This window comes from Phoenix dactylifera, chromosome 15, assembly GCF_009389715.1.
Source record: "Phoenix dactylifera cultivar Barhee BC4 chromosome 15, palm_55x_up_171113_PBpolish2nd_filt_p, whole genome shotgun sequence".
NCBI classification, from domain to species: domain Eukaryota; kingdom Viridiplantae; phylum Streptophyta; class Magnoliopsida; order Arecales; family Arecaceae; genus Phoenix; species Phoenix dactylifera.
This window is the reverse complement of record NC_052406.1, coordinates 723,219-774,037: the sequence shown is the minus strand read 5'-3', so window position 1 is coordinate 774,037 and position 50,819 is coordinate 723,219. Positions and strand designations below refer to the sequence as shown.

General features: G+C 40.5%; 3 protein-coding genes across 3 annotated transcripts; 1 reads left to right on the top strand and 2 right to left on the bottom strand.

The window, feature by feature from the left end:
• Window positions 1–5,324: 5,324 nt before the first annotated feature.
• Window positions 5,325–12,370, bottom strand: LOC120113229 (histone deacetylase 6-like). The gene is made up of 5 exons (XM_039134028.1): window positions 12,243–12,370; window positions 11,166–11,275; window positions 10,945–11,072; window positions 5,922–6,047; window positions 5,325–5,841 (listed from the first exon to the last, which is right to left on the bottom strand). The coding sequence occupies exons 2-5, from the start codon at window positions 11,196–11,198 to the stop codon at window positions 5,664–5,666; spliced, it is 465 nt and encodes a 154-aa protein (XP_038989956.1). The 5' UTR covers window positions 11,199–11,275; window positions 12,243–12,370; the 3' UTR covers window positions 5,325–5,663.
• Window positions 12,371–31,972: 19,602 nt separating this feature from the next.
• LOC120103828 (40S ribosomal protein S29) lies at window positions 31,973–36,069 on the top strand. Its single transcript, XM_039134027.1, has 3 exons — window positions 31,973–32,121; window positions 32,934–33,033; window positions 35,721–36,069. The coding sequence occupies exons 1-3, from the start codon at window positions 32,060–32,062 to the stop codon at window positions 35,727–35,729; spliced, it is 171 nt and encodes a 56-aa protein (XP_038989955.1). The 5' UTR covers window positions 31,973–32,059; the 3' UTR covers window positions 35,730–36,069.
• Window positions 36,070–41,764: 5,695 nt separating this feature from the next.
• Window positions 41,765–45,537, bottom strand: LOC120113228 (scarecrow-like protein 32). Its single transcript, XM_039134026.1, has 2 exons — window positions 43,874–45,537; window positions 41,765–42,018 (listed from the first exon to the last, which is right to left on the bottom strand). Exon 1 carries the CDS (start codon window positions 45,272–45,274, stop codon window positions 43,904–43,906), a length of 1,371 nt encoding a protein of 456 aa, XP_038989954.1. The 5' UTR covers window positions 45,275–45,537; the 3' UTR covers window positions 41,765–42,018; window positions 43,874–43,903.
• Between the last annotated feature and the right edge of the window lie 5,282 nt (window positions 45,538–50,819).

The following is a 50,819-nucleotide window of genomic DNA, read 5'->3' as shown; positions in this document are numbered from 1 at the left end:
TGACTCGCAATCTTCCGGAGTTGACTCGAGATTCAGACTTTGGTTTAATTGAGTTCAACACTTAGCCAAAATTTTTTGAACCAAAGCTCGATGCTCTTAAAGATAAATTCACATATATTTGCCTGAAACACTAGATTAAATTCATTAGTACAACATGAAATATACTCAAATGTTTTGAGCTCATCAAAATCAAATAGGGGTATAATCAATCACTCCACACTCTGGCATTATCATCTTGGCCATCCTCATGCTTTAAGTTTGAATTTCTTATTTTCATCTGGTGTTTTAACCTGATACACTTACTCACAAATCTGAAATTAATAAAACTTATGATGATTGTGCCCTTGCAAAAGCTCATAACATTGCCTTTTACTAGAAAAGTGAACCAAATTGCTTCTGCATTTGATCTTATTCATTCCGATGTTTGGAGACCTACTCGTGTTGGCTCATTATCTGAAAATACTATTATGTATTATTTGTTGACGATTGGTCGATTTTCATAGGTATATTTTTTGTGGCAAAATCTAAAGTTATGCAGGTGTTCAAGTATTTTCACGCCATGGTACATACATAATTTAATAAGAGAATCAAAATTCTATGCTTCGACTCAGGGGGTGAGTACATGTCAAAAGATTTTATTGAATATCTAGCTACTAAAGGAATTACTCATCAGGAGAGTTGTCCTCATAAACCCCAACAAAATGGAGTTGTAGAGCGAAAGCACCGGCACATCGTGAAAACTGCATGTGCATTGCATCTCCATGCTTCTCTACTAATGATATATTGGATGGAAAGTATTTCGATTATTGTTTACTTGATCAATTGATTAGCTACTACTGTGTTGGATAATATTTCTCCATTAGAAAAATTATTTGGGCATTCTCCAAATTACAAATTGCTCAAAATTTTTGGGTGCACCTGTTATGTGCTGCTTCCTATCCTCTGAATATTCGAAATTGGATGCCAAATCAATTAAGTGCATATTTCTTGGATATTAGGAAACATAAAAGGGATATCGTTGCTTTGATTGGGTGAACAAAAAATGGAGAATTTTCATAAATGTAGTCTTCTTCAAAAGTACCTCATACCTTTCTCAGTTTTCTACTTCTACTTCATCTGATTCTTTAATTGCTCCCTGTCATCATTTTCTAACACCATGCAAAATTTTGAAACATCTGAAAGAAGCAATGCAGTTTTCCTTGATATGCCTCCCCCAACATCAACTCACGATGTAGGTACTACTTTTTCAATTGATCCTCCACCATAAATACATTTTCCGTCACTGCTTTACCACTTCAGCATTCATGTCGGAATGTTAAACCACCAGATTATCTTTCACTATTTTCTATTCTAGATCCAATTTTCATTCCTAGATCCTACAATCATGCATCAGAAAGTATGGAGTGGAATCAAGCTATGAAGCAAGAGATAGAAGCATTAGAAGCCAATCACACATGGGACATGGTTCCTGCTCCTCTAAATCACCCTATCATAGGCAGCAAGTGGGTCTATTCAATCAAGCTTATATCTGATGGCTCTCTCAATCGTTACAAAGCACGGCTTGTCGTCCAAGGTTTCAATCAAGAACATGGAATTGACTATGATGAGGTCTTTGCTCCGATTGCTAAAATGACCACCATTCATACTTTAATTGCTATTGTAGCAACCTCTAATTGGGACATCTATCAAATAGATATCAGGAATGCATTTCTTAATGGTGAGCTCTCCGAAACTATTTATATGCAAGTTGAAGAAGGCATTGTATGGCTTAAAACAAGCACCATAGGCATGGTTTTCTAAATTAAAAGCAGTTCTTCATAGTGCTGGATATAAGCAAAGCTGCAATGATTATTCTTTATTCTATTCCAAAACCACTCACGGAAAAGTTTTCATTTTGGTCTATGCAGATGATATATCGATAACATGAGATAATCATCAAGCTATTAAGAATATAAAAGACATTCTTCACTAATCTTTTCAAATGAAAGATTTTGGGTTAGCTACCTATTTTCTTGGGCTAGAAATTTCTTAATGTCCCCATGGATATTTTCTTAGCCAAGGCAAATACACAAGAGATATTATCAATCTAGTTCGGCTCACAGATGATAAAATTGCAGACACTTCTCTGGAGCTAAATGTCAGATATGAGAGGACTGATGGAGATGCCATTGCTGATCCTACACTCTATAGGAAGGTAGTTGGTAGTCTTGTGTATTTTACAGTGACACGTCCTAATATTGCTCATGTCGTGCATATTGTAAGTTAATTTGTTTCAGATCCTCGCCAGTTGCACTTAACAACAATCCATCAAATTATTCAGTATCTTCGTTCTACACCAACCTTAGGTTTATCCTATTTAAAATCATCCTTTTTTGAATTGCGAGTATTCTCGGATGCAGATTATGCCGGTTGCCCAGATATGAGACGATCAACTATTGACTATTGTACTTTTCTTGGTTGCTCATTACTTTCTTGGAAATCAAAAAGGCAGGCCACAGTTTTGAAGTCCTCCATAGAATCAGAGTATCGAGCAATGTCTTCTACGTGTAGTGAAATCTTCTGGCTTCGACGACTCCTTGGTGATTTTGGAGATGCTTCTACTTCTCCCACTCCACTATTTTGCAACAATGAAAGTGCCATAAAAATTGCCAACAATCCCGTTTTTCATGAAAGGACAAAACATATAGAGGTGGATTGTCATTTGTTCGTAAAAATTTGAACAAGGCATTGTTTCACTACCACATGTTTTTTCAAATGAACAAATTGCCGATATCCTTATGAAGATGCAACCAGAGAATCATCATAACTACTTGCTTAGCAACTAATGATGAGCCACCATTGGTTTGAGGGGGAGTGTAAATAGAATATCCTTAATATACCTTCTGTAATTGTTTTTCCATTATGCTAATATTGTATAGCTCACACTTTCTTATTTGTTGTCCTAAACATGGCAAGTGTATATGTATAGTAATAGCTAATTGCAACATTTTCCAAATTGGCTTTTGGTAGAGCTGCTTGTATTCTTTATAATGGGACGATCCCCAATGAATAAGATTGAAGAAGATTGATCCCTTTTCCTCATATATCCACTTCATATCTATTCTCAAAAAGTTGTAGTATGGGGCTATGGTAAGGATGTAGTGTGGAGCTGCGGTAGAAAGACTAAGTTACGGTTACTCTTATGATAAAAGATAAAGTAAACATAAAATGAATGAAATGGATTAATTGATTGTCGAAGGGTCGAAGAGTCTCAATATAGAGCACAATTCTAGTACTTATACTACTATAAGTTAACTACCCACAAATATGATAATTCTTTACTTTAACGGTTGCTTCCCACGTTTGATCTCCATCTCTGGTAGTTCTGGTAATTGTTGTCAACTGTCTTCTAACTACACTTAAGCACGATCATTCTGCAACTAACTATCAGACTGGTAGTCATACCTTATTAGCCTTAACGTAGTTTGTGTTAGTCGTCTTCATTTATTCGGCCTACAATATAGTCTTTTGTTCTTGAGAATCTAAGATTGGTATTTTTTTTCTCAATTTTCTATTAGACTGACTCGAAACTTAATTATTAAACCTAGTTTTCTTTTTTGTGGCTGAATTCTATCTGTTCGACCTAGTTCATACCTTTAGTTGAACTTTATTTAGTTTTAGCAAGAGTCACGCGACTCATATGTTCTGATTCTATCAACTAGATTTACATGACACTTGCTTCTGGCTTTATCAGTCATTGTATAGACGTTTGTCCTCGTATAATTTGGCTTTTAGAATATGCATCAATGAATCTTTTTTAGCATTCCTAGCTGGCTTCCTAATAATGGATTCAATGTGAAAAGCATCCATGAATGTCCACATTTCATCAAATCATCTCCAGACCATACTCAACATTATACCGAAACACGCATCTAACCAATGCTAAAAAGCGTTAAAATGCATCTAATTCCATGGAAAAGCTTCCAATAGCCGGCCATTATTCCCTTACCTCATGCTACAATTATTCAAGCCAGCTTTGTTCTCTGGGTTTTGAATCTAATTCCATGCTTGGCATGGGGCTTTGCTATAAATACCACTCCCCTGGCAGTGACAAACCCAAGCCAAGCACCACTTCTAAGAGCTTTTCTTACCTTCTGTTGTGTGAGAGAAGAACTGCGAGCGGAATGGCATCCTTGAAGGCCGAGAAGCCTGCTGGGCTCACGTCGCAGCCCAAGGCAGGAGAGAGTGCACCCAAGGCTCCGGCCTCAAAGCAGGCCCCCAAAAAGGCCGAGCGTAAGCCCCGGGAGCCCAAGAAGAAGGTAACCCGGATTTCATTATCTCCTTCCAAAACCAAGGTTTTTAGCAGTCTCATAGGACTCAGAAGGCAACCTCATGATATGTTTGACGGCAAAGTTTTAAAGGGAATATTGTTTCGCTTAATATTTAGGTAGATGGTTAGAAATAGGAGTTTGTTTCTATGATGTAGTTCTAATCATTTTGATTTTAATCTCAAGCAGGCCAAGAGTGGCAAACCAGGAGCCAAGAATTAGTGGCAGCAACTAGGAGTTGGACATCCCACATGCACTCGAGTTATATCGAGATGATACTTTGTATTTCTTTTCCTTATACATGTGTGTGTCTTCCCTTGTTTGGCTTTCTTATTATTGTACCGATGTTTGTGTCCTGAACTCTTATGGTTGGATGATTACCAGAACAAGACGAATAGTAGTTGTATGACCATGCTATGATCGAATAAACTGGTAATTTATTACAGAGTTTGGCTCTGCTCTGGATTGATTTGATTGGGTAACAGAATATTTTGACTCAGTGATTATGAGATTTAATCGAATCGATTCATTTGAAGTTATGAAACCAAGTACACTACCGGATCTTAAAATGTTAAACCATTAATTTAATTATGAACCGGAATGCACCCAAACAAACCCCACAGGCTGAATGATGTTTTTTATCATATTCTAATCACATTCAATGGTGTCAAATATATCACAATTTCTGGGTTGATCGGGGAGGGGAGGCAGAATAAAGCACAGAATCGGAACGATATGGTGGCCAGGCAAACATGCAACCTCTCAAGAATCTTGTATTACAATTAGCCAGGAGTTAGATGAAGCAGTATAAACCAAGCTAAGGGGAAAAAGGGCAACCAGCAAGAAAAAGTATCAGGGTACGATGGAACCACCGTTTTAGCCATCAAATATAGGCACCTCAAAAGATTGATTGCAAACTGAGAGGACAAAAGACAAACAATTGGCCAACTTGTAACCAATTAGCTGAAAGGCTGATAAGCATATACTAGAGAAATATGAGCTCCAGTAGTCCTTTCGCAGGGCAATCGTCTCAGGAAGAAATTTCAATTCAAACATGGGGAATGAAACTAGTGGCTTCACTCGTTTAAGGGTTGCACTATCAATTTACCGTCACCGACAAAGCAAAAACACAAGAAAAGAAGAAACAAATCTAGAGTTCAGTTGCTGGCATCTCCGTTCCAACAGAACTCAAATTGTCTGCTATTTCTAACATCTTTCTGTCACCCCACAGTCTGGTATAGTTCTGGAATAAAAACACCATAAATCCCTGTTTTAACGGAAGACGGATGAAGACATGGATGGAACCCACTTTTCTCTTCACCTCAACAGGAGCCGTGGCAGCTACATACCGGAAAATTAAGATCTTGAGGAGGAACTTTCACTTTGAGTGCTAAACTGCAGGCTTTCAAGGGCACGAAAAGGTGGGCTCTGTCCAAATTTTAACAGATGGGCAACTTCATAAACAGGTCGCAACTGCCAAATCATCTGAACATCAAGATATGCTTCACAAGCAAAACACCATACTGACAGATCACTGTCACAAGTTCAGAGAAAACAATATGAATGTTTACTGAAATCAATTTAGCATAGAAAAGAAATGCTGATATAATATACCTGAAGCTGAGAGCTAGGCAGTGCCCTGTTTCTTGATGATGACTGAGCATGTGTTTGTTGATAAAGCGGCTGCATAGAACATCTTTACAGCTTAAACACAGCCAGTTTTCAGCAGGGTGGTGGCATCTGAAATGCATAAGATGCTTCAGTTAGAAATTTAACCTAAGCTTGATGCAGTTCGAGTTTTTTAGTTCAGGTGTATGGGTTTATAGACTCACACGCATGCATGCACTCTCCCACCCGTCAAACCACTGACACATGCACATGTGCAAGCAAATTGAGATTACCAAACATCTGAGAAATAAATGGTGCATACATCTACAGTTTGCTTTGTCAGTTAGTTTCTGCATAGACCTTAAAATGGCTACTGATTTGAACAGTCAGAAATTCACCGCCAGAAGGCTAATCGACAATCATTAACCAGGCATATGAACGGGTTCACTGTCGAAGGACAACAAACCGGACAAATATGATGGTTGATAAAAGAACAGTGAGAATTGGAACTTAGCTACTGCAATCAAATCTTTACGCTGCATGATGAACAATGTCCCCTGCCAAACTTACACCTAAAACAGCGAGTGATCAATGATCCATAAGGGACTTGGAGGCATTTGAAATTCTAGCCAGCATGCAACCCATGAACTACATTATTGTTTGACAAAATGACATAGCAGTAACCAAACTCTGGATTGATGAGCTAATGGCATCAGTGCATTTGAAGGAGATGGACACATTATTTTTTCACAAGTAATATGGGTAAAGCTTACCTGTATTCAAGTCATTATGGAGGATAAGCATATTTCTGGAATGAGACATTTTATGATTTAAAACTTGAACTGGTTATTTAACCCAAATAGGAAAAAACATTCTCATAATATAGCATTTAAGTAAGATTTTCAATGGCTAAAACAAATACGTAGATCAAACAGAAAATCGATTTTATTTTCAACCTAATTCTTAAGATTTATAGAGACACGCACAAGACTAACATCGATGACTAAAACAAATACAGAGATCAAACAGAAAATCAATTTTATTTCTAACCAAATTTCTTATATACACATGCACATATACACACACAAGATTAATTTTTTCAACGACTCAAACAATTTGTAGATCAAAAAGAAAATCAATTTTATGTTTAACCTGATTCTTATAGACATATAAGGCTTGAATTTTACATATATAAGGCTAGAATTGCAGACCATGTAAATATTTCACATATAGTTTTGGATTTATTTTGAAAGTTTTGGAAAGCATTAGAATAGTCAAAATAACTATATTCTTCAAACTAAAATTTTCCCTCTATTTTTATTTATTTTTGTAAATTAGTATTATTAAAGTTCATGCCTCGGTTTTACTTGACTATAATTTTCTGGAACTTTTTCATGGGATTAATTTGTAAAATTTAAAATTTGTTTAATCATCTAGATAAATTCTATCAAACAAAGATAATTATAGCTTTCCTTTTAGAGCTAATCTCAGTTTTGTGTAATTAATTTGGTCAAATACAACTAATTTTCTTAGAGATGACATAAATTTATGCCTATGCGATCTACTTTCTTCTGCATTGCCTATGCCCATACTCTCTCACATGTTTCTGCATAGCACTATGGAAACCATATTTACGAAATTTAATGTTGGACATTTCCCAATGAAACTTGTTTAACCATAGATGAGGGTTAAGTTTGATGAAACAAATTTACTAGTTCCAACTTACCCGTTGGACGAAGAAAGATGAGGAAATGAATGCAATACAACAATAATAAGGAGCTTGGAGACCGAGAGGGAAAGTATGTAACGATCTACAATTAACTTGATAATTGAGCAATTACAAAGGTTAACAATGAAGGCTGTTTTCTTACTTAGGAAATTGATAAACAATATAAATAAAAAGAAAAATGTTTACCCATGGTTCTCATTGACTTACACAAAGCTTATGATAGGCTACCAAGAAAGGTAATTAAGTAGAAGACTATGGAGGATATGTATGTCGGTTTGCATTGACAAGGGCTGGAGTTGTTTGTATTGTCACTCACAAGAGGCTTGCACCAACAATTACACTAGCATCACAGATTTTTAAACTAATCATAATGAATTTATGGTTAATTAAACACTCCAATCTCAAGAAATGGTATTGTATAGATGGCCAGCCAATATGGTATGATCTTTGATACAAGAGCAATATGCCTTGATACACCTTGCTCCAAATGAGCAGACATTTTTTCAAAAGGAAAAGAAAGCACACCGAACAGTATTAGGTCAGCGAGATGCCAATATGCCTTGAGTCAGTGCAAGACAAACCCAGTTTTCCCATTGTCAGTGTGTATGTCCCCAACCTTATTGGTTCATGGCTAGTACGATATGTAACAACAGATGTCAGGCTAATATATACAAGGTTTCAACAGCTGCTGTTATTACTGAGAAACTGTGCCGTGGTATCTGTTATATGCAGGGTATTAATTGATGATTAAAGCACATGACTAAATGTTAAATTCTATTTATGGAAGAAAGATTTAAACATGAGAGCTCAAAATCAGCAGAATGAAAATAGAGCATATTGGACACAAGTTTATTTAAAATAGAAATGAAGACGAGGCAGCAATTAAGATTGATGGACAAGAGATATCGCGAAGTGAATTTTCTTATTATATAGGATCTACGATACAAAATAATGGAGAGGTTACTTATACAAAATAATGCTGGTTATAGCTATGGTATGCAAAATAGAGAAAAGATAAATAAAACATATCGAGGGGTCAGTGCAGTTGGTGAAGTCATTGGGGGTTAGAACCAATGACCAGGACTCAAGTCCTGCCCTCATTCAATTTTGGTTGGATTTACCCTTGTCCTGCAACTCAACTCAACTCAACCAAGCCTTAATTCCAAATTAGTTGAGATTGACGAGCAGCATAAAACTATAGTCACATCATATGAGAGAGAGAAAATATAAGAGAATTATAACTGGTTGGGTGAGGTGAGGAAGTGCCTCTCAGGAGCTATATGATCAACTCATAGTCGCATATCATGGTGACTTAAAGGAAAATTGATCAAATAGAAATAAGAGTTGCAATGTTATATGGCTTTAAATACTGAACAATAAAGAAAGTTTATAAACATAAGTTGAATGTAGTAAAAATGAGAATATTGGGAAAATTGTGTGGTAAACTAGAAAGGAAACAGCGAGATAAGAGTAGATAGAGAGCCATATCAGTTCCAAAATCAAAGATAAAATGACAGAGAAACAATCAAGATACTATGGGCATGTATAATGAAGATCTTAGAGGAATCCAATAAAAGGGGTTAATTTTTGTTAAAGGATTGAAAAAAAGAAGGAGAGTGCCTAAGGTAACACGGATGGAGATTGTAAAAAGGGATATTAAAAAAAAAAAGCTTGAAATAGTAAGCTAACAATGCTGGGCAAATGAGGATCCATAAAGCTGATCCAAAATAGATGGAACAAGATTGGATGATTATGGTTATGAGATTATTGCATGAACTAGTGTATCATGTTGGGCTAGTCTAGTTGACAAGATTCAAGCATGAAACAAAGGTATCTTCCTATTATGAAAAAGTTATTTTTCAGCATGCCTTCTGATGGCACTATGTTTTTTTGTCAGCATGAATGCCCAAAGTACAGAATTCTAGTCACCGAACTCCAAATTATCTTTAATATGGATCTGGCTAGAGATATTAAAATGCATGGAGCCAAGGGAAGAGGGCTTATACTGTCATACACCATGTTGAATGAAAGCATAGCATCACATGTTCGTGAGGCAAAGGTGCAACATCAAAGTAGAGATGATTAAAACAAATAATAGAAAGGAAAATGGATTTGGTTGCACGTGACGATAAAAGGCACAAGAATTGCAATCAATGAAGCATGGTTCCAGTGTTATCCATTGGGGATATATGAATTATGTGGCATTTGGTACGCTAGGATGAACTTCAGACAGAAGTTATTGAAATGAAGCAGACTTCCATCATTAACAAATGGACTTGGAGTTTTAACCTTTTGTCTTGCAGCAAAATATTCTTAGAAGAGACACGTAGCAGGGAACAACATGTTTCTATGATGTCCAACTAAAAAGCAAAGAAATGGAAGTCCACCTCTTTTGTGTCATTTAGGAGCATTAAGAGTTTGGGTGTTGGATGAGTAACAATAAATGCATGAATATCCATAAAATAAAGTTGTCACCATAGTCGGCAGACTTACCCATTTAAAGATATTTTGCTAGCATTCATTAAAGATCCTTAAGCTGGTGGTCAGTACATGATTTTGGCCCATAACCTCTCCCTTTACTTTATTATCACTGATATATTTTTTTAGAAAAAGAGAAAGAAAAATGGAAAAAATCACCCTTTATTTTCATAATATAGGATAACTAACACTAGCATTTGGAATTAACAGGCATGCTTGTAACTCTGCATTGTGTTTTAGATGATATGATGAAAACTTATCGGTCCATCTTTCTGACCATTCCATGTCTGATATTTTTAAAAACGAAAAGAAAAAGAAAAGAAAACTTTGCATTATATTAGTGGTTGAGTAATCCTCTTTTTAATCCATAGTATACAAAACTCTTTTTGTATCTTCACAATTCAATTACCAGCCTTTTCTACTAAAAGGCCACAAGCAACCATAACTTACAAGGATTTGTTACCAGTCCATCCAGCACTCAAATCATTTCTAAACATACATAATCCAGTGCTCATGAGTAAGATCTATGCAAACAACAAAAAGTATAAAGTAGAAGACACCTTTACCCATAAGAATCAAGTCTCCAAATTACTGGACAGAGGACAAACCAAATACTAACCGTTAAGGCAGATCTCTGTCATCATTATTAGTAACAAAAATTCATTTTTTCCCACAAAGTTTCCACATACAGTGACCTCCCATGCCTAATTCATGATCTATCACAGGTTCTTAGTAATTCTCTTCGATCTACTTCGAGTTAGGTTAGCCAAAAAGAGGAACCAAATAAAAAACACCGACCAAGGTTTGGAGACGAACGCTAACCTGGTGCAAGGAGAATCGGGGACGGGGATGTGAGAGAGGTCAGAAGACAGCGAAGGCAAATGATCACACGATGTTCGAGCTTCCACCCATCCGGACTCGGCCCCATAGAGCTCCTCTGCCTCTGCATCCTGAGAAGCAACAGGAAGGTGGAGGTTTTAGAATCTTTAGAGAGAGAAGAACACGAAGAAGGTGAAGGAAGTAGAGATGGACCCGTTTCTTACCCACCCCGATGTCGAGCAGCCCTTCTCTGCCATCAATGGTGGAAGCTGTAGATAACGCTTTGAAAAACGGATAGCTGATCGAACTGGAAAAGTGACCGAGCCACGAATTACTGGTTAAATCAAAAGAAAATAAGAGATATCATCATAATCGCATACTAAATATATTATATAAAAATATTTATTAATATTCTTCTAGACTCCCTTGCAATCCTTCTTAATATTAAATAATTACTGAAATAATAGTCATGATAACGGTGTTATAATGAAAAAAATTGACAATAATAAAACAAAATAACAGCATTATTTTAACCTTCACTTCTCAAAAACAAAATAATAATATTTTCAAAGCTATAATCATTTTTGGTGAGAATTTTATGATAAAAATTTGAATTTTTTGAAAATTTATTTTATTTGAAAGAATAAGTAAAGTCAATGATCATTGTTTATATTATAACGATTCATTGCAAGAAAAAATAATGACCTTCATATTTTTTTTTTCGCGCTATTTATCTCAATATAATAACAGGGATGGCCGAAATCATTATAACAACCATTAATAATAGTCATAACACACCGTTATCTGAAATCATCCTCTTTGCTGCTGCTAAAAAGTTAAAAACAAGAAAAATATATACATCGGATTTTCTATTGACATGTCCATCACGTAATAAAGGCTTGCAAGGGAAAAAAAATCCCTAACATCAAAGAAGATAGAGCCCATCTACTCAGCAAAAAAAAAAAGCAAAAAAATACAAAAGAGACAATAAGTAATGGACGAGGGTATCAAGAAGCCGTGAAGGGGAAAGGGAGCACAGCCTTGCAAGGGGGAGGGGGTTGGGGAATCCCGACATCAAAGTAAACAATATCTGCTCATCCAACAAGAAAAGGGGAAGAAACAGGAGCAAACCTCAGAAGTTAGGGATCAGGAGACTGTGAGGGAGGCACGGAGGAAGGGAGAGGGTCTGATTGCCAAGCTCCGGCAGCCAAAGCTCGAGCTCGAGGTCGGCCTAGAGAGAGAATATCCCAGTGGCCGAGGGCAAGAGGCCAGAGAGAAGGGAGGGAGAGGAGGGGGCACACCTGGAAGCCGCCGTAAGCCGTCTGGATCAAAGCTGCCGGATATCGTGGAGCGTTGGAGGAAAAGAAAATGGAAACGAAGAACCAGAACGCTAACTCTTCCGAATCGATCAGATTGGGAAAACTTTGCATTTTAATAGCAGCCGGTTTATATGAACCACAATAAGGGTTCGAATGTATTAGCGGTTTAATCGACGGTTCGAGCGGCATTGAGCCTTTGACAAATAAAGCCGGTTTTAGCGAAAATGGTTTAAGGCCCTGTTTTAGCGAAAATGGTTTAAGGCCCTGTTTGGGGGAGCTTTTGGAGGGCCAAAAAGCACTTTCTGGCCCTCCAAAAGTACTTTTAGGTAAAAAACGGTGTTTGGTAAAATTTTGGAAAAGCTGTTTCAGCTTTTGCGGGAAGCTGAAAACAGCTTTTTGGCAGAAGCTCCATTTTAGAGCTTTCCGAAAACGCTGTTTTCAGCTTTGTCGGAAAGCTGTATTTTTTACAAAAATACCCCCATTCAAAAAAAAAAATTCCTCCCAAAAACCTCTCTCTCGCTGCCTGTTCCTCTTCCACCGAACCCCACTCCCTCTCCCCCGCCGCCGCACCCTCTCCTTCTCCCCCGCCGCCGCACCCCCTCCCTCTCCCACGGTGCGGAGGTGCCGAAGAAGAGGAAGACGGGTGGTCTTCCCCTTCCCACGGCGGCTGCCGGCCACGATTTCTCCATCATGGAAAGGGGAGGCGCCGAACAAGGAGGTCCTACGGTGGGGAGGTGTCGAAGAAGAGGAAGAAGAGGAAGAAGAAGGGGGCGCCCTCCCCCTTCCTACGGCCGCCGCTGGTTACGACCCACCCCCTCCCGCATCCGCCACGGCCCGGCCTCTTTCCGGCGCCGTCGGCCTCGCGGGAGGAGAGCTCTTCCCAGGGGGCCAGCCGTGGCCACCGAGACTGCCGCAGCCGCCGCCGGCCATGGCCCGGCCGCCTCCCGCGGCCGCCGTGGCGTGGCCCCCTTCCGGCACTGCCGGCCGTGCGGGAGGAGAAGAAAGGAGAACGGGGTAGAGGAAGGAAGGAGAAGAAGAGAAGAAAAAAAGAAAAGGAAAAGAAAAGGAAAAAAAAAAGAAGAAAAGGAAAGAAAAAAAAAGAGAAAAAAAGAAAAGAAAAGAAAAGAAAAAAAGAATAAATAAATGCATAAATAAATATTTATATAAATGAATGAATGAATGAATAAATAAATAAGATAAAAAATTTACATTATTAATTATTTACACTAATAATTATAATATTTTATATCTTTATTATTGTATTATACTATAAATATAATATTATAATATATTATATCATAATACATTAATATGTTATGTTAAATAATTTAATATTATGTTATATTATGAGAAATTAATTTATACTAATAATTATATTATTTTATATCTTTATTATTGTATTATACTATAAATATAATATATATTACATTATATCATAATACATTAATATGTTATATTAAATAATTTAATATTATGTTATATTATGGAAAATTAATTTACTCTAATAATTATATTACTATTATGCTAGCTATGCAATGTCATATTACTCTATTATAATAATATTATTTTACATTACAGTAATATTATACTATATCGTGTATTATATATTAATATATGTTATATTTTATTAGGCTCTGTTGTATAATACCATGCAATGTCCTTTATGGTAATTTTGTCATACAAAAGTACTTTCTCAGTTTATTTACCAAACACATGTTAAAGTACCACAGCACTTTAGAATTATAGTTACCAAACAGCAAACAGCTTTTCATAAAAGCTCTACTTCAGACAGCTCTACTTCCAACAGCTCTACTGCCAACAGCTCCCCCATGCAACGCTACATCAAATAATCTCCCCGGGTTTTCTGATAAACCGGGAGTTTAGCAGCTGACGGGGAGATTATTTCTGTAGCGGTGCATCAAAAATATATATTTGATGAATAAAACCTACCCAAATAAGCGGCCGTGGTTGGTGGTATGCACAACCACATAATGATAAATTTGCTTGGAATAACCATAATTAAGTTGTAATCTTAGGCTGAAAAGAGAGGAGCTGGTCTCTTCCATCCCATTAGGATTTCCTCCCACTCCGTTCCCCTTGGGCTGGGTTGGTTTGGGTTGAACACAAGTTGGATCGGATGTAGGCTGGGTCAAAATTTTATTAAGTCGAAGTGTCGAACCCTACTTCTCTATTAAATAAGTAGCTTGGTCTGACACGCATAATCTATTTACTAAATGAGTCGAAGTAGATTAAATATACTAATATGCAAATAATTTTAATGGGTTAAATGGATTTATATTGCTTAAACAAACCGCGTTGGTCAGTTTAAGGGATATAAATGGTTTAAAAGTTCTTGAAAAAGGTTAAATAGGTCAAGTCATAACCTAATTAATTATTAAATTGGTAAAAATATGTTAAATAGGTCAAAGATCTAGATCTTAATCTGAATCGTTTAATAAACAGATCTAAATAGTTAATAGGTTGGACTATTTATGATCTAAACTCATTTATGTTAAATCTGATCATGCTTAAAATGGATTAGATACAAATAGGTCCGATTATAAATTGCCATTCCTGGATTATGGAGACTGTGCTGCAAAATTCCAGAACTAAAAGATTATAAAATCATAAACAAATTTTAAATAATTTTATAAAGAAAATATATCAATATTTAAACTGTATTTAACATTTATCATATGCTTAAAATTTTATTAGCCACATGTATTTGCACATGAATTATTAGCGGTCATTCTTAATAGTACTACAATATTAAAAATCTGGGTTGGCATAAAGCCCTCCTAAAGAAAACACAAATAGTAGATGTTAGAAATAGATAGATCTTGGTTAACAGAGGCACAAGTCTAGTGGACACCAAGAAGGGAAACCTAGTGTGACCAACTAGGGTTCTACTTTAATTTTCATGTGGTGTTTGGGGCTTTCTTTTGAACGGGTGCTGAGCGAAGAAAGATGGGCAATTGAAGATGTGATATTGGTGGAATTCTCCAGCAGTGAGGATCGACGGTTGAGACCTGCCAAAGGCCTGTCTGGCAGCGGGAATCGGTCCCTCCCGGCAGCCAGTGTGGACCAGTCACAAGATCTCAAAGGAAAAGCTTGACAACCTCCAACGACACTTCTCAGAGGTTCTCGAGTTGCCGGCGGAGCAAGTGGAAGCATCCAAGAAGGCACGGGAATCGACGATGATCATCGTTTGCAGCCTTGGCCGAAGAGTTTCAGCAGAGTGTGTTGCCTGAGAGTTGAAGTTGAAGGAAAAACTCGACTATGATGTTGAATCTTTTTCTGTAATAACCCCAAAAAAAATTTTTTTATAAAAAAGGGATAGAATAGTCCTTTAAAATTGATATAAGGGGTAAAATTGGAAGGAATCAAAAGTTAATGGCATAATAGTAGATGTGTTGAAGTTTAGGGGCAAAATGGGAAGGAATCAAAAGATAATGGCATAATTGCAGATATATCGAAGTGGCAAGGGCAAAATGGAGATTTGGTTTTGTTTGATGTGCCTTAATTGGGGTGGTTCTATATACACCCCCCCTATTGCTCAGGACACCCCCCAAAAATAAAAAAAAAATTAAATACTCTCTACACCCCCATTTGCTAAGGACACCCCTAAAAAATTAAAAATTTCTAAATTACCCCCCACCCTCCCCACCCCCTCACCTAAATTGCTCTCTACACCCCCCAAACCCCCCTCCACCCCGCTCTTCCCCTCCAAAACACCCGCCGGCTTCTCCCTTCCGCCCAAAAAACCTCGCCTCAAGCACCTCGCCGGCGGCCAAACCCCCTCCGTCTCCCCCTTCTCCCTCTCGTCGCCGGTCGGTGCAGTGCACCTCGCCAACGCCCAAAACCCCCCCGTTCCCCCTTCTCCCTCTCGTCGTCGGCATTCTCCCGATCTCCGACCACCTCGCCGGCTTCTCCCGGAACCACCTCCCCGGCCATCTCCCGAGCAACGAGCACCTCGCCGGCGCCTCCACGACCACCTCGAGGTAGCTCCCCCCCCCGCCTCCCCAAATCGTTCGGCACTGGATCGCCGAACAAAAGGCTTCTGTTCGGCTGAACAGTGCCGAACAGAAGCCTTCTGTTCGGCAACCATCAACCGAACAGAAGCCTTCTGTTCGGCTGCACAGTGCCGAACAGAAGGCTTCTGTCCGGCACTGTGCAACCGAACAGAAGGGTTCTGTCCGGCTCTGTGCAGCCGAACAGAAGCCTTCTGTTCGGCACTGTGCAGCCGAACAGAAGGCTTCTGGTGCCAAATCGCGTGCCGTGCTGAATTTTGTGCCGAACAGATCCTCTGATTCATTAATTCTTGGTGATAAATTATTTTATATGTAGGGCTATGCTACAACCGAATCGTATACTTTTATTGAGTTATGTCTTGAGTTTACGAGTCGTATACTTTTGAATTATCATTTATGTATGCAATTGAAGTAACATTGAATTATTTATCACAAAACCCAATCATGTAGATTCCAAGAAGTAACTTGTTTCTTTTTTGGCTTGTTTTATCATTTATCATTTATGTATGCAATTGAATTATTTTCTTTGATATAGCCTAACATTGAATTTCTATATTTTCAGACATGGATCCCGGTCCCGCCAGAGTTAGACCTACGGCGTCAGCTAGGAGACGTCGTGCTAGGATTGCTTCTCCCGAGCCTGCTCATATGCCATCGCCCTCTCCTGAGTCAGAGCATGATGATATGCCCGCTAGGGGCGAAGACGATGAGTCCGTTGGACCATGTCCAGGAGGTCCAGAGGATGAGTCCGTCCTGATCAGTTTCAGGACGCATATAGCAGCTTCCATCTGGAGGCAACAGGTATTGTTTATTTGTTATAGCATTATATTTTGTTTATTGATGTTTTATAAAGTAGTAGTAATTATACATTTATATTACAGGAACGGGCTCCACTAAAGTGCATGAACCATACTGCCAAGGTTGGTGAATGGAAGTGGTGGTCTTCAAACCAACCAAATACCAGGTTCAAAGCACTATTGAGGCAGTCGGGCCTCACAGAGTTAGTACAGTGCTCTTATCGATTCATCGATAAGATTCTGATTTCGGGCTTCGTAGAGAGATGGCAGCCCGAGACGAACACCTTCCATATACCATTTGGCGAGATCACTATCACGTTGGATGATGTATCCGCCATTTTAGGGATTCCTGTCGCAGGTGCCTCAGTAGCAGTTTCTCCTGAGAGGATGAGTGATCGGGATGCTGAGGAGCTACTTGTGGAGTTGTTGGGGGTGTCAGCTGGAGACGCGCGTCAGGAGGTACTGTCATCGCGCGGTCAGTCTGTGAGGATGGAGTGGCTGAGGACTCAGTTTTACTCTGTATCTGATAGAGACAGCCAGCAGAGGATAGAGTGTGCAGCACGAGCCTATTTGTTATTTTTGTTAGGCTGCACACTCTTTGCTGATAAGAGTGGGACCAGGGTGCCTATAGCGTATCTGTGTTTACTGCGGGATCTGGATAGGGTGAGCACATATGCTTGGGGTACAGCTGCCTTAGCATATTTGTATCGGCAGTTGGGGATTGCGTCGAGGTCATCAGTGAGACAGATCAGTGGTTATATGACGCTTCTGCAGGCATGGATTTATGAGCATTTTCCAGCACTCAGTCCTCACCCGTCGCTTGAGTATACTGATGCCAGTCCCCGCGTGCACCGCTGGATGCCCGGTACTCCATCCTGTACCACGATGGACCATTTAGTGGTTCTACGTGAGTCATTGGACCTTTTGAGCATCGATGAGGTACGTATCATATTACCATTTGCTTGTGTTTGTCAGTACTTTTAATATGCGATATAGTATAAAACTGAAATGGACCTTTTGTTTTGCAGGTTATTTGGGATCCCCATCATCGGCTTCGGGGAGATCGCCCATATGTTGATATCGCATTTTTTAGTGGCTCCATCAAGTGCCTTGATATCGTAGAACCCTATCATCCAGAAAGGGTTCTTAGACAGTTTGGTCGTATTCAGACCATCCCTCGAGCGCCACTAGCCCCTACGCGAGCCAACAGAGGTTCCACAGCAGGCTCGTACCGAATACATTACTCCTATATGGATCAGCTTTGGGAGCGGTGGGAGGACCACGTGCTGAGCCAGGCGAGCAGGAGCCACCCAGTTACCCGGCCATCAGACAGCGTACCGGGATACATGGAGTGGTATCTCCGTATCACGCACGTTGCAGTTCAGCCTCCTCATCTGCGCTCGAGTACTCATTCTGGAGCTAGGGGAGGTCATGATGATGCTGACATGCACCGGCGGCGTATTGCAGATGCACTCGGTATCAGTACCGACATTGTACGGATGGGTCCCTCAGAGGCTACGTCACTAGGTGCCGGGCACCTATTTCATGCTATTTGTCAGATGCATCAGTTACTTCTGGGTGATGAGCCTGGCCCGAGTACAGCACCCTCTCATTCGGATCCAGCACCCTCTCATTCGGACGTACAGCAGTACACGCGTCGACGACGGCGTCATAGGGATTGATGATGGAGCCTTTATTTTGATTATGTAGCTTCGACTTTTTTTTTTTGTGTAATTTGAAACTGTTGATATTAATGAAAAATATATATTTTTGGTACATTTACGTGTAATCTTTGTAAAGCCTGGCCCGTTCTATTTTACACAAATATAACAGTGCACATAACAATCAATCTAACAATGCGAAGACAGATATTTTTTGATTTATATTGATGATGGAGTTTCACAGTACATGACTCTAAGAGCCCAAAAAAATTTACAACTTTCAAAAATTGTACATATATAAACAATCAATCTAACTCTACTGTCTCGCTAATTATAACATTAGGTGAGATGCTCTCTTTGAACTGTTGAATCCGGGCTTCATATGAATTTTCCCATCCGGTAGCACAAGGAAGATGATATTTTCGCCAGTTGGTCGCTACTGGCGGAACGGGATGTCCCGGCAACAAGAACACCTTCAAAATTAGAAATAAGAAAATATTAATAGCTACAAAATTATAAATAAGCAAAATTAAATAAGCAAAATTAAATATTCGCAAGTGTTGTGAACGTAGTACCTCAACAAAATGATTTCCATTTACGAATCCGATAGCGATATCTTTGCGGGATAGAAGAGGTACTGGCACAGAACGGAGAGGTAGGAATGTCAGACATTGTTGCAACGAGAGATGGTATAGGACAACATTATAGCAGGATGCTATAAGATGACCCATGTCCGGCATAGTCATCCATCTGTCATATGGTGGACAATCATCATAATAGGATAATGCATGAGTGATCTCAGCAATCGTCCCTTCCACACCATATAATGTGCGATAGTGGTCCGAATGACATTGCAACTCTTGCAATAAATCCTTCCTAACACGCACCCAGTCATCTTCTCCAAATCCCAGTAAGTCAGCTATTGCCCTAAATCCGCAATTCCCATCAGCTTTTACATCCTTGATATGCTGGATGTATGGTCTCAAGGCAGAAGGAATAGCATCAATATAGATAATGGGCGTATGTGACTGGGCTCTAGTACGAAAAACCTGCAAATAATATCAAATGATAGAAAATATGTAACAATGGCAGAAATATCCAAATAGTTATCCGTCTCAGCACATCCCGTACCGGCACGGCACGGCACGTCCCGACATGTCCCGTATCGGCACATCTCGGCACGGCACGTACCGACACATCCCGTATCGGCACATCTCGGCACGGCACATCCCGTATCGGCACATCTCGGCACGGCACATCTCGGCACGGCACGTCCCGACATGTCCCGTATCGGCACATCTCGGCACGGCACGTCCCGACATGTCCCGTATCGGCACATCACATACCGGCACGGCACGGACCGTCCCGTAGACGTTGTGATACCTATTGTAAGGAAATAAATATTTGGTACTTACCTTTTGCTTGGGCCGCCTCTTTTGAATCTGAGTAGATGGATTGCGGATGGTAACTTTCTCAACACCAGGTGAATAACTATCCTGTCCAGATAGAACCAACTCAAACACAGACGGGTCACGTCGAGTAGACGTATCAACCTTCATTGAAGCGCGCCCACGTGAACCGGTCTTCCGTTTTGCAGGCTCTAAAAGAGGTGTACTATCTGGACTTGCAATCTCTCGTAACTTCTTGATCATCTGCAATTGAGAAGCCCCATCTAACTTCTTGAATCGTAGCGCAATCAAATCTAACTCTGCATCACAACTCAACTGAATTGGCTGCACGGGGGGGGGTAGGCACAATATCAAGTTTCCTCCAATGAGGATCTATGCAGTCGAGAGGAATGGGCCGACCTTCCACCCTGTACCGCGCAATCTGGTGAGCACATGGTATACCATGTGTGCGTCGAATAGCGCACCCACAATTTGAATCATCAAACCCAACTGAATTGGCTCGTTTCGATTGGGCGAGGACATGATTTAACGCACTTATAGATATGAAACCTCGCAACTCTTTGAATTCAGCTGGCTTGAAGTTGTGCTGCACTACCAATAAACTCTTCTCCAATGAGGCTTTAACGGAGCTGTGCTGCAACTCAATCAATCCATGTATTCTAGTCCAAGATGACTCGAAACTTCCTTGGCTTGATCCAAGCTGCTTTTTGAGCTTTGCATGTGCACTCTCGACCCTAGTAAACAAATGAAAGTTAGATATAACAATTGAGGCAAATTAAAATTAAATGAGTCTTTATTTGTGATACCTATTTGTCGTCACATTTCCGTAGTGCCTGCATGTATCCGTCCACGCCGCAACAAATCTTTCCTTGTATTTGCTCAGCCAAGTATCTGACACATACTGTAGTGCATCTGGATAGGTACCGAACTCTCTCTGCAGTGCACTCCAGCGATCATTATACTCGTCTTCCGTGGAGGACAGCACTAGTATATTCCAACTCATAATAAATTTATCCCATTTCTCCTTCAATTCGAAAAATTTTTTGCACTTGGCCAAAACATTCCTACTAATATGCCATCTACATAATAAATGTCTAGCAGTAGGAAATACTCTATGAATTGCATTCATCAAAGCCAAGTCTCTATCTGTAACAATCAACTCAGGCAAAACATCATCAGCTATGACACTGCGCAATCTCTCTAATGCCCAAGTATAGCTTTCTTCCCGCTCAGAATTTAAGTATACAAAAGCAATTGAAAATGTCATGTCAGTAGATGTCACCCCCACAATCTCTAAGAGCGGAAGACGATACCTATTCGTCTTGTACGTACAATCCATTATCAACACACGGGGAAATGTACGGAACAAATCAATGCTGCCAGGGTGTGCCAAAATAAGTCATGCACAACATCCGTATTAGTACAATTCCTATGCCACTCAATATATTTAGCCTCTGATAATTTACCTAATAGATGTTGCATTTCAGACCTCCCGGCTTTCTCTACAACCTTAAACCGTTGACGTACATTGTAGATAGTCTTGATAGTCGTAACATTGAGGGCATCTCTTTCCTTCAATGTGGATAATATGTCCTTTGGACGAACCAAACTCTTTGACATATCCACTAACAATTCCGTCTCCTGCTCAGATAATCTCCCTGCATATGAGTGCCCCTCCAGATTCTCTGCAGCGGGATGATTGTGCACTCCACATACGACCAGTAATATCCAATCATCCGCAGTATCCAATTTCTTTCCTCTTAATGCAAAAGGGCATCCACACTTCTTTGTCCCACAGGCAGTCTTTATTCGCTTTTCTTTTTTGGTTCGGTACGTCCCACCCCTCTCACAACCTAACGTAATTCTGGGTTTCTTAGAAATGGTACCTGCATCGGATGATTTGATTACAACAACAAAACCATTTCGCCTCCCAGCTTCACGACACCAATTACACAAGTCCTCTCTACTCTTGAAGATCTATACATTAAACAATTTATGTAAGTACACAGTTGTAAAAATAGCTCGCTAAACTAATACAAAATTGCACAATACATTATAATACCTCGTAAGTTGTAAATTCGCTTGTGTAATCCAGTACAAATTTTGATCCAATTATACTCGATTCGGTTGTAGCATAGCCCTACATATAAAATAATTTATCACCAAGAATTAATGAATCAGAGGATCTGTTCGGCACAAAATTCAGCACGGCACGCGATTTGGCACCAGAAGCCTTCTGTTCGGCTGCACAGTGCCGAACAGAAGGCTTCTGTTCGGCTGCACAGAGCCGGACAGAACCCTTCTGTTCGGCTGCACAGTGCCGGACAGAAGCCTTCTGTTCGGCACTGTGCAGCCGAACAGAAGGCTTCTGTTCGGTTGAGGGTTGCCGAACAGAAGGCTTCTGTTCGGCACTGTTCAGCCGAACAAAAGCCTTTTGTTCGGCGATCCAGTGCCGAACGGAGCACGAACCGTGAAAAAAAAAAAATTTTGAAACAAGGTGGAACACGTACCTTTGCGGCCGATTCTTCGTCCCAAATCACTAGTTGCTTGTCCATGCTTCGAATGGGGCTTAAATCTCCTTCAAAGATCGCCTAAACGATGTAAATGGATCGAGGGGTTTAAGGGGGGTTTGAGGGGTGTTTTTTTTTTTCTTTTCAAAACGAAACGGAGGAGGAGGAAGGGGGGGTGTACTGAGAAAATTTCAAGGGCAATATGGTAATTACACTAAAGGTTAGTTTGGGTATTTTATTTTTGGTTTTTGGGGGGTGTCCTTAGCAATAGGGGGGTGTATATAGAACCACCCCCTTAATTGGTGGGTTGAGTGTGCTGTCGGTGGAATGAAACCGAGAGAGAGTCATAGAGGGAGTCTCAGACGGACAGAGAGGAAGAAAAAGAAGGAGAGGAAAGGAAAGGAAGAAAGGAAGAGAAAAGGAAAGGAAGAAAGGAAGAGAAAGGAGATCCCGGTTGCGCTGCCAGCTGAAGGGAAAAGTGTAGATCTCCTTCCCCTCTACGCAAGGACCTCGATTTTCAAAAAGAAAAAGGTAAATATCCATCCCTATCTAGTCTTTTGATGACATTAGGCTATACAAAGGGTGAATATAGTCTAGAGGGGTCGGATAAGAGTTGTAGAGGCGGTTAAAGGAAGAAGAATCGGATTTTGACAAATTTTTCCGGCACTACGGAAAAACTATGTCGAAGTTCCAACTTCGGCGAATTATTTAGGGGGCTAAACGACCTCGGATAGCAATGCATTTACCTCTTTAGAATCCCCTATGAGTGTAGAATGTTAGGTAAAAATTTCATCAAATTTGGAGTCCTGAAAGTGGATCAAACCCGGGATGAAGTAACCGGCTGTCGGTCCGGATTACTGTTCATCCGGGTGGAAAATAGGGGATTTCATGCTATAATAGGGTATTAAGCCTAGATCAAGCTAAAAGGGACCTTGTACTCATGCAAGGGAGTCCCTAATACACATAAATGATGAGTTAATTAATAGAAAAAGAAAAAGAGAAAGAAAAGAAAAGATTTAGGGAACGGAGGAGTTGAATCAATTAAAGTTTCCTATATTATAATTGGCACGTAGATTATAGCCCTTGATACAAAACTAAATGTATTGTAAATGCATGTCACAGTTGGGCAAGAAGCTAGGGAACAAGAGGAAGAAGTCCCCTGCTGCCTACTGTAAAATTCTAGAGGCGTATCAAGGCCGTGCCGGATTGGCAGGTGAGTGGGAGTCATGTACTTTGCACTATGAGCATCCTTAATTCATTTTCATGAATGTCGCCAAGTGTGAATTGATTCCACTTGAGCATATTGATTGATATTGTAGTAGATTCCTCTATAATCTTGATTCTCCATGCTTGATTATTCTGTACATGCATTTGAGGGAACATTGAGAGGAATTACGAGGGGTTGATGAGTAATCAAATTGATTTCGAATTGTGAAATGATTTCTTTTGTAAATTGATTTCATTTCCTCTATTTTAAAGACTTGTGAGTCGTAGCTTGATTATACTCTTTTATGAGTAATTAAATTGGTTCCAAATTGTGAAATAACTTCTTTTGTAAATTGATTTCATTTCCTCCATTTCAAATATTTGTAGAGCCTTCTTAGTGGTATATTGAGTTGTATTGCACTTCCTTGACCCTCACTCCTAACCCTGATGTTAGTTTATGATTGGGTCATGATCGAGTGAGTGGTAGTCTTGATCATACTCCTTTTTAGTAGAGTATTGGGAGGGTGCATTATGGCATTTATGCATGGCTTGGCAGTATCTGCAGGACACCTATAGTCGATGGGGTTGAACATCAGCCTTTGTGCATATAGTAGCCTTCTGGGTGGGCGGAGCCCAGTCCCTTCCTAGGGGGGACACGGCCCTAGGCGTAGGATCGGCCGGTCCTACGACTTATATTCTGCTTGCCGCCGGGCATAGTAAGACCCCGCGAGGTGCAGTATGACTTTCCGCGGATGTAGAATTCCCGCGAGGTGCCGTTTACTATGTAGATGTGAGATGGATTTCTGTTCTGGATACTGGCCAGCATTTACATGATTAGTGTGGTGTCTTATCCTGCATATGCATGTGACAGTAGGGAGTTGTTGCTGGTTCGCCTGGGGCGTAAAACCCACCTCCCAATAGCTGTCTTGTTGATGATTCAGCATATTGACACCTGATTTGTATGTTCCAGCATTATGATCTGTTGAGCATATTCATGAGTAGTATATATGTTTACTCGATTATTCCATATATGCTTCAGATGAGTTGATTGTGATTGTGGTGATATTGATGATTTACTCCATATTCTTTATGTTGAGTTCATGTTCATCTTGTTATTGATCTTGAGATTTCACCTCGAGCCATGATTATATCTTGTCTCATATGCATAGTACTCTCTACTCCACTCACTGAGTATTTATATACTCACTCCCCAGTTTGGTGTTTTTGATTGCAGGGCAGGTATTGTATAGAGAAGAGCAGGGTTAGAGATTGCCTGCTAGCTGTGCCGCTCCATAGTATAGTATAGTATAATGTAGATAGAGGTTTATACCTTTTGGTGTATTATAAACCTTCTATTGTATATAGTGCATAGTTACAGTCATAGATCCTGTTGTGGATATGGGTTTGACCATGGATGGATTGGGAAGCAGGTATATATATGTGTGCAGATCAGTTGTGTGCCGTGATAATGTATTGCTATATATTGTCCAGGTTTATTATGTGACAGATTATGTGATTGCTGCTCTGACAGGTAGTGTGTTGTATGTATTGAGATAATCCTGACAGGTCACTATAGGAAAAGTGATCATTTTGTGCATGCATCATGCCAAATTTTTTTCAAGATTTATTGATAATTGATAGGTAGTAGGGTTCTACGCGGTGGCTGGTGGCCTTATGCCTACCCGCACCCTAGGACCGTCGCGGCGGCCCGCCGGGAACGGGGCGGGGGTCGTGACATTTTCGATGGCGAAGGATCATCATGCGTTCTGATTTAAGAGCGAGGAGGATTGAAATATGACCTTGGTCAGCGGCCCTTGGCTAGTGGCAGGCCAGTTACTAGCAAGGGAGCAATGGGTGTCAGATTTTGTTCCGGGCACGAATGTGGTGAACAGAGTCGTGGTCTAGCTTTGCCTCCCTTGTCTTCCTCAGGAGTATTGGGAGAAGGAGCCAATCTTAGATATTGTGGCAGCAACTATTTGGCCATTACCCCTAGATGGCTTCACGGATCAGCAACAGAAGCTCGGATTGCTAGGGTTAAGGTGGAGATAAACGCTCATGATCCACTTAAGCCGAGGGTCCTAATCAGGGGGAGATCACGGATGTTCTGGCAAGCGTTTGTGTTGGAGAATCCGTCGGCCTTCTACTACTTATGTGATAGAATCAACCATAGAGAAAAAGAGTGTTAGTTTCCTCATCTCGTGACGACATCGATGGAGAGGGCATCAAGGAGGGAGGCACTGACCCCGATAGTGGTGAAGGCTATTCAGGATGCCTCAGATCAGGCAAAGGAGGAGATGGTCGATGGGGAGCGATGCCCGATTTTTGGCTTCTGGCTAGCCATACCTAAAATCTGACAACCTAGGGTTTCCAAGGCTGAGGTGCATCCATAGAAGATGGCTGAGTCCACCCCTAAGACGGCATCTCGGTCGGCTTCCTCCTAGTCGGGCCTGAGTTCCCCATGGAACACGCTAAGCTCGCCTGGATCACCGCCAGATTCAGACAGCTAGCAAAAGCCAACTAAGGTGTCGCGACAAAGATTACCAGAGAAGGGGGTTCAGGTGGGAGACTCGGTGCAAATCATTGAAGGGGCGAGTCAACCGAGCATCAGCCCTAAGTCAAGCCCTGAGCCGCGTAGCGACGTGGGCCGGTCCCAAGTAGTAAAACTGGCAGGCTAAGTTAAAGGGCAGCAAGCCTATGCCGTCATGGTGGAGGCCGAGTCTAGTTCTAGCCCAATTAAGTAGGCCAGGAGCCTATTATCCGGGCAAGGTTGCGCTAGGCCAGTGAAGTCTGGGCTCTCATAATCTCATCTCGGCTCCCCTCCCACGTTCTGGATTCTCACCAGTGAAGGGGGGTAGCGATTCTCATCGATGCAAGTCCACCCCCCTATCTCAGACAGCTGATCGCAGGGGTTCAGGGGCCTTAGGAGGAGGTGTCGCCCCTGGCCAGGAGGTCGTGGCTAGTGAAGCTCCATCTTTGCTTCTGATACCTGCTCCATTGTCAGCGGCTGATTCAAGGACACCAAAGCCTTTCAATGGAGCTCTGGTTACCAGCAAAGATGCTTCAGAGCATGATGTGGGCAGCTAAGTCAGGGAGGTGCAAGGCCATCTTACCCCAAATATCGCAGTCATTGGTGGGCCGGCAACGGGTGCGGATGACATGAAGGGTGTGGTGATGCGGATAAGCTCTCATGCCATGAGGGATGAATTGGACTTGACCAGGGGTCCGCCGGTTGAAAATGGCGATGCTGGGCTCGAATTTGGGAGATGAGTTATGGGAGGATGTGGTGGTGGGTAAGCCACAGATGAAGGTCAATGGAGAGGCCTGCAGCAAGCTTCGTTCTGTATAACGAAGATCTTATTGTGGAACTGTAGGGGGGCTGAGAAACCCTCATGTGTCTTCAGAACTACATCTGCATGAGCCTGAAGTGTGTGTATTGTTGGAGACTTGCCTCTCGGGCTTGAGTCTTCAACGCATCAGGTGTTCATCCTTCCTCTTGGAGCTTCTATGCAGTGGAGTCTCAAGATTTGTCGGATGGTATTGTTGTGGTTTGGAGATTAGGTAGCTGTAACTTTGACATCTTCCACAATTATAACCAACAAGTTATCATGGTGATTTCTGAAGAAAATGGGCCTCCTGGGATTTTGTCTACTATTTATGCTAGCATTGACTATAGAGAGCGCCAGATGCTATGGGGTGAGGTAGCCAACCTGGTTCATCTGGGCTTTCTTGCTGTAGTGGCAGATAACTTCAACTACATAGATAGTCCCCAAGAGAAATGCGAGGGGGAGGCAAGCCTTTTACTAGCAAGATTGAGGTTAAAGATTTTTAGGACTTCATCATAGCTAACAGCCTAGTTGATATTGGTTTCATAAGGCCGAGATTCATTTGGTGTAATAATCAAATGGGCTGAGCAAGAGTCTTGGAGAGGATAGATAGGGTTTTTGCCACAATTGGGTGGGTTCATCTCTTTTAGGACAATCATATGTGCTACTTTTCATGCATCGCTTCGGGCCATTGCCCCATTTTGGTTAGTACTTCGTCCTCTACCCCATATCGGAGTCCTTTTCAGATTGAGAAGATTTGGCTCTCCTATCCGCAGTCTTGGGATGTTGTGCAGGAGGCCTGGCGTATAGCGGTGGCCCAAGCGCTGACTGTGGAAGTGGAATCAAGCGGAGGTGGGCAATATTTTCAGGAGGATAGAGGAGACAAAAGCTTCTATCGTTAACCTCCAATATATAGAGGACTAGAGTGGTGGCCCTGAGGAGGAATTGGTGGAGCTTAAGACAGTTAGCCATGCATCACTCGCTTCTTCGTCAGTAGCAGGTCTTATAGCTGAAGAAATCAAGGGTGCAGTGGATGCGAAGGGGGACCAAAACACCAAATTTTTTTACCAATCGATGATTACAAGGAGACAGAGAAATAGAATCAGAAGCCTCACAAATAGTAGAGGTCAGATGGCAGACAACTCTGGTACTATCAGCTAAGAGTTTCTACAGTTTTTTGAGCTTGGTAGTAGTGGGTCATTTTCGGGCTAGCACCAACGGAGAGAGTGCCAGGGGAGAAAACACCATTCTTGTCAATCCAATTATGGCTAGGGAAGTCTAGAAAGCTATTTTGTCCTTGGCTGAGGACAAGGCCTCAGGACTAGATAAATTTCCTCTAGTTTTTTTTCAAGGGATATTGGTTTATTATTCGACAAGAGGTGACTGCAGCCATCTAGCAGTTTTTTGGGACGACCTCGATGCCTAGGGCCAGAAAGAGGATCTTCATCACTTTAATCCCGAAGAGGTAGGACGCTACAGAGTTGGGCCATTATAGACCGATCAGTCTATGCACCACACGATATAAGGCCACTGCGAAGATCCTGGTGTCCAAATTGAGGGGACTCCTACTCCGGCTCATCAACTTTGAGCGTGGTGCTTTTATTAGGAGTTGTAGTATCTCCGACAATGTCCTTTTACCTAAAAGTTCGTGTATGATCTCCAGAGAGTTCCGTACTGAAGGAGTTTGATGGGAATCAAGCTTGATATGGAGGGGGCCTACGATTGTATAAGTTGGTGCTTCTTGATTGACTCCTTGTAGAGCTTCGGTTTTCATAAGTTATGGATTAGATGGATTATGGGTTGTGTTTAGGCTTTATCCTTCACCATATTGGTGAACGTCACGCTCACGCTTTTCTTCAAGTCTACGGTCGGGTTTCGACAAGGTTGTCCACTATCTCCATTTCTCTTCATCATCTGTGCTAGCGCCTTATACAGAGCCCTCCGGAAAGCTTCACTGTCTCAAGTCTTGGAGGCCTATAGGCCTGTGCCAACTTCCATCCTGATTTAACACCTTCTTTTTGCTGATGATTGTATGCTTCTAGCCCGGGCTATGAGGTAGACTACATGGGTGATCCGGAGGATCTTGAGGGAGTATTGTACAGCTTTTGAGCAATAGGTCAATCTGGCTAAGTTAGCCATTTGCTTTAGTCCAAAGATCCAACTGCGTCTCAAGACTACCATTAAGGAATTGCTGGGTGTGGGAGAGTAGAAAGGTACCTTGAGATATCTGGGGGTGCCCATCACCAGTCGACGCCTCCGCAAGTCAGATTACACTACCATTGAACAAAGCATCAGGTAAAGGCTCGAGGGGTGGCAGTTAGATGCTCTTTCTATGATGGGTAGAGTCACCTTGGTGCAGTTTGTCCTTACCTCGATTCCAGTATACTTGTTGTCCAATACTATTGCGCCAAAGGCACCGTTGAAGATCTTGGAGTAGATGCTTAGGAGCTTCATCTGAGGCAAACAGGAGAGTAGAAGTGGAGTTCACCTGGGGGATTGGGAGGTGGTTTGTCAGCTTCTTAATAGCGGAGGGTTGGGAATTCACTTCTTGCTTCTAAGGCGAGAGCTCTTTGCTGCTAGACATGTTGCTAGGTATCTTCTCGAGCCTGAGAGTCTTTAGAGTACCTCGATGTGGGCCAAATATGGCATGTGGACCTCTGCACTCGATTTCCAAACTGGGCGACATAGCTCATTAGGGAGATCTATGCTCATGCCTCGGTGGTGCTCTCTAGCATTAGATGGTTTATGGAAGATGGCTAGTCAATTGATATGATGGATGATAGAAGGATGACATAGTAACTGCTTAGTCTATGGTCTACCATGATCAATCTAGAGAGCGTGGCTAGCCTCAGAGTTTGTGACTTGTTCATCCTAGGGGAGAGGAGATGGAATGAGGCTATCATCCGACGAGTCTTTGAGGTGCAGTTGGCCGAGAGAGCCTTGATTTTATCGATTCCCATTGGGGGGGTTGCGGACTGGAGGGTCTGGAGATCGACTGTCAGGTTAAAGGTGACTGCTTGAGACCTTTATAACTTGGTCAGTGTTGAGGAGGCTCGGCGGATAGACGGAGGCTAGATCTGGAGGCTTTGCATTTACCCTGTGTTGCTCTATTTATTTGGAAGGTGATATGGGGCTGCTTACCGACAAAGAACATATTGGCCAGACGGAGGTTGAGGTTCAGTCTTACCTATGATGGATGCCTAGAGGTCGAGGAGTCCATTATCTATGTCCTGTTTGGCTACCTACGGGGTTCAGGTTTGGTGGGGGGCTCGGGTTATCTCGAGCTTTTTGCAGTCCACGTAGTTGAAGCCTTCTTTGGCTACCTGAAGGAATCTCTGAGGAGCCACACTGCTGTGTCTCGGGTGTCAAGTGTGTTTACGTGGCTTACCACATCTGGCTGGACAGAACTCCTTCGTCTTTGAAAATAGAAGGCTGCATCAAAGATCGTGGTAGATAGGGCACTTGCTGAAATCACTTAGCCTCCTTCTTTTGCTACACTTGGGATGGCAAAAGACATCTGGGACTCCTATTTAATTTTTATAGTGACCCGAGTGGTTTTTATCTCCTAGGACTCTCTACCTTCGAGCTTTCTCAGGGTGAATTTCAACGACAGTGTGACTGATGGCGGCAACAGAGGAGAAGTTGGGTTTTGTGATTAGGTGTCATAATTCTATACTCGTCGCAGCTGGGAGTCGATACATTTATGATACGTCTATCCTTAGAGCGGAGCTGAGAGCCGCTTGGGAAGACCTTAACTATGCGAGGGTCGTCTTGGGGGTGGATAGCATGCATCTTGAAAGGGACTCCGCCATGATGATCGAGTGGATTTAGAGCCATCACAGGTCCGACGATGAGCACTTGCTACTGCAAGACATCTGTAGGCTGACGAGGGTTTGTGGCGTATTTTAGGCCGCTCATGTCTACCGGAATGCAAACAAGGTTACTGACTGGGCTATCTCCTTGGTTGCTCAGCACTAGGTGGGATCCTCTGGCAGACCCATGAGGCTGTCCCTATTTTTTTTACAATAACTTTTTTTCCCGACTTTTTGGGTTGTACTTATATTAAATTAGTATAATTCACCGTAAACAAAAAAGAAAGCACAGGTCTACCGCGAGCCGTCGATTGAATGCTGTTGATTAAAAAAACCTAGGTCACGACGGAAACTTATTGTGCTTAGGTTTGGGTATCTCCGGGTCTTAAGCTAGACCTGATCACGGTTATGGAACCGCCAGTTCCACAAAAACCTAGAACCTTAACCATAACCGAAAATAGTCAGTTCGGTTCCGGTTCTAGAACCGCCGGTTCCGGTTCTAAACGGTTTCGATTTCGATTTTTCAACATAAATTATAAAATTTTGAAAAAAAAATAGATTGTGTAATTAATTTGGAAAAAAATTATAAATACAAATAGATTGTGTAATTAATACAAAATGATAATTTGTACCTCATTTTATTATTAACTATTAAAGTAAATTTTAATAATACAACTAGATAACATTATAAAAAAAATAATAAGTTACATTAAATAAATTTGGAACTAATTTATTTTATTATAAATGAAAAAAAAGAAAAAATTAGGCTTCGGTTCCGGTTCGGTTCCATCAAACCTAGAACCTTAACCGAACCGTATTCCTCAAGGTTCCGGTTCGGTTAAAAATCGTGAGACACGGTTCCGGTTCTGGTCCGGTTCTTTCCGGTTCGGTTCCGATTCGGTTTTCCGGTTAGAACCGAACCGTGGTCAGGTCTATCTTAAGCCGGCTACAATTAGGGTTCTAAGAATGCTATAAAAACCCTACCTTTCTACATAATTGACGGCACTTCCGTTCCTCGCGTGCGATCTGAGAGCTAGCGGCGCGGGAGAGATGGGCCATTCTAATGTCTGGAATTCCCATCCCAAGAACTATGGTCCTGGATCTCGGGCTTGGTGAGCGATTCCTCTTCTCCGTTTTTATTCTTTCCAAAATTAGTTCTTCCTCCCCCCAAATCCAGTGAAAACCGCGAAAATGTTAAGTTTTAGAGAAGATGAAACCCTTAACAAGGATTTTGGCTATTTTACAGCCTTTTTTTCCCCCTAATATTTGATGTTTGATTATTATATCGGAGATTGTTCAGAATCCAAAGTTGAGATCTTTCGAGTGGTATGCTCATTGGATCTTCTAAACGGGGGACTGGGTGGTGAGGAATACTCTTTTTTTTTTTACAATGTTTTCCTTCTTAAATTGCGTTCTTCAATTATTCAGGCCAATGCTACGAGTTATATTATGCTCATTGATTTCGATGGAGATGTTTGAACTCTAAATATATGAATATTAGTTGGAAATTACTGTAGTTACTGAATTTCTGAATTCTATCGTCAATTTGTAGCCGTCTTCAGGATTGAGTTTTGCAGAGGTGAGAGGTTTGGACTTTCAGTAATCCTTACGAGAAACATATTTGAATGCCATAGGCCGCTATAATAGTTGGCTTTTCTCTCTCTGAGGCTGCCATTCATATATGAACATCATAACAATTAATTCATTAATATGATGCATCTTTTTGACATTCATCATTACAACTATGCCGAAAACCCCTAATAAGAAACAGGAATAAGAAGAAAGTTGATAGTTTTAAGAAACGAAATTGTTATCTGGATGTGACCGATCTTATATTTTTCATTTTTCAAATATTGGAGGTTCTAAATGATGGTCATCATGCTAAATTTTATTATAACTTTTAGTCTTGTACTGTTTGTTGCAGCCGAGTTTGTGGGAACCCTCATGGACTGATCCGAAAATATGGATTGATGTGCTGCAGGCAGTGCTTCCGCAGCAATGCCAAAGATATTGGCTTTATCAAGGTAAGGGCTTATCTCATGTTCATCCCTTGTTCTGTGGAGGTTTTAGGATAGCTATGATATCTTACGATATTAAGTGACATGGAGTCTTTATACATTCTCACTTCTCTCGCTCTCTATAATTTGTTTTTCTTTGTCAGAGTACCAATTTAATCTAGATTACTACGAATAGACAAAGTATCAGGGGCCTTAAGCTCTCTGCACCTTTTGCCTCCTCTCTCCTCTACCATCCTCTTCTCATAATCATGGCTTTGCCCAACCAAGGTTATCGGTAACAATCATACCTGTCAATACTGGGTGTTCCATACTGTATTGGTAGGGAAGATAATAGTGCCTAGTACCATCCCCTGTTTTAAGTGTCAATACCAAGAAATGTGTCATACCAACACTTGGTATGGGTGTATTGTTTGGGTATCAGTATGGGTACTGACACATGCCCAATTGTCATCGTCGTCATTAGCTCACCTCATCCATGTGATAGTTGCTTAGGAACCATCCTTTCAAGATGTGCTTGACCACTCTCTTGAGTTGCATGGCCACCTAGCCTTGACGCTACCTCCTTACAATCGTTGAGCGTCCCCAGCATTGACCACCACGTACTACTATCCTCGAGCCCTACCTTCGCCTAGCTATCTTGCCCAGCAGGCCTAAGTGCTTTGCCTTCCTTTCGCCCATTTTCTTCCTTCTTCACTTTCAATTTTTCATTTTGCACTATATTCTAGTGATCCGAATGAATGGGTTGGGTTAATGTCAATATATTTGACTTGCCAATGGGTTTGGGTGTGGCATTGATTGACTCACTTGTGGGTCGAGCTGGTTCTAGGTTGATATCAAATTGGGTTTACGCTCAAGCATATCTTTAGGCTAGGCCATGTTTGGCCAACCGGTGAATAGATGTCAAGAATAAACATGCTAGTTCTAGTCCATCTTGGTCCAATCTTAGGCCTAGCTTCTGTAGCTTGAAGCCAACCTATCATTAAAATGTGGGTCCAAATCTTCCCAGATTTGACCTAACAAAGCGCTATATCCCATCAATTTGTCACATTAAGAGGGAGGATTTGAGGAAGGAAAAATGAGCCTTTTGGGGTTGGTGAGGGGTAATACTTGTTGCTGGGAGGTTGTAGCAGTGTGATGAATTGGGATGGAGACTTAGACGTAGGAGCTGGGTGTGGCGTAGCAGGTTGGAACCATTGAATTGGCAGTATGTGGTGGTGGTCCACCCCACTATGTGGCTCAGCAAGGGAGAGAGGGGATTAAGGGCTCCGCCTCTCTAGGCATGGACAGGGGCTAGTGAGAGGGAGAGAGGAGGAAGGAGGAGGGAAAGGTCCTGATTAGATCTGAGGTTCTTCCTCTCAAGGATGGATTAGATAGTGAGAGAGGTGGGAAGCCGGGAGCAGATAGGTCCAATGCTTTGCAGCTCTGAGTGGGTAGGGTCGGAAAATTAACTTATATAGTACATACATTTTTTTATAATTTTCGGTTTTTGTTGATGAGGCCAGGCTAGTATAATTTTAAGTGAGCTTGAGCCCAACCAGAACTCTGATTCGACCTTGAAATATGGATTCTGCCCAATCTGGTCGGACACAAATCCTTCGTTAGGCCTGCCTAAAATTGTTCTGGGCGGATCAGGCTGATTTTGCACTGGTTTATTTGGCTTAATAGTGGTGGTCTACCTGACTGGAACTGATACCTTGCCATCCCTATCCAGTATTAGTCCTAATGCATGTACATGTACCTGTACACATCAAATTGATATATAGAAAATTGCTGATCAAGTTGTATGTTCATAGTTTGGAGAGACTTCAAAATTTCTGACCTAGTGTTGGTACTAGCATCCAAGCCATATGGACTATAAATATTCTGGAGTCATTAATGAGAATCTTAGCACAAGCATTTTCAGTCTGACTTAAACCTATATTCATTTTGTCACATCTTCATAACTTAATTTCACTCAAAAAAATTGTGAACCCTTTAAATACTATTCTGACTCGACTGGTTGGACATAAGAGACTACTGCTTGTGCTTTAATTTTTGAAATATATGTCTGGTTCTTAATTTTAAAATTATTCTTTAGTATTAGAACTTTCTGAAAAGTAGATTATGGCGTTCACTCAAATACAAATATTCATTACTGACCATGGAATTTATGTGATCCGGTGAAAAAAGTGAGATTTATCTTCTTCTAGTCATTCTTCTTACTGTGGGGCATGTGTCCTAGGACATTCTCCAGTAATTCTATAGTATCGAGAAAGTACCACAGTGTTATCTGATTCTTAACCTGTATGGTACTATCTGTTGAAGCAAAGTAACTTCAAAATTCAGGACCTTTGATCTATACCTTTTAGTGGTCTGGCCAAGAAAATATGCTCCTTTGTTATATATTGAGATGATTTGAATTATTTATTCAGCTGGGCAAGCTACAGGCTGGTTTGAATAATTGCATTCTGCTGGGTGCCTAAACTGAAACATTGTTCATTCGGCCTGGGTTCAGGGGTCCTCAAAATAGCATGGTTATTCCAAGTAATAATCACATTTAGCTTCTCCATTGGTGCTGTTCTCCTGTTCCTTTTTCCCTACAAATGTCTAACTAATATAGTACTGAGCTATGATGCTTTTTCTTATTTCTTTAGACAATTAATCTCCATCTTTTCTTTATCTTTCTCTCTTTGCTGTTTTGTTTTTGTTAACAGTATCGCTAAAGATGTTATATCCCCACGGGGACTGGACTTATGAAGCTGCCTCGTTTCTGAAGAAAGTCTTTTTTGCTATAATGTATCAATGTGATATGCTTCATCTGTTCACCTGGTAAACTTCATGGTTTAGCAAATTAGGTAGTGAACTGAGTTTTGAAAGATTGGTGATTGGTCTTATTCTCAATTTGCTTTTTTATGTGGTCCTTTCTTTAAATTACTGTAATAATTGTGCACATTATATATGCTAAAATCAAACACCTCAGTCACTTTAGATAGCCTTTTAGTAACCATGGAAAGGACTGGTTTCTAAGTGGCATGGATATGAATGATGGTAGTGATAGATTAACTGGCTTCCCATTTTGAATGCATGTTGTGCCGTAGAATTTGAATCAGCATCACCACTCTTATGAATGTGATCCCGCGAGTACTGGTTTCTTGTTTTGCGTCATAATTATTCAGCTCTTCACCTTGGAAAACATGCAATGTGATAGTTCAGTAGACATGCTGAACATTACAGGCTCTGATCCAGATAACTAGATGTCATGGTTTATGCTGTGTGAAAGCAAAAGATTCCAGTAAGGTTATTATTGTTTAAATGGTATCGTTTGTTTACTTGATCAGGGATTATAGATAGATGCTGATGTTTTAATTGATGCTGTCGTGTGCTATGCTGCCATCCTTAGGACTTTCTGTAGTCAGACTATGGATGCCATAGCGTGCTTTAAGACATGAAGCAAATGCCAAGGGAGCTAAGCTTCTGCTTGTATGGTGGGCAGTTGACAGCAGAACTACACTGCAGGCTTTCAGGATTGGAAGAAGCCATGGACAAAACTATATTAACTTTGTTTAATGAATCATAAAAATAGGCGTGGATTGGATTAGTTTGTGATATTGTTCAGTTTCAACGAGAGATGTGAGAAGGATTCTATAAAGATTCAGGCTAATTTTACAATATTTTATCTTGGTATTCCCCGAGAAACATAGGCCATTTTGTTAATTAGCGATATGGAATTTAAAATTTCCATTGTTGTTTTGGATTTTTTTGAAAACAGGTTTTGTGTCCTGCTCAATTAAAATTAGGGGCGGTAATTTATGACCCGACCTGTTAATCTGACATGCAACGATCCACTCTAAGCAGGTTTGAATTTGACATAAATGATTTTGGATTGTAAATAGATCAACTTGTTTGAAATTGTTTATTAAATAAGGTAGGTAGGTTTAAACTTTTGACAAATTTAACTCATTTAGTAATTGGGTTGGATTATGATTGGACTCGTTTAACTTGTTTAAAATTTAGGAACGGTAATTTATGACCCGATTTGTTAATCTGACCTTTAAGCAGGTTTGAATTTCACATAAATGAGTTTGGGTTGTACATAGGTCAATTCGTTTAAAATTGTTTATTAAATAGGGTAGGTAGGTTTGACCTATTTAATCTATTTAATAATTGGGTTAGATTATGATCCAACTCGTTTAATTTATTTAAAACTTGTTTTATGTGTTTAAAATCTGCTGAACTTATTTTCGACCTATTTAACATCATTTACTTAACCTATTTAAATTCATTTAACCTATTAAAAATATGTTCATTTAACCTATTAAAAATCTATCTAACCTGTTTAATATGATTTGACTTGTTTAATAAATGGATTGCATACGTTAGGTCGGATTATCTATTTAATAAATTATTTAGATTCAGATTTAAAATTTTGATTTGTTTAATAAATAAGTCGGATTTGAGTTGATGAATTTTTGATATCTAACCCGACCTCATCCGATTACCATCCCTAATTAAAACTTCAACCAGATGGAATGTTCGGAGTTTGTAGTTAAAACGGGATAGAAGTGGGAGGGATTGGGCGATCCACTGGAACGATTAATCCTGATTTTACGAAATCATGTAAACAGTTTGAAACGTGTTGTAACATACCTAAACATTGGGATGAGAGAATTGAAGGTTTCCGATTCCGTGGAAGCCCCTCTCTGTCTTCTATACTTGGGCATCTGAACTAGAAGGAGATGGCCCAATGATTATTTAGGGGCACTGCATTATGGATGGGATTATTTAGGATTAGAATCTCCGGTGACGCCCACATGTGGAACAAGGCATTGGAAACTGATGCATGGTTTGGAAAGAATTGCAGCATCATGGATCAGTGGCCTCTCTATCATGCCCATTCTTCAGTTTTCATTTGCATTTAAAAGTCGATGAGCTCATTTGTATTTATCTATTTAATATATAAAGCAAAATTCTCAGGCATGGGTGTCCTTTTGTCAAGACAATCAAATGATATATCCCTAGGATACCTTCAGGAAGGTAAATTAGAGCCTTGTTAAAAAGAGATGGAAATAGAGGGGTGGCGGTTTTTTTTTTCATCACATCCACACCTATGATTGTAATCGTAGATCGATTAATAATATATCTCTGGTCATATAATATAGATTATGAGTGGTAGGTCTTCAAAAAGAACATCTTGCACAGGCCAACTGAGGTTCTAAAAGAATGTCAGCCTTTGATCAAGTACTGAGATGCAAATCAAAAATTTGATCAGCTGGCTAAAGTACTCGATTAGTAGGCCATAGTAGCCAATAGGCTAAAATACACAACTAGCAGGCCAAATACTACTAGAAGCATGCTAATTTCGGACCGAGCACCAGAGAAATAGATAGTAGGGGTGTAGGCTGAAATACCAGAGGTGTAGGCTAAAATATGAAGTGTGTAGGTTGATGCATCAAGATGTAGATTGAGTACCCATAGTGTGCAGACCGAGCGGAACGAGGGCTATTGGCTTAGGACGTGGCCTTTAGAAGAGCAGAGCCGAGGGGGTGGCTAGTTAGCAGCTTTCACTATCTAGAATATAGGAGTAACGGAAGGTAATTAACATGCATGGCAATAGTGATTTACATGATGCAAACCGGCAAGGTTAAGTATCAAAACTAAGCAGTGACACTTATCTTACCACTACCTATAGCCTGCCTAGCACAAACGGGCAGGACAAGCGTCAAAACAGAATAGTGATATCTATCCTAGTAGTTAATAGAAGCCACTTATAAATATCAAATTACAAATTTTAAGAAGAAGCCTTTCACCAATCAAATGGCCATTACTTTATTTTATCTTTCAATTATTTTTCTTTATCTTTAGTTATCCTTCAGCTCATAATTGTTAGTGTAGTGTCATAGTTACCCTCCTTTTATGAGAAGGTGGCACCCTAGAACTAAGATAGGAATATATACTTTGTTTAAATAAATATATACTTTGTTTAAATTAATATAACCTATCATATACACTCAAATAGTATGAATATCAATCAGCATGCAAACTAAGATAGGAAATACACGTATCTGATCTGTTGTAATCTCTTTTGATAGATATAGTCATAGCAGTCTTCTATCTGAGGCACCTTCTTATTGAATAAATCATGTGCATTGCACAAGATAAACTAGTGAATATCAAGGAGGAATGAACTAATCTTAGCCATTGAAACAGCATAAAGCATGCATCACCATGGTTAATTAAGTCACCTGAGCCAATAATGTGTACTTCGATATATTCTTTTAATCTCCAAAAGATATCTTTTAACTCTTGTTTTTTTGACATACTTCAGCAACGAAATTTTTTACATGTATGATAACAAATAATACAATTTCATACATCCAACTTGATGATACTAAACAACATATATAGTTCCTGACAAATTCTTCTTCCCGTATATTTTATCTGCCTCAAATCTAGTGTTGTCTTAGAACCATTGCTTGATTTTGTTCTACGTAAAAATCTAGCTATATGTCTAGTCCTCACAATAACTGCAATGATTTCACAAAATAACTGGAAATGATAATTGCTTACATACATTACAAGGCTCGGCTAGTTTTAGATATGTACCTGGTAATAGGCCTGGGAATAAAGTAGGCATAAGACTTGGAATAAGCTTTTCACTTTCTAGGAAACTTTTTATAAGGCACGGCTAGTTTTAGATCTATACTTGGTGATAATTCGGGATAAAGTAAGCATAAGACTTGGAATGAGCTTTTTACTTTTGAGGCAGCTTTCAGAAAATAAGAACAACTAAAAAACAGTTATTCTAGTCAAACCTGCTCATACCAGGAATAACTATCCGAATAAATGGCATAAATTATTCCTAGCATAAGGCCTTCACATATTCCTGACTCCTTTTTCTTATGGATAAAAGCATCCTCGGCATAGAATTATTCCTGAAATTTAACCAAATAGAAGTAGGAATAGCTATTCCTATCCACTTTGCTTATTTAGGTAATAACATGCTCCAAGGGGCTCTTACGCCATCCTTTTTATGATCTTGCAAAGATTATTAAAAGCTTTTCCTCTTGACTCTCTTGTGAATTATCTTTCAAATGTTAAATACTAGAACTATGACAAAGTTTGCAAACTTGTTTGCAACTTGGTTTCTTTCCTGGATATTAGATAATCCGATTAAGAAGAAGAAAATAATTCCGTTAACTTTCTCAACTTGATTTTCTTAAAAAATTTGGAAAATAAAAAATAATGAAAGTAGGGTTTAGATTTTTTTATTAATAAATAAAAAATTAAGTTATAAAGTTTCTATTTATACTAGTGAGATTTGCACATGCATAATTTGAATTGGATTCGTCTTCTAGTTAAAAGAGGATATAGCTTTCCCGAGATATGATTAGTGGGAATAATCCTAAAAAACTAAAATTCTATAGGAGATAGATCTTGATTTTTATATTGACTTAAATTTTTGTGGCTATTTTGCCTAATTCTTTCTAGCTTTGAAGATCTATTCGGTCAAAATCTATTCATTTTTTTTTTGTGCATTGACTAGTCCCCTTTGAGCTCCAAACGATAGAATTTAGATTTGATCGCTTGCTGCACAGTACTCTTACGGTATAACACCACATTGTAGAGCTCGAAAAATTAACCGATTTCAAAAAGAAGAAAAGAACACTTTAATTGGATGTTGTATGGGCAAGTTAGGGTCTCCAGATGTTTGATGAGCTATTTGACTTTCTGATGCAGCAAATCTTGTTTCTAGACCTTATATAGTCTTTCTTTTAGTGGCCATAATCTAGATCATAAGATCTTTTATTGTGAAGGATTTTAAACCTTTCTGGATTTCTAGCTATGTGCTAAACTACTAATGCACGCTATCAATCATGTAAGATCGATCGCAAATTGTCCTTTTTCTTTTTTCTTTCTCACATTTGGCCCAGTTAAGACAAAATCTTACACTCATCGATCTGCTGTTCCTAATGGATGAGTTTACCCTTAATTTCTTTGGGTATGATTACTAAGAGTAAATGGTGGTCAACCTGTGCACCATTATGGAAACATCATTTGTCCAATTTGATTTTGAAAATCTTTTACTACATGTAACATGCTTTTACACAATCATGTTAGTTTCATGTTGTTCCTCTCTCTGACACTATTATGGGAGATATGACTTGTAAGATGCCTTTTTCTTCCATCTCCTAGGTTCATCATGAGGAACCAATTTGGCTTTCACAAGCGCTTGAAGTTTCTGATCTTGCTGAAGACTTTTGAGGAATGTAGAGCTGTAGACAAACATACAAATTTTTAGCAAAGTTGTTGGTAGCTAAACATGGGAGTCAGCCAATTTTGATGGCTATTATTAGTGTAATTGATCTAAAAAACTTGACAGACATTGTTTGTTGAACCCATACCATCTACAAACAGAATGACCACTCTTTTCCAAATTAGATTGAAGGTCTTATTAAACCGTCTTCAATTGGTTTTTATCAAAGATCTCCTCCAACTTTAACTTTCTTTGGTTCATCAGCTATTATCTCAATGCAATGCCAACATTGATTTAATAAGCTGTTTAAGCAAAATCGTAGTTGGATGAAGTTCTATTATTGCAATTTTGTAAAGCTTCCCTCCTCTATTACGTATAGTTCCAAGATAAATCCATTTGTGAGCTTTTCTTATTTGTATCAACTCAGTCCAGATGGCAAAAAATAGTACAGGGTGTTGCCTCATGGATACTTCGAACAAAAATAAACTAACACAGCAGAAGAAATTAAGGAATGAGATAGATACATTGAATTGAAGAGTGGGATTTGTTGAATCTATCATTAGTATCATAACAAGCATAACCATAAAGATATGTCAAAGTCTTTAGAAAATCGCCTACCACCCACCTTTGAAAGTTCATGTTGTTTTCCAACAAAACGAAAGTAAAAATAACAATCCATTGAATTATATCTCGACAATTTGATTGCTCAACATATCCTCCATAAGTTTTGACGTCGATCAAGGTTCCTAAAATGATGCCTGCAAATGTCGAAAAAAAATCTTTTAAATGAGTAGAATATCATCAAAATTGGATATCAGAAGACAAAATATCCCATCTTAGAAGATCGCTAGGGCATTGTGAACTGCAACATATTTAAGTTGTAGTCTTATGGATCTTTAGTTTTGCTGTACCTCCTTGATAAAAATAAATAGTATATATTGTAGCTCCATGAACTTTACATCCCACTTTTAGCTATCCATAATATGGTCAAGAATTCATTTGTTCAGGCAAGATATGCGCATTAGAAGCCTTCAAATAGTCTCGTTCTTCTTCTTCTTCTTCTTCAAAAAAAAAAAACAAAAAAAAAGAAGAAGAAGAAGAAGAAAAAAAAAACTAGTTCTAAGAGTTGTAGGCAGTAAGACATAGTTTCAATGTGTTGACTTAAATCCTTGTTGAGTGCATAATCTATTATACAACATTCGTGGTTGCGTTGGGAATAAATCGAACATCATGATCATTGCATTCTTTTCATGAAGTAGAAAAGGTATTGATTCTTTACCGTGACTATTTTGCTTGTATTTTGCCTTTATAGTTATTGTGTTGAAGATTACCCTCAAGTATCCCCACAACCATCTTCATTAAAGAGATGCATCCTTTAATTCTTCCCTTGATAAGCGTGTTGCATAGATTTCAGGTGAAGGTTACACTTATTCTAGTGCTTCATCTGAGTATATTTTATTATGTCTTTTCTAGTATTTCACTTCTGCGAGAGGCATTTTATTCTCATGTTGCTACTGATCTTTTGAATTCTTTGCTTATGTCAATTTCTCTTAAATAAAAATTGAGTGCTTTTGATCCTACTAGCATTCAAAGATCTCTTCCTAATTAAAGAAAAAGATATAAATGGGCGATTTAATTTTTGTCTCCACGTCTCCACAGAGCCAAATCTCCTATATCCTTAAGGAATGAGAATGAAAATTTATATGGATTTCATCCATCTAAACAATTTTACCTGAGCCTTCTTTTTTCTTGCAAGGACTTCAGGTCTCAGTACATCTTTTGCTAATATTCAGCTATTGAAAGTAGTTGAGATGGAGCTTTGCAAAGATTTTGAGAAGAGGAGACGAGCTCCACCTGGAGAAGGGCCTCTGAAGTAAATTATTTGGCTGAACAAGATTGTCCAGTATTAGATATCAACTTTATGCTCATCATTTCAACCATATCCTTAGTCTCGGAATTCCTGATTCTATGCTCTTTCGCTCCACAGCAACTATAATATATGCTATAAAGCAAGCATCGTTATTAAGGTTTTTTGTTATATATACGAGGTGGGAAACAAATAGTTACCAATAAAGAAAATAAGAAAGATGGGGCACTCAAGATCAAACAAGCACGCACGAAGAAACAAAAAGAAGAAACAAACAATTTATATATTCTCTTTATAATCTTGAACCATATCCACAAAATGATGAAGACAAACAAATCTTTTTTTCTTTTTTTCTTTTTTTGAAGGACGTAGAAGTTCTAGATTTCATAATCATAGTAGATAAGACTCCATGATACATTTCTTAAAAAAGTGGATTAGCATAGTTTGGTTTTCACTTTCGTTTTACCAGACCCCAATAATAACTAGGTTATGCTCATGTAATCCTGAAGTGCTCAAATGGACCCTTGCCCAGAAGAATTGTCCTTAAATGAAAAACCTAAGTAGAAATTTGGAAGAAACGGGATCCTCTTTCATGCATGCCTTCCCCACCCGCTGCCAGTGCTTAGAATGGAAACTATGTTTCCAAAAGTGGAGGGGGAGAGAGAGAGAGAGAGAGGGAGAGAGAGAGAGAGAGATACTAAACTTAAAACGTAACAAAAGAATCAACAACGCTGAAAAGCACTTACAAAAGCTTGATCCATGTAGCCAATATATCCTCATGAAGGAACCCAAGCAGTAGCAAACACCACGTTGTGGCCCTTCCAAGTGAGAACCAAGTCTTCCTCTTCCCTCTTCAGCCCCCACCCCGCCGAGTGCTCGTCAAGCATCGCCTTCACCTCCCCCACCGCCTCCTCGCCGAAACCCACCCCACGAAACCCCGCCGCCCTCACCCTCTGCGCCCACCTCCCCTTGGGCTCCTGCCGCTCCACCCTCTCCAAGCCCTCATGGGCGATCACGTTCTCTATCTTCCAGCGCACCCCGGCCTCGTACCACCGCCGCTGCTCACTCCCCTTGGGAAGAAACGTATCCACAGCATCATATGGTATCCACAGATAGTTGAATGCTGCTCTTAGCCTCCCAACCACGTCGCTCGCCGTGAAGTCAGCGTCCTCATCCACAAGTGTAACCAAGGTCGGCTCGAGACTGCGTAGCGCCTTGAGGAACACTGTTCGAAGGGATATCGACGAGGGCATGCTCATGGTGGAAGAGATTGCGCAGGCGGTCTCGTCCGGGATGTAATGCAGCATCATCTGACAGTTGACGATAAGGGCCTCGCCTTCAGAGACTAGCTGTTGAACTCTCAATTGCTCTATTAGGGTGTCGAAGGCGTCGGCCGGATTCGAAGGGATGACTTGGAATTCCATTGCTACGTTCTTGGACCTTGCGAAATTGAGCAGCTTTGCACCGAGTTCATCATAAGAGAGGCCTAGAATAGGCGGCGGCAGGGCGGTGGTAGCTGTAGGGCTCGGGATGGTGATCCTGAGGATCGGCGGGCCTTCGGGGCGGCTGGCCAGTAGATCGATGAGGGTGGGGATCTGCATGCAGTATGTCGTGCCGAGGTCGACGATGTGGACGGCGGGGAAACCCTCAACAGCTTCGGCGATGGCTGCGTTGGCCGCGGAGTAGCCGAATCGGTGCCACGGAGTGAGGTCGATGAAGCTCGCAAGGTCGACGGCGGAGAAGCGGTGGGTGTGGAGGGAAAGGTCGGCATCGGCACGAGCAGCGGCGACGGTGAGCATCTTGCAGGAGCCCGTCCTGGAGGCGCGGGTGATGAGGGCGTGGAGGCAGGCGGCGCTGAGGCGCTGGCTGGAGTCGCCGTCGGGTGGTGCGATGTTGTGGAGGACCCACAGCAGCTGCTGGGCGAGGGTGGCGTCGTTGGCCTCCACGGCGTTGGCGCAGTGGACCAGCAGCTGCTCCATGCAGCCGGCGGCGTTGAAGCTGCCGAGTGACTTGGCGGAGGTCGGGAAGCCGGGCCACGGCCGGGGCCGGTGGAGGGGGGCTCTGGGTGCGGTCAGGTCGAGGCACAGGCCTAGACCACTGAGGTTGAGTGGGGGTGGGGGTGGTGCACTCTCAGTGAACTGCATCATGGGAGATAAGAGAGAGAGAGATAGAGGGGGCACAAGTACAACTACAAGACTAGCTCCAGATGTGTGGATTTGGTATTTGTACCGAGAATATATGGAGGCGTGTGCATGTTGGGATCTCTTGTTCTTGTTCCAATGGAGGAGAGAAGCGGAAGGGAATGGTACATCCCAAAGCCCCCAAGTGGGTAGTGTTGTCTTTGAGTGAAGGAACCCAATAAATGACCCTCGGTACAAGATTAGCTTATTGGAGAAATAACATAGCACAAGGGGGCTTGGTGCTTAGCTGTTCATGTGTGTGTGAATGAGAGAGTGTTCAACAGATGACCCTTGATTTAGAGGAGGACTGAATGGAAGAAAAGCCACAACATAAACCTAGTTAAAGTTGGCTCGGGAACAGTAAAGGCCCTTTTTTTTTTTTTTTTTTTGTACATCGGCGGTTTACACTAGAAAAGTGTGAAGATGACCAACAAAATCAGAAAACAAAATGTTGCGCAAAAGCATAGGCATAGTCCTGTGTAGTCTATGTAGAAAAAGCCTCCCGAGTAATGAGCCGTGAAGGAAGTAACCCAATCGATCTGCATCACCTTTCGCCTTCCGATATACGTGCATGGCCTGGTAGGAGTCAGCCTCCCTCAAAGCCCTGCGGATATCGTGGAGCAGCGGTCGGTTCTTAACTGAGTACTCCTATTTTCGGATCCACTCGATCACCGTGGTCGAGTCTCCTTCGAGAAGGATGCGACTCGCACATAGTACCCGCCTTGCATAGAAGACACCCTCTCAGGCTGCCCGAAGCTCCGCGGTCACCACTGACGAATCAAAAATTTTCCGCCCACCTGTTGCCACAAGTCTGGTGTCATGATTTCTGATAATAAATCCCACATCTCCGTAGCTCCCTTCTGCTGCTATACTATCATTGAAGTTCATCTTGAGAAAGCTAAGGAGTGGGGGCACCCAGGATACCAGTATCGTCCTAGATGCTGCAAGAGCAGAATGGGGGCCTCAGATATTACTGATCAATCTAGTAGGTGAAGTCTCAATAGTGCCGATGATCTCTGCTGATAGAATAGAAGATAAGAGAATGCGGCAGAGAAAGTTGAGGCTGAGCGAGAGCTGGGGGGGGGGAGGAGATTGGGATTGGTTGTTGGGGGAGGCGTCTTTTGTTGGGAAAATGGCTCCTATATTGGCACAAAAATAGCAAGAGACTAGTCCGGTGTGGACTTGGCACTTGGGCCCCACGTTAATACTATGAGGTGAGATGCCTTCTCTAGTTGAGAAAGGACGGTGGGGCGTGTGGTAATTAAACGAGGCTCGGCTCCAGGCATTGGTGGAGAGAGGAGAAAAAGAGAGAGAACAAGGAAAAAAAGAAGAAGAAGAAAAGAAGAGAGAGAGAGAGAGAGGAGAAGACATAATGAAGAAAAGCAAAATATTCTTAGATCCCGACATCTTGGCAGTTTCTCAACGACGTGTTTTTCTTTGCTACATTAATCGATAATTATATATATATATATATATATATATATATATATATTCTTTTTCTGGATTATTTTCTCTCGGTAAACATTTTTAAATGACCTTTATGATAGTGAAACTCTGGCTTTCCTCGTAGACTTAATGACTTCAACATCTTCGAAAGTATGGGCACTTGTGGTGATGCTTTTCTTTTTTGGACTCTGGTGGGTCTCACTATGTTTGCTCCGAGAGATTGGTTTTATTCCTTTTAAGGCAAAGGAAGGTACTGTTCAGTTGGCCAATGATTCAGTTTGTAAGAAGGTATAGTCGATCTCTTATCTCTGCTCGACATATCTCAGATTTCCGATGAACCATATTAAGTCTTGATATATCGTGCTAATCTTATTTTCTATTATAATTTGTTATTTTATTTAACAATTTTTGGGACTTGAACATATTTATTTTCGGTCTTTAAAGGCAAATGATATTTTATACTGCATGCATCACATGACCGTGCATTATATCTTTATGAACTTTATTTATCATGAGCTAAATAATTAGTCCATAGCAAGGGGATGAGCTGATCGGTATACTTGTAACAATCCAATACCTCATCTAAAATGGCTAGCCAAAAGTTATTATTTGGGTTCCTTGATTCTGCATAAGTACCTAACATCTACCCAGCGAATAACCGATTTGAAACTAAATACACGCCCGCACGAGTCTTCACATACTCTCCCCGTTCAAAACTCTGACGTCATCGTCAGGCTAAGGGTTCAAATCCATTTAAATCTAATCACAAACACCACGATCGGTTCGTGGTCAGCCCCAATGGATCCATGTTGTAGTATCCCTTAGTCCACATAGGTTTTGGACCGGATCTGCTCTGATACTATTTATAACAACCCAGAACCTTACTTAAAATAGCTAGTCGGAAGTTATTATTTGAGTTCTTTGATCCTGTATAAGTATCGAAGATCTACCCAGCGAATAGCTGATGTGGAATTAAACGCACGCCCGTATGGATCCTCATAATAGTATATGGCTATATTGGTGCATGCAGTGTAGAATATAATTTTTAGTCTTACTTGCATATGAGGTTGCGGATTGTCCGGTAGGGAGAGAGACTCACGAGCCACATCATAATGAAATCATTTGGTCAGTTCAGTTGGGTCCATAGCTAGATCGGAGTTGGTACCATTAGTGAGTCACCCATTTTTCTTTGTTGGTGTCGACAACGACTTTTTGTTATTATCTACGCAACTTCCAATATCTATCTATCCTTTATCCCCACACTTCGCTCTCCTTCCACTAAATAGCAATCACTCTATCTCATGTACCTGACGCCAATGCATTTCTTCCTGCCATACAGCCTAGGATACCAAGTTGGATGTGCCAATGCCCCGCATCATCAGGCTACACCATTTATGTGAATTGCAGCTCTGTGGAGAGATGGTCCTGAATAGGAGTTAAAAGATTTGAAAAATTACAGAGGGTGGCATAAATGATTAGTTGAATCAGATCCATTGTTGAGCTGGTAAACTAGTTCAATCATGAAGCAACATGCATAAACGTGCATATACTGCCTATTTTTTCATTAATAGTTTTGTATGTGCGGTTTTACGGATGGACTGATCCACTGGCTGAGCGGTGGATCTGGTCCAACTAATCAGCACATCCATAAGGGCATGAGTGCTACTTAATGTCATATAATTACATTTAATTAGTTTTGGTTGAGAATTTTTTTTAGCTTGGCACTAGTTTATAAAAGATTATATGCATTTAATTAGTTTTGGTTGAGATTTTTTTTTTTTTTTTGGCTTGGCACCATTATTTGTTAAATCATCTTTCTCTATCAATAATTATAATGACACCAAATATACTCTCAAAGAAATAAAGAAAAAAAATAGTATTATTATTGTTGGTTGAGAACTTGGACTTATAATATTACTAAAGTGCTAGAAATATAACCAACAACAAAATAGCACAATAGGTTTGATTTTTTTTTTTTTATTTGAATGTGTGACTAATAGGCATTTCTAGCCACATCAGTTGAGATATGAAACTGATAAAAAGGATGCAACCATATTATATCAGCTCTAAATGTCTAACCATATTTAAAAGATGATCCACTCGTATTAAGATATCAAGCTACTAGATCTAAACTGCCTATTTAGGCTGGCCATTTTTCAAGCCGCCAGTCTTAACTTTGATATCCATTTCTATTATCAGATTTAGGTAGAAAATGAGTCCGATATCAGTAATATCTATATCAAATTCAATTTTTAGTCGACCAACATGGATACAAATACAGCTTAATCAACTAAGCCCCTTCAGTAGATTGCATGAATTGACATATCTTAAAGATTCTCAGTCATGCCATTGTATCACGACTATGACCTTTGTGCCTAGACAGGAGGGCATGCAATTATTCTTATGACCATCTCATGGTATTTTGAGTTGTATAGTTTGTGTTCTTCTAGGCTTTTGCGCACAGAATACATTTCATCTGTTGACGAACCATGAAATGGTTTGGTTATATGCTTTATACCAAGCAATTTTGCGTTCCCAAAGACTCCTTAGATTCCTTGCCTGCCTCTCTCTATCTATCTATTTGGTGCGCTGCCCCCATGACAAGTTCTTCCCATACTCATTTGACATGTCCTGCTCTCAAACCATTTCAAGTCCATACCCATTCATGAAGCCTTCTTGCATGCTATAAAACACCAACAGCACCACACGACTCCCAACTACGGCATTCTCTCTCCTACTAATCGTACCTCCTCTATTTCTCTCTTTCCCTCTCTACAACCAGCCTTGCATGCTTTTTCACCACAACCTATATCGTCTCCTAACTGATCTCCCTCCCCCTCTCTCTCTCTCTCTCTCTCTCTCTATTTTCCTTCCATCATAAGGAATTTGAGCAGGGAATTTTAGGCCTTGTCTTGCTCTTCTGTCTCAGTTTCTTTTCTACCCTTTGCTCTTTTCGTGGCCGTGGGCCGGTGGGTTCTTTGAGCTTACAAATTCCTATCTACAAGCATGAGCTTGTAAAATGGCCTTGATATAGAGGCTTACATGCAAATAATCCAAAACCCAAAGGCAAGTTAACCATACCAACCATCATCTTTTTTTCCATAATGTATTATTTTATCACGATAAATCTCCACTCTCCGTAATTTCCAAATTATAAGTTTCAATTTTCACATATCAGTCCTTTTTCATAACCAAATCCCAAAAAGGTTCATCTTTCTAAACATACATCCAGCACTTAATTTTTCTTGCAAACTTTCTGGGAAGGGATCCACTCTTCAACTCTCTCTTTTCTAATTGTATGCATATATAATTTTTTGTTGTGTCTAACACGATCTACGGAACCAACGAGAAGTCGGTGGACAAGACATGGAATTTATGTCGACATCACCCAGAGTGCTCCCCAGCTAATATTGTCATTCATTTGGAATGGACATGACCATGCGGACAACACCTGCTCCTGGATACGAGGCTTTCTAAATTATTCAGCTCCTAGTAATCAGATCTTGCGTTCAATCTTGCTCTTTTTCCATTACTCATGTTTTTGAGAAAAAACAAATAACAAGACGGTCATCGAGCACTGCACAGCACTCTACATATGTAATAGCTCAGGATCTCGTCCAAAAAAAGCTAGCCAAAAATATTATTTGGGTTTCTTGATCCTGTATAAGTATTTAAGATATCTTCGGCGAATAACCGATGTAGGACTAAACATATACCTACATGGATCACATACTTCTCCAGTTCAAGTCCTAACATCCTCGTCAGGCTAAGGATTCAAATCTAATCTCAAGTACCATGATCGGCCCGCAGTCAGCCTTCATGAATCCGTCCTGCAGTGTCCCCTAGTTTACATAGGTTATAGGCCGGATCCGCTCTGATACCATTTGTAATAACCAAAGACCTCATCCAAAAAGACTAGCCGCAAGATATTATTTGGGTTCCTTGATCCTATATAAGTACCCAAGATCTTCTCGACGAATAATCGATGCAGAACTAAACAAACACCCACATATGTCCTCATAACAGAGGATCCTTGGATCCCATCCACTCTCTCTCTCTCTCATAT

Bases quoted from the DNA above. Each gene is read 5' to 3' on its own strand.
- LOC120113228 (XM_039134026.1), bottom strand. From the start codon at position 45,274: ATGATGCAGTTCACTGAGAGTGCACCACCCCCACCCCCACTCAACCTC.
- LOC120103828 (XM_039134027.1), top strand. From the start codon at position 32,060: ATGGGCCATTCTAATGTCTGGAATTCCCATCCCAAGAACTATGGTCCT. The intron at 32,122-32,933 runs GTGAGCGATTCC...TGTTTGTTGCAG, and splicing joins GGTCCTGGATCTCGGGCTTG to CCGAGTTTGTGGGAACCCTC.
- LOC120113229 (XM_039134028.1), bottom strand. From the start codon at position 11,198: ATGGCAGAGAAGGGCTGCTCGACATCGGGGTGG. The intron at 6,048-10,944 runs GTTAGCGTTCGT...TATGCATTTCAG, and splicing joins CCCGATTCTCCTTGCACCAG to ATGCCACCACCCTGCTGAAA. The intron at 5,842-5,921 runs GTATATTATATC...AACTTGTGACAG, and splicing joins TGCCTAGCTCTCAGCTTCAG to TGATCTGTCAGTATGGTGTT.